This window comes from Asparagus officinalis, chromosome 5 (genome assembly GCF_001876935.1).
Source record: "Asparagus officinalis chromosome 5, Aspof.V1, whole genome shotgun sequence".
Taxonomy (NCBI): domain Eukaryota; kingdom Viridiplantae; phylum Streptophyta; class Magnoliopsida; order Asparagales; family Asparagaceae; genus Asparagus; species Asparagus officinalis.
The window spans coordinates 59,175,822-59,236,109 of NC_033798.1; the positions used below are offsets into that span (position 1 = coordinate 59,175,822).

Consider the following 60,288-nt stretch of genomic DNA (forward strand, 5'->3'; position numbering starts at 1 on the left):
TAATACCCCAACCCTTGAGAGGGTGATGTGATTAGTATTGATATATTTGATTGGAATACTCATACCACCAAGATGCATCTTCTTTTCGGAAACCCAACTCTTAGAAACTCCAAAGTTAAGCGTGCTTGGCGTGGAGAAATTCTAAGATGGGTGACCCCCTGGGAATTTTTCCAGGGAGCGCGTGAGTGAGGACAAAACGTGCTGAAAAGACATGTGGTAGTTTGTGAGGCTAGTCTATCAGATCTAATAGCGTACCGACTCCGGGATTCCGGGGCGGGGCGCTACAATTATCAACTGAAAATTTCATATTCGTGTGCTTCTCAGATTTATATCAATGATAAATTATCTTGAGGTACTTTCAGTCTTTCGAACATATCAAATTTTAGTTCAAAAAAGCTTGTTATAGAACTTAGCATTGACAACATAGCCTTCTCGCCTAACGACACCATGCAAGTCAAGTCACAAATGTAAGAGTCTCGGTGGATAAAATCTAGTTGGCTTTTCATGCTAAAACCCCATGCTAAAAGCCAAGGTGACCAGAAGAGAAGAACGTTGTGCTGTGCGTAGAGTTTCAAAACTTTTATTCAGTGCGGCACAAAGCGCAAAGCTCCCCCCCCCCTGGATCCACATACTCTAACGAGTCGAGAACGATACTCTTTTTAGTAACATTTCTTTAGCTTTTAATTCACATTAATTCACTGCATTTGGGTCGGGTTTAACTGTTCGTATATATTCCCTCTCACCCGATATCACCCCTCTAATCTTCAGATCTGAGAAAACCCTAGCCCCTCTCCCCTATCTCAAAAACCCTAGTTTTGTTCTTGGTGATTTGGGGAAGAACTTGGAGGATTTTCGTCGAAATCTTCACGTTGCAGCGAAGGGGAACCACTCTCTCTCAGATCCAGGAGTTTCTCATCACCCCAGAGGCGAGTAACATCTCGCCCAACCTTGTTCCTATTTTCTAAACATTTTCAAAGGATTTTTATGAGTTTTGATGAGCCAAAAATGATATTTTTGTACAAAGGATTGATTTTTATAGCATATAGAGGGAAGATATGTTATTTCAGAATGTTTAAAAACTCACCAACGTTTTGTGAATCATAGATCTAGATCTGAAATATTTTTATAAGAGATTTAACATGAGTTTTGTTTTAAAAATATTTTAAAACATAAATACACATGTTTAGGGTTTTTGTTTATGTATTTGTACATGAAAGTTATGTTTCAGTTTAGTTCATACATGTTAATATCAGTATCTTTATGCTTGGGATTGATGGGGATGAATTTAGATCGAATTTTGGGTAAACAACAACCTGTGCAGAGTTTCTGCAGTCTATCGGTTGACTGATCAGTCGACCGACAGGCACATTTTTAACCATCAGTCGACTGATCAGTCGACTGACGGGCTGGTTTTGTTTTTCTCAGCTTCTCAGTCGACTGGTCAGTCGACTGCTGAGCTGAGGCTGTGTTGTCTGAACCTTATCGGTCGACATGTGAGTGTTTTCTCAGCTTCTCAGTCAACTGATCAGTCGACTGCTGAGCTGAGGCTGTGCTGTCTGAACCTTATCGGTCGACATGTGAGTCGACTGACGTCATCAGTCGACACATCAGTCGACTGATGAGCTGTTTTACAGATTTTTGATCTGTTTGAGTTGCTTTTTCGGGGTCGCCTCGATAACCTGACCCTAGTTTACCATGTTAATGATTTATCTGTACATGTGGGATGACTTTTGACACAAGTTTAGATATGTACACCGAGACGTGTGCGAGTTTAGATTCTGTATATCTTTCTGCATATATTTTTCACAGATGCAAGTCCTCGTGTTGGACTATGAATTATAGAAGTCCTTGTTTTGGACTATGAGTTATAGAAGTCCTCGTGTTGGACTATGATCTATAGAAGTCCTCGTGTTGGACTATGATTTATAGAAGTCCTCGTGTTGGACTATGATTTATAGAAGTCCTCGTGATTGGACTATGATCTATAGAAGTCCTCGTGTTGGACTATGATTCATTTCGGTCCTCGTGTTGGACATTTACCACTTTTTCCATGTGTTTGGAAACCATTGTATCTAGTTCATGTATCGGACATGATATTCATGTAAGTTATGACATGATACTCATGTAGGCTATGACATGACACTGTATTTATGTTCCGAGATGTGTTGTATTTCTTTTATTATTGTTCCTGTACTAGAACTTCGGGTTTGGTGTTTAGGGATTTATAATTTGAGATACAAGGTATATACATGAGAGTTTCCTTGTTTGGATTATTTCGCTCGACGTACCTATGCTCGTGTTGTAAATTTCTAAATACTAAAATCCTCTTTAGTAAGATTAATGATTTTAGATCTATTATGTATTAACTGTATTTTCTTATATAACGAGCCCTATCCCTTAGGGTTGGTTGTGATGTTGCTCGCTAGCGTTTTAACGCTCGTTGTCCCTCCCCATTTCAGGTAACGAGCCAGGAGCCCGGAGAGCCGCAGGTTGATGGCAAGGCATTTTAGCTTCAGATGTTTGCTTAGATATATTTTCTATTGGAGTTCCACAGTAGACTTTTGTTTAGGTATTTGAGAGTCTTATTCTAGAAGTTGTAAAGGCAATGTGCCTTATTTCCTTCTTATCAGATATTTGTATTTTGAGACTTGTTGAGAATTCCAGTTATCTATTCAGACATTGACTATGTATTTCTGTATGTTGGATGATGAGATATTAATATGATCATTATCATTTCATCAGTTACTTCTTGCACTATCTTTTACTTGCTTTTGTACCTACACCTATTGTTGACTCTACTAGATAGATGTTAATTGTGATGGTGAAACATGTTATTGCACGGTGTGGTGCATGGCAGGTTTGACATTCTTGGTTTCACCGTGGACTGCAGCCTTGTGTGAACCCAGGGGCGTCACACTAGTATACACAATGTATTTTATGTTTCTATGCTTAAGAAGCACTTACATGATGAGGAGCAACAGAGAGTACTGGATGCACCAGAGGTAGAGCTTCAGGAGGATTTGACTACTGTCGAGATTCCAATTTGTATTCTTGCCAGGGAGGACAAGAGACTTAGAAACAAGATAATCCCTTTGGTGAAAGTTCAGTGGAACCGAGGAGGCATTGAAGAGATTTCTTGCGCAGCAGGCTCCCCAGTACCTGGTAGATCTTATGGCTCCCTTAGTCGCTAGGATAGCAGCAATCGAGGAGCTTGTGGAGAATCACATTACACCACCACCAGTAGCTAAAACCGCCATTTATTAAGAAAATGGGACAGCTAAGTTTCAGAAGGACAAGGAAGGGAGTGCTAAGAGAGGGCACGCCGGAGACAAGAGTAAGAACAAGAGACATTGGTCTGAACCTCAGCAGCATCAGGGCCCTCATAAAAAGGGACCCCAGCATGAGCAGAGAGCGCATCAGCAACACAAGTTCCGGGGATCTTATTTTAACTGTCGCAAGGTCGGACACAAGGCATTAGAGTGCCACAATGCACCAACGAGAGGTCAGAAGGGATATGGTCCGAATCAATAGCAGCAGAAGACTGAGGGACAGGTTCTAGCAGTTCAGGAGGTTTCCCAAGGGCAGATTGTCTCATATTCTCCAGCACCAGTGACAGAGCAGTCTTTAGCCACCGGCAGAGTATATGCAGTAGTCCCGCATGATCATGGAGCTAATGGAGCAGTTTTGGAGGGTACGTTCTTTGTGAATCCCTTTTTCCACCCGTATTCTTTTCGATTTGGAATCGTCGCATTCCTTCATATCACATGCATTTATGGCTAGACTCCAGCTTGTAGCTTAGCCTCTAGACACCCCCTTTATCTGTTTCCACCCCTTTAGGTGAGGTATCGCTTCTGGAGAGCGTTTGTAGGAGGTGTACCGTCAGTTTAGACGAGTCGGAGTTCATAGTCGATTTGATGGTGTTTCATATGTCCGAGTTCGATGTCATCCTTGGTATGGATTGGTTATCTTCCTATCATATTAGTATTGACTGTTTTGCGAAGACAGTCAAGTTGCGAGCGTCTGATGGGTCCGAGATGATTGTAGCCACCTCTCAGGGCAACCGATTTGCGGAGTCATTTCTGGCGTACATCGAGGAGGTGATGCGACGGGATCAGGGTGCTGAGTTATTGGAGACTAGAGTTGTCTCAGAGTATCAGGATGTCTTTCAGGACATACCTGGATTACCTCCGGTGAGAGAGGTAGAGTTCTGTATTGAGTTGCAGCCAGGCATAGCCCCGATATCCCGCGCACCCTATCGCATGGCACCAGCTGAGATGAGGGAGCTTCAGACCCAGTTGGATGAGTTGTTAGCTCAGGGTTTTATTCGCCGGAGTCATTCTCCGTAGGGCGTGCCGGTCCTCTTCGTGAAGAAGAAGGACGGTAGTATGAGATTGTGCATAGATTATAGAAAGTTGAACAAGGTCACTATCCGGAATAGGTACCCACTGCCTAGGATTGATGACTTGTTTGACCAGTTGCAGGGTGCGCAGTATTTCTCGAAGATTGATTTTCGTTCTGGCTATCATCAGTTACGGGTTAGGGAGATTGATATTCCCAAGACCGCCTTTCTTACTCGGTATGGTTCTTTCGAGTTCTTGGTCATGCCATTTGGGTTGACCAATGCACCCGTGGTATTCATGGACTTAATGAACCGAGTTTTCTGTCCTTTCTTAGATCAGTTCGCGATCGTTTTCATCGATGATATTCTTATTTACTCGAGATCGGAGGCAAATCACGAGGAGCATCTACGGATAGCGTTGAGGACTCTACAGGAGCATCAGTTATATGCTAAGTTTAGCAAGTGGGAATTTTGGCTTTCAGAAGTCAGATTTCTTAGCCACATCATCAGTAGAGAGGGCATAGCAGTGGACCCAGCTAAGGTCATGATAGTTCTTGATTGGGAGCTACCAAAAACGGTGATAGAGATTCGCAGTTTTTTGGGTTTAGCTGGATATTATAGAAAGTTCATTCAGGACTTCTCGAAGATTTCGACGCCGACTACACACCTTACGAGGAAGGGTGTACAGTTCATATGGAGCATGGAGTGCCAGAAGGCCTTTGACATTTTGAGGCTAAGTTAACTATAGCGCCAGTTTTGACTATTCCGAGCAGCGACAGGACATTCGTCGTGTATTCAGATGCATCATTGGCATGCTTAGGAGGCATATTGATGCAGACCCAGAGGGTAGTAGCTTATATCTCACGACAGTTGAGGGTGCATGAGCAGAACTATCCCACTCATGACTTGGAGTTAGCAGCAGTAGTATTTGCACTGAAGTCATGGAGACACTACTTATATGGAGTGCAGTTTGAGTTGTTCACAGACCATCAGAGTCTGAAGTACCTCTTTTCTCAGAAGGAACTCAATCAGAGCCAGAGGAGGTGGGTTGAGTTTATCAAGGACGACGAGTTCGCGATTTCAGTATCACCCGGGGAAGGCGAACGTCATAGCAGATGCCTTAAGCAGGAAGCGTTGACATCGGGTTTTAGCTTTAAAGTGTTCATTACATCGGGATCTTATCACTCTTAGCCAGTTTGATTTTAGACCCAAGATTGGAAGAACCAGTGCATTTTTGGGAGCTGTGTCAGTGCAGCCACCTTGGATTAACAGAGTTGTCAGAGCTCAGTTAGGAGACTCTTGGATTCTTATCACTCTTGAATATTTCCCTTCACTATTTTAAATATTTTATTTATATCTTAATCTATCCTAATCATAATTATATCATATCCAAATCCTATGTGAACTATTTATAGCTTAACAATTAAAAAAATAATATTAATAATATATATAAAACATCTTGTATTAGTTTGTTAAGATAAAAAAATTATACGTAGCTAACGTACTATAATACATAAAGTATTGTAAAAAACCTAAAAAGTTTTAAAATTGCACAAAATACCCTGAAAAGTTTAAAATTATAAAAAACTATCTCAACGTCTAAAAACTTAAAACAATAAACATAAAATCAAGAAATTAATAGTAGTTTGCGAATAATTTAAAATTTGTGGTTAACATCTTAATATCTCAAAAATTATAGAAACACTCTCAAAAGTTCAAATTACAAACAAGCACCTAAAATTATAAATTTTTAAAACTTGCAAACAACATAAATGAATTCAAGGGATTACCATAACACACCTAAAAATTTCTGATATTTCAAACCTTAAAACAACAAACATGAAATCAATAAATTAATAGCAGCCTCTAAAGAATTTAAAATTTTCAATTAACACCCTCAATATCCCAAAAAATAAAGAAACACACTCAAAAGAGATTACCCTCGTGCACCTAAAATTTTAATATTTGTAAAAATTTAAAATTTGTCGAAATTAACCTCAAAGTTACAAAAGTTATAGAAAAACTCTTTTAAAATTTAAAAATCATAAAAAACTCTAAAATTTATAACCAGTACACATCAAATCTGAAAACCCTTGGTAGATCGTTAAAATTTAAAATTTTTAAAAATTAATCTATTGTTTTAACAATTGCAAAAAACAGCCTCAAAATTTCAGAGTTGTAAGAAATATCATGACATTTAAAAATTACCACCGACACATAAAACATAGAAGTTATAACTACCAAACTTAAAAGTAGTTTTTTAAAATGCTTATAAAGTTTTAAAAATTACAAATCACACCCTCGAAGTTTAAAACCATAAAAAAAGGCAGAAATCTTAACAAAGAAAAGTGTAGTTGTTAGGTATTCCTTCACACACACACACACACACACACACACACACACATATACACTATCCTTTTTCAGCATCTAAAGATAGTCTAATTTGATACTGGTAAACAAAAGTAATAAAAATTGATTAAAAATATCCGATTAGGGAATAAAAATTTAAAAAATATTATAGCTTAAAATTATCATTATTATATAAATTAAAACAACTGCATAAAATTTTACTAATAAGTTATAGTAGCAAAACACATTAGTAACATTAATTGATAGAAGTTTAAATCCATAAAAATAATAAAAGACTATAATATAATACCTTAGCATTAATTGATTATAATTTAGAAATATTAATCTCTGATGTTAATAATATTTATAGAGTAAACGAATATAATGAATTATGTATGGAGATACTATCAGAATGTTCAGAGATATCCTTCAAAAGAATCAAGTTATTTCCATTGCAAATGGTAAAGTGACGAAAATAAATCTAAAATTCAGAAAACGTCTATGAATCATTTGAATTGACATTAACATATGGCATGTCTATTAAAGAAGCACAACTGAGTTACATTAAAGAATAATTTAATAACTTTATCCCAATCAAAGGCATGTCTATTAAAGAAGCACAACTGAGTTACATTAAAGAATAATTTAATAACTTTATCCCAATCAAAGGAGAATTCTCTATAGAATATATAAGAAAAATTAGTAAGCATTCATAAATTTCATACTTTGCTCTTCAAATACTAAAGAAATTAAATATTATTATTATAATCTAAGGCAAATTAGCAATAAATATAGGTATTTAGTTTAGATCTTTGTGAAAAATGATAGGAATAGAGCAAATATAATATTATTAACGTAACAGAAACTCTTATTAAATGCACATCGGAAGAATTCATTGTAGAGAAAAAGAGGTAACTCCTAATCTTATTTAAGTAATAAATTAGAAACACAAAGAATTTTATATATATGAGATTAATATTTAATCTCATTGAAATAATAAAAAATCAAAGTCTGTATTTTAAGAAGTTTGTGTTGAACATCGGAAATACATTTAACTTCTTTGTGAAGTTAAATGACAAGTTAAAAGATTAACGAGCCTAAGAAAGATAACAGCATAAAAAATACAACTCTAGCATGATGTCACAATCGAGCAGATGATGAAATCACTACTCTAGAATTGTTTGTGAAAAAGATAAAGGTGAGAAATGATTGATTTTAGCTCAATAAAAAATAAAATAGGAAGAATAAAAAATAATATTTTTTAAATATTTTATAGAATAGTTTAATTATTTTGAATGAATTTAGGAATCTTTAGAAGGGAGTTTTATGAGCTTATTTTAGTATTTTTATATACTTGTGCAGATGCTTTTATCATATGAAAGTATACTAGAGTTAGCATTAATCTTTAATTTATAATTTCTTATGAAGTCTATCAATGATTAGGAATAAACTTCATATTCTCTTTTGTATCGTTTTAGTATACTTTTAACCAATCATTTTGACTTATTGGTTTTAAATATTCATCTTTATTGTATAACATTATTTTAATATTTTTCACTTTTGTAACACTGTACTTTCACAAGTAAATCTTGTTATCATGTCAGTCAAAATAATATAAAAATTTAAATTAGCTTCAAATTATATTTATTTTCTATCAATTTAAATATCAACATGAAAATTTAAATTGGGTGTAGCCCATTTAAATAAACGTCAAAATAAATAAATAATCACAATATTAAAGTTTAGAAACAAAAGTGAGCATAAGCTATTAAAGTGGAACTGAGGAACAAATTTAGTTAGAAAATAATCTAAAAATACTTAATCGTTGTATTTAACCACGTGCATTGCACGTGTATAAAACCTACTATCCATAAATATACAAGTTTTTATGAAAAATAATTTAAAGCAGCCGATAGCAGCGGCTGAGCTAACATAATTACCAGAAATGTCACGTTGACATTGTTAATGGATTGTCTATCTTATGGACATTATTTTACTTTTAATTGTATTTGATGGTTAGTACTCCACTAGAAGAAGGATAGAACACGAGGAAGATCCTACCTACTTTAGTTAATTAATAAATTATGTGAAATGTTATTGGGACAAACTTATGGATCCGCCACTAGCTGCTATATATTGGCAAACAACATTATTTTTATTTATAATAATTTTTTTCTACACATTTGATTTATCATATCAATGGACAACAAAGTCAAACTGAGCTATCAGCCTCAAAATTTAATGGTCACTAATCACAATTTTATTCAGATTTCATTTGTAACATCACGCCACATTCGTCAACGATTTGCCAATTTTATTAATTAGTAAATAATATATTATTTTGAAACATATCAATTTAAGAAGACACTTAAAAACAACTTTCAATACCAACATATATTCTATAAGAAAAACCCAATTTGTGACGAATGAATCGGCTTTTGACTAGTGCCTATTAGCTCCACAAACAAACCCTTAAAAACCAAAAAGAAAAGAGAAAATTGTCTCTGGGACCCAAAAGTGGGAACTTCATGTGCTGCATCCCCTTCAACTTTCCTCATGTGATTCAGCCTCTTAAAAATGTGACATCTTGTGCTGCAGCCCATTTTTAGCAATTATTACATGTCACCTAAGCTAAAATCCCCAATATATCTTTATCCCCTCTCATCTGCTCTCCGGCTCTCATCTCCTCTCTCTCATCTTATCTCTCTCTCCTCCCACTCTCAAGCTCTCAAGCCCCCGCTCCCGTCCTCGACTACGCCCTTCATCATGACGTTGGGCTCCAGATCTGCGCCCTAGCCCGTGAGTTAGGCCCTCGAGTTCGTCGCCGCCTCCCCTCATCTCCTCTGTCCGCCTGCCTCTCCCACGACTACGTCGGAGTTCGCCGCTGCCGCCCTCCGCCTCGCCCATCGGGTTCGCCGTCAACGTTGTCGACAGTCCCGACCCGATTCGACTGCTCGTCTTTTCCCGGCGTTGCGTGTAATTATTAATAAAGATAAGTTAGGAGGAATGAATATTATTATTATTTTCCTTTGTGTTGTATTCAGCTAATTGTAGTGGTTACAGACCACAAAACCTGCATTGTTTCATCCATTTAGACAGGTACAATAATTTAATTTTCTAAATGTACAAGAAATTAAATATATGTTCTTCACTGTGAGCTGCTTCTGTCAGACAATAATTTAATTTTCTAAATGTACAAGAAATTAAATATATGTTCTTCACTGTGAGCTGCTTCTGTCAGAAATGCTTTGTAACTTTAATAACAACAAGAAATTAAATATATGTTCTTCACTGTGAGCTGCTTCTGTCAGAAATGCTTTGTAACTTTAATAACAGTACAAAAATCCAAGTAATTATGTTGTAGTTCAAGCTTTATTCAAGTCTGAGCAATTGTGTAGACAATTTTGATTCATAATTACTTGGATTTTTGTACTGTTAAAGTTACAAAGCATTTTGATTTAAGCTCTTGTGTTAGTTCTAACTCACCGCGTGTTAGTTCTAACCCACCGCGTATTACCTCTAACCCAGCGCATGTTAGCTCTAACCCAACGCGTGTTAGTTCTAATTCTAATTCATGGTTCTTGGGCTCTTGTGTTAGTTCTAACTCACCGCGTGTTAGTTCTAACCCACCGCGCGTTAGTTCTAACCAACCGCGTGTTAATTCTAACTCACCGTGTGTTAGTTCTAGTTCTAATTCACGCCTCTTGAGCTCTTGTGTTAGTTCTAACTCACCGCGTGTTAAATCTAACCCACCGTATGTTTGTTCTAACTCATCGAGTGTTAGTTCTAGTTCTAATTCACGGCTCTTGGGCTCTTGTGTTAGTTCTAATTCACCGCGAACTCACCGCGTTTTAGTTTTAGAAAACTGAAAAAGATGAAAGGGTCTTGACTAGTTATAAACCCTTTATTTTTTTTCATAAACTAAGCTATAACACAGAATCATACAGATAGAGGATATGTAAGAGAGGACAAGGATGATGAATGACCAAACAACACGGCACGCTAAGCTCTAAAGTAAACCTCAAAAACGGATATGAAGAGTTTAATCAATAACTATTAAAATGGATCAACAAATCCAACGAGAGACTGATCGCGATCATATTCAATCAAAACTTGAATAAGGAACTTGTTTCTAAGAAGTGTTGATTGCTTGTTCATGAAGAAGCAAATTTGAGATGGCGATAGCATAAGTTAGAACTAACATAACACAAACTGTATGTGAATATACATGTATGAAGAAATATAGTTAAAAGTTTATATATTTTTTACTATCTGATGTTGTTCGAATCTAGAAAAGTCTAAAATTTTAAAGTTGTAGGTCTCTTTAATAGCTTTCCAACAAATCTTAAATTACCTCATTCCGACTTCTGATAGAGAAATTACAGTAGAAACAACAATGTAAACTAACATGGTGTAGATTAGAACTAACATAACAAAAGTTAGAACTAACATGACATAAGTTAGAACTAACATGGCATAAGTTAGAACTAATATGACACAAACTGGTCATTTACTATCTGATGCCATTCGAATCTTGAAAAGCTCAAAAAACTAAAGTTGTAGGTCTCTTCAACGTCTTTCCAACAAGACTTAAATTACCCCATTCCAAGTTCAGACGAAGAAATTATAGTGAAAATAACAATGTAAACTAACATGACACAAACTATATGTAAGATCTGGAAAAGTCTAAAAGACTAAAATTGTAGGTCTCTTCAACATTTTTCCAATAAATATTAAATCACCTCATTCCAACTTCGGACGAAGAAATTACAACAGAAATAACAATGTAAACTAACATGGTGTAGATTAGAACTAACATAACATAAGTTAGAACTAACATGACATAAGTTAGAACTAACATGGCACAAATTGGTCATTTACTATTTGATGCTATTCGAATCTAGAAAAGCTCAAAAGACCAAAGTTGTAGGTCTCTTCAACGACTTTCCAACAAGTCTTAAATCACATCATTCCGAGTTCAGACGAAGAAATTACAGTGAAAACAACAATGTAAACTAACATGACACAAACTGTATATTGTAAGATCTGGAAAAGTCTAAAAGATCAAAGTTGTAGGTCTCTTCAACAGCTTTCCAACAATCTTAAATCACCGTATTCCAACTTCGGATTGAGAAATTACAGCGGAAACAATAATGTAAACTAACATGTTGTAGATTAGAACTAACATAACAGAAGTTAGAACTAACATGACATGAATTAGAACTAACATGACATAAGTTAGAACTAACATGACACAAACTGGTCATTTACTATCTGATGCCATTCGAATCTGGAAAAGCTCAAAAGATCAAAGTTGTAGGTCTCTTCAACAGCTTTCCAATAAGTCTTAAATCACCTCATTCCGAGTTAGAACTAACATGGCACAAACTTCTATTATGATGTGATTTAAGACTTGTTTTCGCTATAATTTCTCCGCCCGAACTCGGAATGAGATGATTTAAGACATGTTGGAAAGCCGTTGAAGAGACCTACAACTTTGGTCTTTTTAGATTTTCTAGATTCGAATGGCATAAGATAATAAATGATCAGTTTGTGCCATGTTAGTTCTAATTTATGCCATGTTAGTTCTAACTTATTTCATGTTAGTTCTAATCTACACCATGTTAGTTTATATTGTTATTTTCGCTGTAATTTCTTCGTCTGAAGTCGGAATGAGGTAATTTAAGATTTGTTAGAAAGCTATTGAAGAGAGCTACAACTTCGCACTGCAGAGAGAAGACTTCCAAACAACCTTTCCTCAACTCAATATCATTACGGAATGAGTAGTCTTTTAGACTTTTTCAGATCTTGCATACAGTTTGTGCTATGTTAGTTTACATTGTTGTTTTTATTGTAATTTCTCTATCCGAACTCGGAAGAAGGTGATTTAAGACTTATTGGAAAGCCGTAGAAGAGACCTACTACTTTGGTCTTTTGAGCTTTTCTAGATTCGAATGACATCGGATAGTAAATGACCAGTTTGTGTCATGTTAGTTCTAACTTATGTCATGTTAGTTCTAACTTCTGTAATGTTAGTTCTAATCTATATCATGTTAGTTTACATTATTGTTTCCACTATAATTTCTCCGTTCGAAATCAGAATGAGGTGATTTAAGATTTGTTAGAAAGCTGTTGAAGAGACCTACAACTTTGGTCTTTTAGACTTTTTCAGATCTTACATACAGTTTGTACCATGTTAGTTTATATTGTTGTTTTTGCTGTAATTTCTCCATCCGAACTCGGAATGAGGTGATTTAAGACTTGTTGAAAATCCACTGAAGAGACCTACAACTTTGGTCTTTTGAGTTTTTTCAGATTCGAACAACATCAGATAGTAAATGACTAGTTTGTGTCATGTTAGTTCTACTCATGTTAGTTCTAACTTCTGTTATGTTAGTTCTAATCTACACCATATTAGTTTATATTATTGTTTTTGCTGTAATTTTTCTGTCAAAAGTCGGAATGAAGTAATTTAAGATTTATTACAAAGCTGTTGAAGAGACCTACAACTTTGGTCTTTTAGACTTTTTCAGATCTTACATACAGTTTGTGCAATGTTAGTTTATATTATAATTTTCGCTGTAATTTCTCCGTCCAAAGTCGGAATGAGGTGATTTAAGATTTGTTAGAAAGCTGTTGAAGAGACCTACAACTTTGGTCTTTTAGACTTTTTCAGATCTTACATACAGTTTGTGCAATGTTAGTTTATATTATAATTTTCGCTGTAATTTCTCCGTCCAAACTCGGAATGAGGTGATTTAAGATTTGTTAGAAAGCCGTTGAGGAGACCTACAACTTTGATCTGAGCTTTTCTAGATTTGAATAGTATCAAATAGTAAATGACTTGTTTATGCCAAGTTAGTTTTAACTTATGCCATGTTAGCTCTAACTTCTGTTATGTTAGTTCTAATCTACACCATATTAGTTTACATTATTATTTTCATTGTAATTTCTCCGTCCGAAGTCATAATAAGATGATTTATGATTTGTTAGAAAGCTGTTAAAGAGACCTACAATTTTGGTCTTTTAGACTTTTTCAGATCTTACATACAATTTGTGCCATGTTAGGTTATATTGTTATTTTCATTGTAATTTCTCCATCCGAATTCGGAATGAGGTGATTTAAGACTTGTTGGAAAGCCGTTGAAGAGACCTACAACTTTGGTCTTTTGAGATTTTCTAGATTTGAATGACATTAGATAGTAAATGACCAGTTTGTGTCATGTTAGTTCTAACTTATGTCATGTTAGTTCTAACTTCTGTTATGCTAGTTCTAATCTACATCTTGTTAGTTTATATTATTATTTTTGTTATAATTTCTCTATTCAAAGTCGGAATGAGGTGATTTAAGATTTGTTGGAAAGCTGTTGAAGAGACCTACAACTTTGGTCTTTTAGACTTTTTCAGATCTTACATACAGTTTGTACCATGTTAGTTTATATTGTTGTTTTTGCTGTAATTTCTCCATCCGAACTCGGAATGAGGTGATTTAAGACTTGTTGAAAATCCACTGAAGAGACCTACAACTTTGGTCTTTTGAGTTTTTTCAGATTCGAACAACATCAGATAGTAAATGACTAGTTTGTGTCATGTTAGTTCTACTCATGTTAGTTCTAACTTCTGTTATGTTAGTTCTAATCTACACCATATTAGTTTATATTATTGTTTTTGCTGTAATTTTTCTGTCAAAAGTCGGAATGAAGTAATTTAAGATTTATTACAAAGCTGTTGAAGAGACCTACAACTTTGGTCTTTTAGACTTTTTCAGATCTTACATACAGTTTGTGCAATGTTAGTTTATATTATAATTTTCGCTGTAATTTCTCCGTCCAAACTCGGAATGAGGTGATTTAAGATTTGTTAGAAAGCCGTTGAGGAGACCTACAACTTTGATCTGAGCTTTTCTAGATTTGAATAGTATCAAATAGTAAATGACTTGTTTATGCCAAGTTAGTTTTAACTTATGCCATGTTAGCTCTAACTTCTGTTATGTTAGTTCTAATCTACACCATATTAGTTTACATTATTATTTTCATTGTAATTTCTCCGTCCGAAGTCATAATAAGATGATTTATGATTTGTTAGAAAGCTGTTAAAGAGACCTACAATTTTGGTCTTTTAGACTTTTTCAGATCTTACATACAATTTGTGCCATGTTAGGTTATATTGTTATTTTCATTGTAATTTCTCCATCCGAATTCGGAATGAGGTGATTTAAGACTTGTTGGAAAGCCGTTGAAGAGACCTACAACTTTGGTCTTTTGAGATTTTCTAGATTTGAATGACATTAGATAGTAAATGACCAGTTTGTGTCATGTTAGTTCTAACTTATGTCATGTTAGTTCTAACTTCTGTTATGCTAGTTCTAATCTACATCTTGTTAGTTTATATTATTATTTTTGTTATAATTTCTCTATTCAAAGTCGGAATGAGGTGATTTAAGATTTGTTGGAAAGCTGTTGAAGAGACCTACAACTTTGGTCTTTTAGATTTTTTTAGATTCGAACAACATCAGATAGTAAAATATATATAAACTTTTAACTGTCTTTCTTCGTACATGTATATTCACAAATAGTTTGTGCCATGTTAGTTCTAACTTATGCTATCGTCACCTCAGATTTACTTCTTCATGAACAAGTAATCAACGCTTCTTAGAAACAAGTTCCTCATTCAAGTTCTGATTGAATATGGTCGCGATCTGTCTCTCGTTGGATTTGTTGATCCATTTTAATAGTTATTGATTAAACTCTAAACTTCATATCCGTTTTTGAGGTTTACTTTAGAGGTTAGCGCGCCGTGTTGTTTGATCATTCATCATCCTTGTCCTCTCTTACATATCCTCTATCTGTAAGAATATGTGTTATGGCTTAGTTTATGACCAAAAATAAAGGGCTTATAACTAGTCAAGACCCTTGCATCTTTTTCAGTTTTCTAAAACTAACACACGGTGAGTTCACGATGAATTAGAACTAACACAAGAGCCCAAGAGCCGTGAATTAGAACTAGAACTAACACGCAGTGAGTTAGAACTAACACGCGGTGGGTTAGAATTAACATGCGGTGAATTAGAACTAACACAAGAGCCCAAGAGCCGTGAATTAGAACTAGAACTAACACACGGTGAGTTAGAATTAACACGCGGTGGGTTAGAACTAACACACGGTGAGTTAGAACTAACACAAGAGCCCAAAAGCCATGAATTAGAACTAGAACTAACACGCGCTGGGTTAGAGCTAACACGCGGTGGGTTAGAACTAACACGCGGTGAGTTAGAACTAACACAAGAGAGCTTGAATCAAAATGATTTGTAACTTTAACAATACAAAAATCCGAGTAATTATGAATCAAAATTGTCTACGCAATTGCTCAGACTTGAATAAAGCTTGAACTACAACATATTACTCGGATTTTTGTATTGTTATTAAAGTTACAAAGCATTTCTGACAGAAGCAACTCACAGTGAAGAACATATATTTAATTTCTTGTACATTTAGAAAATTAAATTATTGCACCTGTCAAAATGGGTGAAACAATATAGGTTTTGTGTTCTGTAACCACTACAATTAGCTGAATACAACACAAAGGAAAAGAATAATAATATTCATTCCTCCTAACTTATCTTTATTAACAATTACACGCAGCGGCGGGAAAAGACGAGTAGTCGAATCGGGCCGGGACTGCCGACAACATTGACGGCGAACCCGAGGGACGAAGCGGAGGGCGGCAGCGACGAACTCCGGCGTAGTCGAGGGAGAGGCGGGGAGCGGCGGTGAGCAACGGCGACGAGGTCGGATGGAGGAGATGAGGGGAGGCGGCGGCGAACTCGAGGGCCTAACTTGCGGGCTAGGGCGCAGATCTGGAGCCCGACGTCATGGTGAAGGGCGTAGTCGAGGGCGGGAGCGGGGCTTGAGAGTGAGAGGAGAGAGAGATAAGAGGAGAGCTGGAGAGCAGATGAGAGGGGATAATGATATATTGGGGATTTTAGCTTAGTTGGCATGCAATAATTGCTAAAAGGGGCTGCACCACAAGATGTCACATTTTAATGGGCTGAATCACATGTGAGAAAGTTAAATGGGCTACAGCACATGAAGTTCCCACTTTTGGGGCCCCAACACAATTTTCCCAAAAGAAAAACGAGGAAAAATGATATAACAATTTTGAAGTCAAATTTTACAAAAAACCTGGCAAAGTACGTTTATTTAATAAACTAAATTGTGCAGGGGTTATCTGCTAAATCACTACATATTCAGTGAATCGCTGTGATTACTGCATCCTATTTAAACTCCCGAGGTTCGACGAAACCTTCGGTTTTTTCTCGCTCTTTGCCGTAGCTTTATTTAATTATTATTGTCTTCTCGCTTGTGGAGTAGAGCAATGGAGAGCGCGCGCATTGGGGCTTCAACAAGGGTTAGGGTTTCGATTCCGAGCCCTATTCCTCCAAAATCTCGAAGAAATCTGCTCTTCAATGAGTTTGCCCCAAAATTCTCGTCGAAAAGCATTCAGAAAGCCACTGTCCTCCGCTGTGTGAGAGACCAGGTCAGTGATTTTGTTTAATTTGGCTCCTTTTTACTCTTTTACGGTGAATTTTTGTACGTTGTAGCTAAACATTGAACTGATATAAGTTTTAGTTTTGTTCGAGATTTGGTATCCTATTCATTGTTTATGTAGTTGTTTCCTTGATTGGCGAGAAAAATTCGCATTAGTCGTGAAAACCTTGAGAAAAAAGATTTCTTTTTCCTATCTCTATGTGGGTTTTCAGGAGGGTTTTTTGGTCCTGAGGTTTTACAAAGAAGAATTTTTCAAAACAGACCCACTCCAAATTTTTTTTCTTAAAACCGACCCGTTTTTTATTTATTTATCAAAACCGACCCGATTTTGTAATTAGCAGCTTAATCACCTTCCTAAACAGTCGGGTTGGCAACCCCGACTATTTAGGACATTAATTTTTAGGATTTAAGGCTTCTAATTAGGGTTTAACACCTTCCTAAATAGTCGGGGTTGCCAACCCCGACTGTTTAGGATGGTGATTAAGCTGCTAATTACAAAATCGGGTCGGTTTTGATAAATAAATAAAAAACGGGTCGGTTTTAAGAAAAAAAATTGAAGTGGGTCTGTTTTGAAAAATTCTTCTTTTACAAATTACCACGTCATTTGTTGTTGGGAGGGCTAGAAATGAATGAAATCCTGCAAGAAAATTCCTCTTTCACTATTTTAGAGTTTATTATTCATAACAAAAGTAAAAACGTTAAAGAAAGACCCTCATCAACAAATAAAACAAATGACAAATATATCCTTATCACATGACATGAAAGACTTGTAACATAACACTTACAACAAATTGCATGACGGAAATACTGAGACATTCTTATTTGTATGTTTTTAAAAAAAATCTTCCGATTCGAATCAGAATATGCTTCTATGAATTTCTTTGAATTTGAAAAAAAAATTGATTAGTAATTAATTGTTTATGAATACTAAACTACTTAATTAATAAGGTACTTTTATTTGGCTAAAAAATACTTTTTTAAAGAATTTGATTTTTAAATAGCATTTAAATTTATAGGGTATTGAAAACTGTTCCATTATAATTATTATGTATATGTCTGTGATTGAATATCTGGTTAAAAAAATAAATATACATCCAGTTAAATTCTCTTCATTTACGAATCAAATATTAAAAATTATTGGGTTAATTGCAAACATATCCTCTGTAGTATCACCCAATTGCAAAGAGACCCCTTGTAGTTCTATTTGGTGCGAATAGACCCACTATACTTCTACTTGTTGTATATAGGCCCCCTTAGTATTGGCCCATGTGCGAATGCACCCCATTAATGAACCTTTTCGACTCTTTTAAAAGTTTAAAAAGAAATTACTAATTGGGTGTCTATCCTCACCTATTGAGCTAAAGGGGGTCTATCGGCCTCCTCAAACATTTTGTATGATTTTAAGAGAGAAAAAAAGATCACTCAAGGGGTCCATTCGCAAGAAGTAGAACTACAGGGGCTCTATTCGCGACAAATAGAACTACATTGGGTCTCTTTGCAATTGGGTGGTACTAGAGGAGGTCTCTCTGCAATTAACCCAAAATTATTTGTTTAGTATCAAATGAATTACAAAATTGAATACAACCAATATTAAGACTGAAAAATAACTAAATTTTTATTAATTATTGCCCCCCCCCCCCCCCCCAAAAAAAAAAAAAAAAAAAAAAAGAAAGAAAGAAAAACAAAGTTACTGGGATTAGTGTTAACTTTTACGGTTGGCATCCTTTTTATTTCTTTATGGTATTGTTGAAGGATAGAGATTCGTGGAATATCGTGTTTAAAGGAAGATTCGTTGATGTATGCACCGTATCTCTGATACTTACGTTTATTTACCTTCAATAATTGTTTAAAGGACCTTGAAGAAGTTTGTTTACGTTAGAGAACTAGAACTCACTTGTAAAAGCTATCAGTCATAAGGAGGAAATTGAAATTTAATTAAGTATCTACCCAATGTGATTAATCAATGTGGAAGTAAATGGACCCTAGCGTATCTTATGCGATCCTGGTGTCCGTACGAACTGGCTTTGCATTACCTTGGTCCTGGACTAGTACTAGGGCCACCCCTTGGGCTATTGCAGTAGCACTAGTACCTGTCGAGCATTGCAATTTGGACACCACCAACTGTGATGTGGGATTGCAACTGGGAGACATAGGATTGGCTCTAATACCATCCGTAAAGATCAAGGAGAAGTCACTGCAAAAAGCTTGATATTAGAGTAAGGTAACCCAAATATCTAATGAATCCACTTTAATCCTAGCTTGTGTGAAGGAATAATGTTGACTTATATTTTAGATTATTTAGTATTTTTTCGTTTTAGGTAAATTTTAGAAAATCTTGTGAAGTAATAATCACTACAATCAGAAAACATTGCGGTATTTATTAGTTGATCAAGAAACCTTTCTTCCTGAGCTATTCAGGTCAGACCTTTCCTTTGGACTTAGAAATATTCATTAGTGAGGATAAAGTTATTCGGCACGAGATTTTAATAATTAAATGAGTTTTTTTTTCAAAATTATGTTTGAATTAGAATATGAAGTTCTCAATTTGTTGTTTTACTTTGGCTCGTACAATTAATTCTTGAACAATTCCTGCAAAGGACGGGACAGGAATACCTGCTAATTTTGTAATTTTATCTACTATTAGCCCTCTAATTTTGTAGTTTTATCTACTATTAGAACTTAAACAAAACTTCTTCTGTTTTATACTTGTATTCCGACTGTAACTGCATCATACAAAGTTTGAACTTCCAGACTAGCCTTATTCACACGGTTCACTTTCATGAGCTTTCCTTTAATCAGTTCTGATGTTCTTTGCAGGAAACTGTAGATCCGTCGCTTGCACAAAATTATAAAAGTGATGAACTTATAAACGCAATTGAAGTAAGAGAATGGGAAAATGGAAAATCTGTTGATGAAATAGCAGCAAAACAGGGCATCAGAATCAGAAGACATCCTGCAAAAGCATCAGAGTCTCCGCGTAATATCTTGGAGAAGATTGTATGGGACAAGGTCACTGAAGTTTCAGAGGTATCATCCATGTTTCCTTGGTAAATCATATACCATGATATACCCTTCTCATATGTTGCTAGTAGTAATTCATCAAATTCTTCACTTTCTAGTTTAAGAAAACGAAACCTCTTAATTTGGTTAAAGAAGCTGCTGAGCAAGCTCCTCCTGCAAGAGATTTTCTTGGGGCCCTGAAGGCATCATATCACCGAAATGGTGTTCCTGCTTTGATAGCTGAGGTGAAAAAGGCTTCTCCGAGCAGAGGGATACTGCGGGAGGATTTTGATCCGGTGAGTTTGTTACAGCTTAAAATATTTTTTGTAATCTTATGGTAGGTATTGTATGCAGAGCAGCCCTCTTAAGTCAATATAAGTGTTTGTTCATTTTGGGCAAACTGCTTCTGCCTAAGCGTGATACGATGATGTTTCGCCCTTTTCCATGTCAAATTAGTATAATCAGTCACTAACCTGCAAATATTTGTCTACAAAGAAAATATCAAATGGCATTTCATCCTTGTTCCATGTCAAATTATATAACTAGCAGGTATTCTGTGAATAGTTTATGTATGGAAAACAATCATCTCTAGCCAACATTGTTATGTTTAATATGCTCATCAGTTGCATTTTCTACAAATTGTCACCGTCTTCAAATAAGTATATTTGTCGAGTTTATAAACTTTTCTTCGTTCTAATGGTTTCTAAATTCAAGTTTAGTGTTTTTTTCCCATTTTTCTTAGTGAGAATTAGGTGCATCCAATTGGCCTGTCCAGGATTAAATCCTGGACCACATCCTCTTTACATTTTCTCTCCTCTCTTAACTAGTGCACTCTCATCCCAGTTGGTATCCAGAAGAGAATATGCAAACCTTTAATTGTAGAATTATATGTTAGATATGGTTTTTTTTACATACATACCCTACCCTATTTGCAGATTTACCTGCCAAATCTATATATTTGCTAATTTACCCCCACAATTCCTTCACATTGAATAAAAATACCACTTAAAAGTTATTTTAAGGAATATACGCAATATATTCCCATATTGAATTTGGATAGAGCTTGAGCTAGAGTAAATGCGAGTTAAATAAACACCCCAACAATCTTACATGGGCTTTTATAAACCTGTGTTCTCTCTCTTCTTCTTCTTCCAGGTTTTCATGAACCCAGTGTACTGCAATCTCCACTTCTCTCTCCCATCCTCTTTACTTTCTCCTCTTCTTCCATCAATTTTGGCCCCTGTTTCAAAACACAATATCCAAAAGATGTTGCCAAAAGATCCACAGCACAGCAGAGCACATTAAACATGTTAGCTATGTACAAGAAGTTGCCCAAAGTATTCCCAGCACAAGACATCTCTTACTGCTAGATGCATGCACAGCGGTGCAAAGTACAAGCAGTAACAAGTCTTAGCTCATAACCAAGTTAAAACAAGTCTTAGTTCCTGCTAGAATACTTGATCGATTGGTACCCTGAGTCCATATCAGGGTTGAGCTACCTATGGCTATTGGAAATTTGGAATTGATGCTGCTTTATTGATTTCGTCTTCATTGAGGGAGAGTGTGGGAGGTAGTAGTATGCTGTAGTGAGAGCAAGAGAGGAGGTAGTAGTGCGTTGTGGAGATAGAGGGAGATGGGGAAGGGCATTTTGGTCATCTTAGTCCTCTGGTAAAAAAGAAAACTAATAGTGTGAGATGAGACAGTACTTTTACATAATTTTATAGAAAATGGGGGTAAATTAGCAAAGTCTATACTTGGAGATAAATCTGCAAATATGATGGATTTGAGGTGTATATACAGGAAAATGGTTTAGATATTTGCATTTGAAATTGTTACAGTATATTTGTTCATAAAAAATTTGAGCTTATTGTGCTTCCTTGATTGAGCAGTAAGTAAAAGAGCAATATATGCAGGCACTTTATGTTGATTTATTTATACACAAGATCTGATTTAAGATGCTACATAACTTTCCTTTTGTGGACATAATTTAAGTTTTTTTTCACAATTATTCTTATAACAGAACATGCTGGGTTTTAGATATGTCATCATTTTCCTGCATGACTACGCTACTCGATTTCCACCCTGTCAACTTAAGATTGAAGCAGTTGCTAAAGAACAAGTTTCTAAATTATCTGATTAATCTTAGTTCTGCAGTCTGTGAAGTGCCATGAACAAACATATAGTAGGGAACACTATGGCAGTGAGGGAGCGGCGGGGGGGGGGGGACGAGTTCCATTTTTTGGCTTTATCCTAGCGGCTAAAAGATTGCTTACCTGATTGAATGACGAGTATTGGGGAATGAGGACATTATTAGAAATGAAATTACTGTAGTGCATCACATTCTGTTATTGTTAAGAGCGATTTGATTTTTGTCAGATTTTAGAAGTAAACAGTTTACGTATGAGATTATCCAAACAATTTTCCTTTAGGTCCTAATTAAATTAGAAATGTTGATATATTAGTATAGAAGATGGATGATGATCAGAGAACTGAACCATTTGGGTACATATTGAGGGAGGTTTACGGCATATGTAGGTTTGCAGAATCAGAAACAACAACAATAAAAAACAACGATAACAACAACAAACTCTTCATCCCAAATTTTGAGGTCGCCTAATAAATCCTATTATTGTAGGCTTGCAGAAACATAGAGTTTAAACTGGGGAACTTTTTTTGGAGAGAGATAATTGATTAACCTGTATACGGCTACCTCTATAGGCTCTATTACTAGGTGTTGCTCTTACAGGAAAGTGTGCTGAAGGTTTCATAGCTCACAAGTATTTGCTACCTAGCATATTAAAGAACCCTGTTAAAAATTTGAATGCTAATGAGAGAACTGAAAGCAATCCATGGACTGAACATCTCAATAACTATTGACTGGGGCCTGCAGATTGTACAATATAATAAAGAACAATTTTTCAAAACAGCCCCATTTCTTTTTTTAATTTTTAAAATCGACCTTTTTTTTATTTACCAAAACCGACCCGTTTTTTGCCACGTCAGACTAATCACTTTCCTAAACAGTCGGGGTTGCCAACCCCGACTATTTAGGACATAATTTTTTAGGGTTTAAGGCTTCTAATTTGGGGTTAACACCCTCCTAAATAGTCAAGGTTGGCAACCCCGACTGTTTAGGAAAGTGATTAGGCTGACGTGGCAAAAAACGGGTCTGTTTTGGTAAATAAAAAAAAATGGTCGATTTTAAAAATTAAAAAACAAAATGGGGTTGTTTTGAAAAATTGTTCTATAATAAACACTCCTCTTTTGTCAGATGCCTGAGCCCTTTCACACTACACTACCTGTAGGCTGTACACACTCCGATATCCTAGTACCATATACAAGTACTTCCAATTTCATTGTTGGAAGTGAAAATTGCATGCTTCAAATCTGCTATATTTCTTTAAATGCTTAGGGTTGTTATATTTGTTCCAGTATGTTATGGTTCATAAAGTTTAAGCGCTATAGAATCCAAGTTCTATCAAGTATGTTCCATCAATTTACTTACATGAGCTAAGCATCATAACCTTCTGTCATGCAATAATTGCTTGATCCTGTTTAACAGTTAGTTTTCAAGAATTTGGAAGCATTCTTTGCTGCTCTTGTGGACATCCATTCTTTAATTTGTCCTATAGTAGTCATTTCTCGGGTTTGATGTCACAAAATTACATAACATTTGGATAAATAATTTCTTCATGATTCCGTAGCTACCTATGTTCTTCTCTTCATGCGTCAAGCTGCAAGTACTTGTTTTAAGCATTAGCTTCATTAGCTTTTGGTGGTGTTTCATACTTAATTCTGTTGTTGTAACCTCTTATGACTAAAAGGTAGTTCACACTTCACAATTATGTTTCGCTTTGAAATCGAGGGTTCTTAGCCTTCAACCGCTTATTAGGACAAATAAAGATCAAATTTACCCGTTAATGAAACTCTGAAAGAGTTGATGCTGATTAATTCTGGTATTGGATTCCAATGATTCATCCCAAATGATTCACCAACTTTCTTTTTCTAAGGTTTTGTTTGCAATTTAGCATTTTGTTGCATTTTCTTGAAATTTTTTTCGATCAACGATGTATGCTCATGAATCTGACAGGATAATGTCAAACTCTATATTTCTAAACATGTATAGAAAAAACCTTGGTTGGCTTGTGACTAAATTGAAAACAGGTTCAAGTAGCAAAAGCCTATGAGCAATATGGGGCAGCATGTCTAAGCATTTTGACCGATCAAAAGTACTTTCAGGTAAATAATCTTACCCCACTGGTTGCCAAGATGGGAAAACTGTGAAATTCATACTGGTTTGATATAATCAATCTTTTGTTAGGGAAGCTTTGAAAATTTAGAAGTTGTGCGTAAGGCTGGAGTTAAGGTTTGTATCATCACATATATTTCCAAATAAGAAACTTTGTTATTTTGGTATTTCAACCAGTTCACTATCCTGTATTTCCTAAATTCATTTTCATACAAATTTATAAAATCGGTGAGATTTGCAGTGTCCTCTTTTATGCAAAGAATTCATAATTGAAACGTGGCAAATTTATTACGCTCGTGCGAAAGGAGCAGATGCAGTTCTGTTAATTGCTGCTGTGCTGCCAGATCTTGACATTAGATTGATGACTATGATCTGCAAGGAACTTGGTTTAACTGCATTGATTGAGGTTAGTGTATTTCTTCAGTTGTTTGTTATATTTGGTTCTCTTCCCGGTTAAGCGGTCATATGGAAATTCTTACCTGTTCCTATATATAAGGTTTTAAATATCGGATCTCAGGTCATGTCGGATGGCTGAAATCCATGTCGGATAGCGAAAATTAGGGATATATCGGGGGACATGGACTAAATATCGGATTGTCATATCGGGTGGTGTACATATGTATAATATCATGTCCTAAATGTAATCTAAGCATTCCTAAATTTAATATAAGCATATAAATTATATAGATTAAACATATAAAAAATTGAATCTGCAAAGTTCTCTTACTCAGCATACTTTATAAATTCTATAAAAAGTAAAAACTCATCACCCCCAAACAGATAAAAATAGAATTTTCTCCCATCTGTAATCATCCATAGAGTTGCTACTAGACTGTCACATGAAGAAAAAAAGTAGAAACTCTTTGAGTATTACATGTTTATATCATTAGATGATAAACATGGATTATTACGAGAAACCAGGGATTATTATTAAATGATAAACAAAGATCATTACGAGAAATCAGCAGATGTCTTGTTTTTCCTAGCATGCTGCCCAAAACATGTTGCCAAACATTGAATTCTACAAATGAATAATTTACAGCAACAAAAAGCGTGAAGCTATTTGAATAACAATATAATGTAATGTAACAAAAAATAGTAAAAACAAGGGGAAACAGAGAGGAGAAGGCGACGCCGGAGATGATGGATTTCGATGTCGCAGGGAGGAAAGAGAAGAGAAGCCAGCGATGTGAGGAGAACGAACACAAGACGAAGAAGATGAAGGCGGCTAATGGGTTCCCAGTCGTAGCCCTAGGTTTTTTTCGTTTTTCTTTTAAACGGGTTCGTTTCTGTCTATTGGGTTCAAAAACAGATCCTTAACATCAGAACAGGTCATATGGGTTTGGGTTTTTAAACCTAAACCCAAACCCAATAAGTGAAAAACGTTTTAAACCAATAATAGAGCATATCGGCCGATTTTTCGAAGCTGAAAAGTCGGCCAATATGCCCGATATATCGCCGACATATCCGATTTCCTCTGAAAAACGAAATGTGACATAAAATTGCCCGATTCATGTCATTCGAACCCTAATTCCGACATATCGGCTGACATGTCGGCCGACATTTAAAACAATGCCTATATATGGTGTGTGGGTGTGGGCATGTGAATATATGGGTAGGTGGGTGCATTTGTGAAGGGTGTGTATGACATATCAATGTGTGGCATGTGAAACTAGAACCTTAATATTGAGAAGCACATTTTAGAGTCCTTTTTGGTCTCATGCACTTGATCTTATAGCAACAGCAGCCAATGGCCTAACCTAAGCCTCCTGGAAGTCTTCTTGCAATTCTCCATGATAGGATTACTCAACAATTACAATGTGGTTCTGCTTGTTAGCATCATAATTTCCCTGCAATTGTTTTTCAGTTGAGGATTGCCATTTGCAGAAGAAGGCTTCTTTCCTGGGGATATCTTCCATGAGATTTTGAGCACCAATAACTTACTATGGCTTCTTTCGTGTGGTACCTTCCATGACATTAACTTCATTTGAAGTTAGTTACCAGTTCTTAAAATCTAAATCTATATGTACAAACACATACACATTTGTTAAGTTATACAAAATGATAAATAGTTCTTCAGATAAGTTCACAATTACTAAAATGAATCTATTGTTAAGTTTAGCTTTTTTAGCTAATTCTTGCAAGGCTGCTCGTCAATTTATGTCCCCCGTTACTCTTAGTAGAACTTTCTATTGTCAAATTAATAAAAAGAATCTATTGTTCTGTGATATTGATAAATAATTTTTCCTGTTAGGTCCACGATGAACGAGAAATGGACCGTGTTTTGGCAATAGATGGAGTTCAGCTCATTGGTATCAACAACCGTGACCTTGGTATGCTGATATCACTATGGTAGCATGTGATTTATTTTACAGATATTGTAATTTTTCTATTAGTTGAAATTGTGGGCTATTATGTTTCCTTCAAAACTTTCCCTAGATTTTTGTTAAACAGTATCCACTTTTTGTGCTAAAAACAAACTAGTTTTTATGAATTCAAGTATGCAAGTAAACTTTTGTGACCAGGTAATATGTTGTGCATTGTGTTCCATAAATATCGTGTACCATACGATAAATTAAACATGTGTAGTGGAGAATTCTGTTTACAACCATATATATCAGAAGAATATGAATAAATGAAGATATATAGTCACAAATAACTAAGAATAAATTTTAAAAGTATGTAGGAAAAATTTACAAGTGTTTTAAATGAAACAAATACAAGTAACATAGAAAAAAAAATCACTTTCTTGTAGGCAAGGTCTTCTCCTCGTAGCCCGTTCATTGTCAATTATATGTCACATATATAACCATGTGATTCCTATCTTCAGTTTCTTCCCTCGTATTTGTCTCATCTTCAATTATAGGCAATACTTAAGGAAAATCACAAGCATCAATTATTATTACACTAGAATGTTTTTGTTAATGGTCCCACTACACCCGAATTATGAAGTTACAATGAGGGTTACAATTTTTATGTTTTTGCAACGCCCCATCAGGTTGGGTGCCCTTATCATGGTGCTAAAGCCTAGACTTACACAGCGATATTCTGTTTCTTAAATCTTTTTTAAATACATGGAGGATAAGATTAAACATGGATTTCTTTGGTACCAATGTGCTTGGTTGCAAAGGTCCATGAACAAAGATGGACTAGGCTAATTCCCTTGGACTCTACTGACTCAAGAATCAAGCCTACTTTGCGGGATAAATCCAAGCATTTAACAATAATATCCATCTAACTGTTTATAGATATGATTTAATCCCAGACATTTAACAATAATATCATGCCTTTGCCAAACCAAACCGACACTTAAGCCAAATGGTTGCAAGACTCCTGATAAAACTCAAGCTTTGGCCCGGATCCAATTGGTTCCTTAAGCCTAGTAAAGATGACTAATGGGGATAACATCTCAATGTAACTCTTCGAAAATGAACATCGCTCTATAGACTAGTGTGATATCATGTGCACCTTAACGAATCTAATCCATATTGGGACAAGTTACCCCATTAACATCTGTAACTTCACGTGCGTTCCACTTTGAGACCTAAGTCATGCTAACCGAGTCTCAAAGTGAACAAAGCTCCAAACGTCCATCAAACCATGAGCTCTGATGCCATCTTAAAAAGGTCTTCCCCTACACTGAAACTCTAGAGTATGGTGAGGTTAAGGTTTATAGTTTTCATATCAAAATAATTTCTTTATCCTTGTAGTATTGAGATGTTGTGATTGGCTCTAATGGAAGCAGCAGCAGCAGCAAGAAGAAACAGCAGCAGCAGCAGCAAGTGGTGGCAGCAGCAGTGAAGACCGCGGCAGCAACAATCAGGGCAGCGGTGGCAGGGCCACCGGACAGGCTGCTAGTGGTCGGCAAGGGACTGGGCTCCGGCATGGCCGGCACCACGCCATGGCTATTGGACCGCATACGGCCACCGCTTGTGGTCCATATGCAGCAGCTGGACAGCGTGCGGTAGGCGCACACTGTCTGCGCGTTTCATGTTGCTATCGGGTCTCTTTCGGGTAATGTTTTTGGGGTATTTTGTTGTATCCAGTTAGAACTCTTTAAAGAGGGTTCTCCCATCAGACTAGGGTTTATCCCATCAAGTTTACAGTCACTAAGAGAGAGAGAGAGAGAGAGAGAGAGAGAGAGATCTATTTCTTGTTCTTGTGCGGATTTAGAGGGATGCTGTAACTCTTCTTCTTGACAGCAAGTAAAAGGAATCCCCCCCCCCCCCCCCCCGCCGAAAAAAAAAAAACACGCACAGTCTGCCCTCTCTATCCGTAGATGTAGGAAAATTTCCGAACCATGTAAATCTCATTAGTCTTGCTTCGGTGATTGCATGCTAGTTTTCTTTGAGTTTGTTTGTTGTTTGCCAATAGGTTGGGTCTCTGATCAATCTCCACCGTAGGAGGCCACCTGGATTACCTATTTGGTAGGAGTTCAGATAAGATACGGTTTTAGTAGCATGCAGAGAAAGAAAATTGGACATGAGATAGTTTTGTATTTTCAATTGATCAAATAGGTATCTTAAGTTCGAATGTTTTGTTTTGCGAAGAGAGTAGGCATATTTTTAAACATGCAACCATATATAAACCTAAAAGGTCTCTTTGAAGGGGTTCAACTCTACATCTGGCTTGAGTCAACTTATTCTAGCATATGTTATGTTGTAAGATACAAATAATATTTTAAGGTCAACAATGTCAGTATGCCACAAGATACATTGACTCGGTGGCTACATAAATAGTGTACTTACATTATTTTGGATATTGTATTGAATCGTGAGATATCATATGTAGTATGACAAATATGCTTTAATATCACAATAATATCTAGAAAACATCAGGTAAATGTCAATATTTTATGATTTGGGGAATCTCAATAAGTTTTTTTCCCATTTTTCTTGCTAAGCTTGCTTCGTGCATGAGTTTTTCCCCTACTTCGTGTTCTTGATTTTTTATTTGAAGTTTATCTTCAGATGTTATCTTGACTTTTTCTCCTTTTATGATTGAATAATATCTATTGTCTTCCTAATTTATATCCCCTAATCAACCATAGTTGGACGTTTACCCTTTATTTTGATATTTGTAAATTTAACACCCCCCCCTGCCCGAGTGAAACCCCACCCACCAAAAAAAAAAAGACACAAAACAATTCTCAGGATGTTATTTTTTTCGGTTAGTTGTTCAGCGAAAATTTTTACCTTCCATCATTTAAAAACTAATGACATTAGGTTGGAGGATATTTTAACTCAATGTGGTAGAATTAATTGTTAGTAAAATACTTGAGCTATATTGTGTTTCTGATCCTAGTCATGTGAAAATTGATGTCATTGTCTAATTTCATCTGATGAGGATCCAATTATTGAAGTATATTTTCCGATGGTCGGAAGGATTAAGCCAAAATGTAATTATTTGGATTAAATATAGCGTTAATGTGGGGGCTATTGTAGATTATTCCCCTGTAGGGAAACACCAAACCCAAGGTTTTAAATGTCGCCCGACATGTCCGACATGTCGGCCGACATATCGGTTTGAGGGCTTGACCGACACGACATGGACGTTTTCAACTCGTATGTCGGTTTTCAGGGCCAAATCGGAAATATCAGGGTCATATCGGGCATATCGGCCTATTTTTTAGCTTTGAAAAATCGACCGATATGGTACTTTTTTTAAGATCTGTTTTTTGTTATGGGGTTTGGATTTAGTGATAAATACTCAAACTCTTTTGATCTGTTCTCATGTTTAAGGTTTTCTTATGAACCCGATAGAAAGAATTTGTGAACCTAAATCCATATATTATTTACTTTTTTATATGTTTAATCTATAGAATTTATAAAGTATGCTTATATTGAATTTATGAATGATTAGATTATATTTAGGACACGATATTATACATATGCGCACTACCCGATATAGAAATCCGATATTTAGTCAATGTCCTCTGATATATCCCGGATTTCCGCTATCCGACATGGATTTCAGCCATCCGACATGAACCCGACATCCGACATTTAAAACCTTGACCAAACATTATCCATAAATCATTTTTCTTAGCATTTAGACCCCTGATGCCCTAATGGAATTATACTAAAAGAGGTGAATGTATATTATGCATGAGAGACTTAAGAGGTTTCTCTGATTACAATGTGAATAAACCATTAATAGAACATGTTACTCAAGAAACCGCTGCAAAGATGATGTTCTTTAGTTTTTCTTGATGATCATTATGTAGTTGTTGATGATGAACATGCCATATGTTACTCAAGAAACCGTTGCAAGGATGATGTTCTTTAGTTTTTCTTGATGATCATCATGTGTTAGTTGTTCTTTTAATCATGTAGGGGTTACTTCCCTTTATTTTTCACTCAATGCTTGTTTCTACTTCAGGTACCTTTGAAGTTGACATCTCAAACACCAAAAGGCTTTTGGAGGGAGAACGTGGTGAGATTATTCGCAAAAAGGACATCATTGTAAGTGAATATTTCCATTGATATCTGATGTAATGCTTTATCTAGTCCTGGATATATATTTGTGTATTTCATGCTATAATTCACCCCTAATTTGCATTGTAGCATATCTGATACATGCTTATTAATTATCGCCGAAAATATAATTACAGTTATAATGTCTTCTAGAGCTAATGGGGTTCAGGTTTAGAAGACCACTCTTCACTTGTATAGGTTTATTACATATTACAGATTGTGGATTTTAAGGGACTCACTTTCTGGGCTTCTCTTTAGTCTAATCATGCTGTTTTCGATCCCCTCCAAGTTTGCCATCAATAACCTGTCCTTGTGTTCATCGTCACGACTCTGGTGGTAATGCACTCAATGTTCACTTTCCACTTTATTTCTCTGCACATCTCTTGAGAACCTCATTATGCCAAGTTTAATCTTCTTGGGCCCTGCTTGTTGTTAGAGATCTGGACGAGTACAATGTATCTGCCCTTTACCCGAGATTCAATTTTTTTTTCTATTTTGGATTGTTACCCAGCCTGAAGGATATGCATCTTCCCTGTGTCTGTTAATTTCATTCTTACCTAGCTACATCTCATGCGAAGAAGACAGATTAGTTTCAATTTCCATAAATCTCTTATCTATCTTGTGATCCACACTTTGGAGTTATTTTTTGAACTTTGAGAAGAAGAAACATCTGGAGATCTCACTCAAACTTCTATCGGTTTTTCCTTTTGCTTTAGTGAAACTGCATCTATTCAACTTTCAAATAACCTGATGTTATTCAAGGTTGTCGAAAACTCAAGCTAGCTTCAGAGATGGACATAGGCCTTGTGATTCTTCCATCATTGTTTGCCTCAACGGATCAAATTGACTCTAAGGCCTTTATCTGATGTCTCACTTGGCCTGCCTTCATATGCTAACTTGAAGCTTATTTCGTTTCGTTTTTATCATGTCTTGTTACTAATATAATTGAGATGCACATGCCATCTCTGTTACTATTATCCGTCTGATTAATTTTTTATTTTTAATATATTTATTCATGATAATAATGGAATTATGTATTCAGTTGATGCTGTCCTTCCCATGAACTATATAATGCTGCTGGAAAAAGTATCAGTATTGAATTCGTAGGACGTATAAACCCACTACATTAACCCGAATTTTGTCTGGTAGTGTTGATAATTGTGTGTGTCCACGTGTTCCTTGATTCTGGGAACATATAGAAAACTTAAGGTTCAGCTTCAGCTGAATGGTAACAACAGAAACATCTATATTTGGAATTTATTAGATAAAAGTTCTTGTTAACTGTTGGCTGTAACTGTGTTATTTCAGGTTGTTGGCGAATCTGGATTGTTTACTCCTAAGGACATTTCTTATGTTCAAGATGCTGGGGTTAAAGCGGTATGTCTTGTAAACATTCTCCTGCCTAAGTACTGGTGACTTGCAGTTAAACTGCACTTATTGCGTGATATACTACTTTGTTCCAGAGCTAGGAATTTCAATGTTTGGAGCCAGATTCAATAATTAAAATTATCTATAGATTATTAATATTAGGCAAAATGTCCAATAACGAGTAAAGATTCTATCATAATGTCCTACAGAATGGAGTAATCTATACCACTCACGGGTGGTGTGGTGGTTAGTTTGGGAATTGTAAATATTCTATCTATGGTGTAAACCACCCCATTCCTGTTGGGGTGGATCTGATTGGCTAATCACAAACTCAATTACAAGAATATCTAGTAAACCTACACTTAAGGTGATCAACTTTATTGGAAGTGCATAAAAACTAAAAATCAAGTATTTAATATATATTTTCCTTATATATTAGGTGGATAAAAAAATGGACAGTCTAATTTATTGCTTATTAACTGTCTACAATTTAGGAAAAATTGACATATTAACGGTATCTATTTTTTCTAAATGGGCAAGTGCTTGCATGCTACTCCTATGTCCAAAATCAAAGAACTAACCAAAATTTTAGCTTCAGCCATCATTCAGCAGTCAGTTCATGCCACCTTCAGGGCACTCGATCTCTCAGGCACTTTTCAAGATGTAGATGAAATTGAGGAGTGGACTTATCCATTTTGAATTAGCTAATATGGAATTTGAATGAGAAATATTTGACTGCAAATCTTTTTTGGAAATAAACAAGTTTTATGTCCTAAAAATAATTCTATCTGTTTATTTAAAAGTGACCATTGTACTCCTGAGTGGACTTATCCATTTTGAATGAGCTAATATGGAATTTGAATGAGAAATATTTGACTCCAAATCTTTTTTGGAAATAAACAAGTTTTATGTCCTAAAAATAATTCTATCTGTTTATTTAAAAGTGACCATTGTACTCCTCATATTTTCTAAATTGACTGTTGACGCCTTTACGTAAGTCGAAGGAGCCACATGATATTAACTAAATCGCATTTTAACGAAATAACCCTTATTCCTACCTGTGTCTGTTCTAATTTACCCAGATGGTGATCTGTATCTCTAATGCTATTTGGACTTGTATTTATAAGCCTAAATTGAATCCTTAAACTAATATCTCAACCTATAGGATTAAAATGGTTTTTTGAGGTTCGGATTTGTGTTTAAAATGGGGGTATAAAAAGAAGGATAGGGCTGGGAAGGGTTAGGATTGGATTTCTCACAGGCAATTCTGTTCCTAAATGAAGTGCATTCTAGAAATTATCTTTTCCCCTTCCCGTAAGTGGTGTTAAGGGATCACCATTATGTTTTCCCATTTCCCTGAGCGGTGTTAAATGAAAATGTGGGCATAGTGATCACTTCATGTATACACATGGATGCTATTTCTATTATGCTAAATACTAACTAGGTCTTCTAAAATTTTTGCATGATATTGCACGCACCTATATGTTAACCATAGCCTCCAAGCCTTTTAACATGAAAACCTACTTGGAAGTATAACTTTCTAGACAGAAGAGTGCACTATGCAAGTTTGAACAGACAGGTCACATACCTATTATTGACCATGCATCTATTAGTGTTATCAATGCGCGAGGCGCAACGCAGAGTGCAAAGTCCTTTTATGCGCACATGCGCAAGGTGTAATGCGATGCGTGCGCCCAAGTGAAGCGAGGCGCAAACCGGTCACATAATTTTTCTAGATAGATAATCAAGCATGAAATAACATATTTATGTATTTTCACATAAAAAATATGCCAAGATTAATAATAGTACGAAATCACTATATATGGTTGTAATCCTAATGCTAATACATTCAATATAGTAGTGAAGTTTATAATTTTCCAAGTCAAAAGTCAAATCAAGACTAATATCGAAGCAACATCAAACGGTAAACGAGGACTAGTTAAGAGTCCTCAATCGGGCTACTAAAAAGGTCTAACAGGTTTATTTTACATTTTTGGGAGATGGATTATACATACGAGACTATGCCTTGGATGCGCCCTGTGCAAAGCCTAGGTTGCTTGCGAGGCGCAAAAGCCAGGTGCAAGACGCTTTTGCAGTGCGCATGAGGCGCGCGTGCCTTTGATAACGCTAGCATCTGTTTTGAATTATGAATGAGGCAGACACAAGCATAAGGGAGATCTAAGCCATTGATAATGTATTAATTTATTATTGATTAGAACTTGAAGTTATATTATTAGTTTAGTAATAGTAGGTCAGGTAATAAAGGAATAATTTTATTATGTATTAACTTATATTTCTTTGACACCACAGGTTTTGGTGGGAGAGTCCTTAATAAAAAAGAGTGATCCTGGAAAGGCAATTGCAGGGCTCTTTGGTAAAGATATATCAATATGATCCAATGCTTTCCTAAACTTCCCCAGCTCCTTATGTATCATGTAACAGTTTACATATCGAAATAAAAGCTTTTTGGGGTTCTGCAGTCCCCGGAATTTACATCTTTTTGTTTTTTTTTTTAATTTTTTCAATGACTGGTATAACTCTTGATGTTGCATTTAGTGCTATTTCATTTTTATCTCTTTACATGGATGATGTCCTTTTATATTTACAAATTTGAAACTTGAGCTCGGGTACCTGCATTCCTCTGATTCCAGCTGAGGATCCCACAATTTAGCTCAATGGTGGGGACTGGGCCGCTTTCATATAGAGATTTAGTTGTGGGCTCAAATCCTTCTTTAGTGAAAAAAACATATGGATAATTACAGAAATGTCTGACTATGAATTATAGCATATTAAGGTGTCGTCATCATTATAATATCATCATCTAATAATTTTTTTTTTCTAATTGAACACCGTCTGTCGCACACAAAGGCACTCTCGCTTTCTGTGTGTTTTTTCCAGTCTTGACTAGTTTCAATTAGATCTTTATACCGTGGCTACCATCACAACCTGCGTTTTCTGATCGAATTGAGCCATGTATGAAGCATTACTTGATCTTTATGAAGGTTACTCAAACTTTAGTCTGTGGTAATGAGCTATTAATAATCTTCTATTTGTTATTGGCTATCAGTGTTTTCTTTTGGTGGATCCTTTGTTCAACTATTAGAAACAGCAGCAGGCAGCTCTGTTGTAAGAACTTGATGTTTGCGCAAAAGACTGAAAAAGTCTGGCACCATTTCTGGCTGTTGTTGCAGTTTAGGATTCATTTTTAAGGATACACTTTTTCTCCTTTGTTTTCAAGCTTTTGCAATGGTCTCAGCATTCTTCAGCGATATATGTTACTTTATTAGTTTTCTTTCTTTTTACTCAGTAATGTCACAAGGTAACTTGAAATAAAACAAATGTTTTTTTTAAATGTCTGATATAGTCAATCTGATTGATATACCAAAATTTTCGAGGGATTAGTTCAATACATTGACTGGTGTGTTGTTATTCAGAATGTAAGATATAGTAGCAATTGGCAGGTACAAAATAGAACTCCTTGGTTTATTATATAGCTGAGTTGTGATGTTCTACGTATGTCTCCATTTATTAATCTGAATTCCTATGAACTTGTAGATATTCAGAGTAGTTAGGGTAAATTCTCAAACTTCAGTTCAGTTAGGGGCTGTTTGTTTGCTTAAAAAAAAAGAGAAATGGAGCTTTTGAAATTTGACAGCAGAGCCACGTCGGTTTTTGATTTCTACCCATTTCCATTTTCAACGTTTGGTTCGTTGAGTGATTTAAAGAAATGGAGGTGTGAAATGGCCTACCATGTCAGAATTTGCAGAAACCCTATTTCAAACCCTTCGAGTCTGAAATGGGTGAGAAATGAACTGTCGCTAATTAAAAAATTTGGGCGCTCACTGTTTCGAGACCCACGAAAAGTGAAATTGGGGAAATGGTTTAGGGTTCTCCTCACCGCCTTCCTCTCATTATTTTCTCCCTTCTCCCTCTCGAAGGCTTCATAGAGCACAGAGCCAAATATAAACCGCCCCTAAAATTTTAGAATTGCTTCATCACTTTTCCTTTCTAGATGATGAAAAATCAAAGCAAGGGCTAGGGCGACACCTATTTGGGGAGAAGTTTGGTGAACTTTGTGAAGTTACTGCAATTGCTAAAAATACAGAGGCTTTACGGTTGTATCTTCTTCTGCTACTTGCTACTTCATCAGATTTGCTAATTGCATATCTCAATTTGTAGTGTATATGCAATCTCACAACTTCATCCACAAGAGGTTCGATCTCTAATCATTGACCCTTTCCCTTGTTTTGAGAGCATTGTAAGGTTAATTTTTCAACATGCAAGAAAATTTTAAGTACTTTGCTTTACCGAAAATATGAGATTTCGAGATTTTACTTAATTTTTCTTGCTGTTGCATGTCTATATATGTACTGCTTGGTGACTTCCTCCTGTTAATTGTTGTTCATCACCGAAAATTTTGACTTAATTTGTTCATCACCGAAAAAATTGAGATTAGTTCTGTTGTGAGGTACTACTTGGTGACTTCCTTGTTAATTTTTGTCTGTTGTTTGTCCATCTTGTCTCTCAGAATTGCTTGTTTCTATATATGTACGATGATAGTTCTAAAATTTATGATGCATATTTTCTAAGCTTTATGGGTATTGAGACCATAGCCATATACGTCATATTTCATGCACCATCTTCATGTATTTATTCGTGCACTTTTGTTATGCGGAATAGCTGATTGTGAATGAGTTATGCATATATGGGTGTATTCATAGTGAGCTTGTGACGTGTACTACATTTACAATGTATTTCTCTCTATTTCAATTTTATTATTTCGTGCAACTGTAGTACTCTTTCTTCTTTAATGAGCTGAGCATGCTATGGAAAAGCATCATATTCTTTGGTTTTTTAATTTATAAGTGATAATTGTAGATGGATGGTGATTTTGATGATGAAGAGATTGTTTTAAGAATGTGTGTTGGGCATGTATTTTCTGTCATGGTTTTAGTATTGACATTCTTGAGGAGAATGAAGTGTCGACGTAGATCAATACGGTCTGGGCCAAGTGAAGAAAGGATAAGACAACAAAAACTTAGAGATGATTTTATGAATCGTATATATCACGTAGATCAAAACTTTGTTAGAATGCGATCAGGTGCTTTTATCAAACTAGTAAAGATTATGAAGAAAAAAAAATCTAATAAAGGACTCAATGCATATAACAGTAGAAGAGCAGCTTGTAATAACATTAAATATATTGGGTCATAAATCAAAAAACGTATTGTGAGAACACAATTTATAAGATCAGGGAAGACAATTAGTAGATACTTCAATACAGTATTACAAGCTATTTCATGCATACAAGGTCGATATATGAAACAAGCACCGAATGTAGTGCCACAATAGATCCTTAACAATCCATCATATTACCCATTTTTCAAGGTATATCATCCACACTATAATGTTAGGCAAATACTTGTCTAATCAAATCATATCTTACATTAACATAGTAAGTTGATGTACTTTATAGGATTGCATAGGTATGATATATGGGACACATATGGATGCTATGCTACCTGCTAGTCTTGTTCCACGGTTCAGAGGGCGCAAAGGTGTCACACAAAATATTCTTGCAGCTTGTACCACAAACAAATTGGTCACCTACGTGTTAGCTGGGTGGGAGGGATCTGCAAATGACTATAGAATCTTTCAAGATGCTCTATCTAGACCACAACCATATGGTTTAAGAGTCTACACTGGTAACATTTTTGTTAACTCCTCAAATTAATTACTCAATTATTAATATTCCTCACTAATATTTACAAAGTCATATCTCATAAAAATTTATGTGTATAATATGTAGGCAAATATTACTTGTGTGATACGGGGGTACACAACTATGCCAGCTTTTGGTGTTCGTTATCATTTAGATGAATTTACGGGGAGAACACCTCAAAATAGGAGGGAGTTATTCAATCTTAGACATTCATCTTTGAGGTCAAAGATTGAAACTACCTTTGGTATTTTGAAGAATCGCTTCAAGATTCTCACGGCAAAACCCCACTATCCCTTTGCCGCACAAGTTGACATTGTTTTGGCATGCACAGTTCTTCATAACTACATTGCAACAGTTGATCCAAATGATGATTTATTCAATGAGAACATCAACATTGAAGAGGATGATGGTGAAGAGAGAATTGAAGAAGACAACGACATTGTTGATTTCACTCAAAACCAAACACAAAGAGAACAAAATACCTCAAGAGATGAATGGAAGGCTCGTAGAGATCAAATTGTTAGACCCTAGAGGGTGATTAGGGTCTTATGCTAATCTAATCCGATTTTATGCTAATTAAAACTAATTAATAAATTATCCTAGCAAGTATGAAATACAACAATATATGTGAGCTAGGATAAGCAATATGAACAATGAGATATATCCTACATGATAAAAATATATGCAATGATATATAAACTAACACAAGGGTGAAATAACCATAAACAAGATAAGAGTGATAGTGTAAATAAACAATACAAACACATAATATGATCACGGAGTTCTGACCTTCCGTCCTACGTCTCCGCTCCCCACTCCCGGGGAGAAATCCACTATCACAACCGGGTTTTCTACGCTTACCCGAACAACGTTTATACCACACAATACGGTTTTATAGTTTATCGAAAACTCTATAACTAACACACTCTTGTAATCCCACTCTACACCCTCTCAAGTGTTGAACTAGACGTATCTCCCTCAAGTGCTCGGATACAACCTCTTCCTAAGTTCGTCAACTGACGCCACTCCTCTTGGGACGATCCCCGACTCTCGCCACACACTTCTCTCGGTGTACAAGTGTATTACAAAGTGAATCTCACAATAAGCACAATACAAAGTGTTTGTTCTCTACAATGGATGAGAACGAATTATTAGCTCACTCTCTAAGTTACATAATCACACAATCCAATTATACTATGAATGTAAATACAATAAGCTTAATGGTTGTGTGTGTGTAAACAAAGAGAAAATAAAATCAACTAAACTCAATATGAACACTAGCTTAATAAAATGATAATCAAACAATATAAAATATAAAGCTAGATTGAGTTTAGAAAACTTCTCAATAGATCAAGAGTGGAAGGAGAAGAGTTGGATGCTCAAACACCAATAGATGATCTCCTCAAGCTCTTGTGAAATTAGTTTCACAAACTCAAACTCTCAAATGCTTAAAAGCTTCTTAAACAAACTTAAACAACACTTAAACCCTTGTTTAAAACAACTTCTTGGATTGCTACTGAAAACTAAGGTATAATGGGGTATTTATATGAAACCCTAAAGCCAAGAGAAAGCCAAGAAAAGACCAAAAAACTAGCTTAACAACGGCTCTGGAAACTAGCCGTTGGAGCAGATTTGACAGTGCGGCGGTCGATCGCGAAGGTCATCAAAGCAGAGAAAACTTTCAGAGAGTTCGACGGTCGACCGTGGCGGTCGACGGTGACGGTCGACCGCGAAAGTTTTTGCTGCCCACTCAGAGAAAAACATAGGCGCGGTCAACCGTGGCGGTCGACCTCAAACTGATACAAAATATTTCAGGTATGAAAGTGAAATGCTAATTTTAAAACCCTGTTTAAAAATATCAAATAAATTCTAAAAATTATGAAACTTTAGAAAATGATTGTATACATGATAATAAACATGCTACAAAAACTGGGTTTCAAAAAGGACCTCCCGAATGAAAAATATTATTATTTTGTAAAATAGTCCAAAACATGAAAATGTAAACATATGAATTTTGACATTTTGGCTAAACCATGTTTTGAAGCAATACAAAATAATTTTATAGACTTAATAGAAGATGTAAACTATTGTTATGAAGTCTATAAACAATGAATATAGTATTTTATCAAAATACACATATAATACACTAAAATATGATTTCATGGAACTAAATCAAATTGATATTGATGAAATCATATAAATGCATATAAGTATGAAACAAAAATATATTTTCCAATTGTATTCAATTGTTTCATAGTAAAACTTGAAAACTATCAAACCAAAACATATATGTGTATATATATATATATATATATAGAAACCAAGAAATGTGTGTGTGTGTGTGTGTGTGTGTGTGTGTATATTATATTGAGCTTAAGGTACTAACACACATAATATAAACTCCTAAACTAAATTACCCAAACTATGATCTTGATCTTCAATAAGCTCTTCTTAGAATCTTGCGGATGAAGCTTGAACTTGGATCTTCAACTTGAATTGTATGTCTTCACTCCACAATTCCGCCAACCTCCATTGGATATGATTGTGAATGCGCAATTCCATCCATCCTTCAACTCGTTGTTTGCCTAGAATAAATACGAAAACATAAACACTAGACAAACAATATTAAAAGTAAATTATTTGTTAAACATCATCAAAACAAGAAGGCCAACAATCTCCTCCTTTTTTATGATGACAAACAATTTACAAAAAGGATATATGCATGAAATAAAATGAATATACAAAGTATAATATATCATGCATATAAACAAGAAAGAATATACTCACAATATTTCTCCCCTTTTGACAACATCAAAAAGGGGAAAACAAAAGAATGAAGAGAGCGAAAACTCCCCCTATCAATATGCATGGGTGAGTATAAAAACAATAATAGAAAAGGGAAGACTCCCCCTATCAAAATGCCATATGGAGTATATGAAATGGAGACCAAGGCAAAACATGTGAGCAAGCATAGATGAAAAATATGATAAATATTACTCACATACAAAAAGACAATGAGAACACATATAAATATGTCAAAATGAAAATAGTGTCTCATTAACACAAAAAATATAAAAGCCATATAAAAGAATAGATTTATGAAAACAAAAGAAGAGGAACATGAGAATCATGCAAAAAGTTTTTAAATGAACACGAATCAACCAAAAGAAATCATAAATCAAAGTTTATATTCAAAAACAATGTTTGATCAATAAATAGAACTTTCTTTGTAGCACTTGATCAAACCACATATAGAATGCATTATAAGGCACACATAGATGATCCATAAGCACAAACACATAAATATCATCACATAAGTGAAGTATAATGAATTCAAAGAAACAAATCAAAACAAGATTTTTGACAAAATGTAAGAGAGGCAACAATTTATCAAGCTCTTAAGCTTGAACCAACCCATATAAGGACTTTTAGTACCCTGTAGACATGATTTGGGAATAAACACCCAATAAACCCGGGGGGTTATATAAATACAAACCTCTCATCAAAATAGAAACTAATAATCATGAAAACAAAAGAATTTGATAAAAAAATTGTTTTCATGTTCAAAAGTTTAAAGTATAATTTTTCAAAACAAAAAAAAAGAAAAATAAAAACACTAAAATTCTTGGTTTAAAATCAAATTTTTTTGGTACCCAAGTATTCTTGGTACCAAAAGGTTTAGGGACATGACCCCTATCATTTAAGCTTAAAGCATGACCCCTATCATTCAAGCTCAAAGCCCTAGGGTTATGAACCCATTTGGGCGCATTTAGTGCACGAGTCCGGTCATAGCAATAATTATGCAAATGACCCATTCGATTGCAATAAGTGCAATGAAGAGGATGCATTTGGTTATGTTGACCATGTGGATGTGCACGAGGAACATTTGCAAATAAAGATGGTCTTTTAAGATTATTTTGCAAATGAGAAATATTTTGAAATAATGTTAGACTACTTGAAATATTTTGCGATTTAGAAACTTTTCACAAATCAAAACAAAACTTAGCTAAGTGACCAACTCTACCACAAAAATCACAATGATACACATTATCATGCTTATGATGAATAATGGGTGCATGTGTGTGTACATGTGATGAACATACTTGATGAGATGCACAAGGAGCATTGACATTTTTATATTTGCGTGCATCATAGCAAAATTTAGCTAAATGGCCTTTACGACCGTAAATTGAGCATTTGTAAACTTTGCTATACAAGTGTGCATAGTGTGTAGGTGATTTATAAGTTATAGCACTAGAATTAGCACACTTGTCCATCTTATGGTTATCAATGCTTTCTTATGATTATCAATGCATGTGTTTAATGTTGAATCAAAACAAGATATGCGGTTTTTCACATGATTCAACTCATCATTATGCATACAAGCATTGGAAATAGAAGTATATGAAACATGATCATTTCTAAATGAATTAAACTCATTTCTAATAGTTTCGACTTCTATCATGGCATCATTATCAGCATGAGTTAAGCTAGAAATGGATGAAGTCAATTTTTCATTTTCTAATTTTGACATATCATTAATTTCTTTAAGAGCAACATTTTCTTGAGAAATGATATCAAAATTAGAGGCTAGCTTCTCATGATCGGATTTTAAACTAACATGCTTGCTTTTGAGATCAATAAAATTATTTTGTAATTTAGTGTAGCAATGCGATAATTTCTCATATGCACAAGGGAGTTCATCAATAGATAAATCATTATCGGAATCAAAATCGCTTACTGCACAAGAATTATCCTCTTGTAGCCGTGTGCATGATGCTCCACAAGAACTTGAAGAAGAATCCTCCAAAGCTTGTCGGATTGCCTCCAAGTCCCCTTGATGTGCTTCAATAAATTTTTAAAGTTTGTAAGCACTATCAAAATGAACAAATTTGTTAGAAAAGGATGAGTCAAAAGCATTAAGAAAAAATTCTAACAAAAGCTTATTCATTGTAAACATTTTATTATCATGATCGCTCCACTTGGATTTCTCTAATGTGGGCACAATGTAAGCACAATCAATAACTTCCCATAAGTCAATATTTCTAGATTCAATAAATATTTTAAATTTAGAGCACCATTGAGCATAAGAGAAATTTCTATATTTTGGAGCAATATTTGGATTATAGCCTAAACGAAATACATTTATATTCATGATATATATGTGAATATATGCAAGCAATACAAATGTAATCATAACTAGATTAGTACAAATAAGATAACTTGGATATTTAACTCAAGGTGATTAGTCCTTAAATCAAAGAGCACCAAGCTCTGATACCACTTGTTAGACCCTAGAAAGGGGGTGATTAGGGTCTTATGCTAATCTAATCCGATTTTATACCAATTAAAACTAATTAATAAATTATCCTAGCAAGTATGAAATACAACAAGATATGTGAGCTAGGATAAGCAATATGAACAATGAGATATATCCTATATGATAAAAATATATGCAAGGATATATAAACTAACACAAGGGTGAAATAACCATAAACAATATAAGAGTGATAGTGTAAATAAACAATACAAACACACAATATGATCACGGAGTTCGGACCTTCCGTCCTACGTCTCCGCTCCCCACTCCCGGAGAGAAATCCACTATCACAACCGGGTTTTCTATGTTTACCCGAACAACGTTTACACCACACAATACGGTTTTCTAGTTTACCAAAAACTCTACAACTAACACACTCTTGTAATCCCACTCTACACCCTCTAAGTGTTGGAACTAGACGTGTCTCTCTCAAGTGCTCGGATACAAGCTCTTCCTAGGTTCGTCAACCGACGCCACTCCTCTTGGGATGATCCTCGACTCTCGCCACACACTTCTCTCGGTGTACAAGTGTATTACAAAGTAAATCTCACAATAAGCACAATACAAAGTGTTTGTTCTCTACAATGGATGTGAACGAATTATAAGCTCACTCTCTAAGTTACACAATCATACAACCCAATTATACTATGAATGTAAATACAATAAGCTCAATGGTTGTGTGTGTAAACAAAGAGAAAATAAAATCAACTAAACTTAATATGAACACTAGCTTAATAAAATAATAATCAAACAATATAAAATATAAAACTAGATTGAGTTTAGAAAACTTCTCAATAGATCAAGAGTGGAAGGAGAAGAGTTGGATGCTCAAACACCAATAGATGATCTTCTCAAGCTCTTGTGAAATTGATTTCACAAACTCAAACTCTCAAATGCTTAAAAGCTTCTTAAACAAACTTAAACAATACTTAAACCCTTGTTTAAAAAACTTCTTGGATTGCTACTGAAAATTAAGGTATAAGGGGGTATTTATATGAAACCCCAAAGCTAAGAGAAAGCCAAGAAAAGGCCAAAAAACTAGCTTAACAACGACTCTGGAAACTAGCCGTTGGAGCAGATTTGACAGTGCGGTGGTCGACCGCGGCGGTCGACCGCGAAGGTCATCAAAGCAGAGAAAACTTCCAGAGAGTTCGACGGTCGACCATGGCGGTCGACCGTGGTGGTCGACCGTGGCGGTCGACCGTGGGAATTTTTATTTTTGCTACCCACTCAGAGAAAAACATAGGCGCGGTCGACCGTGGCTGTTGACCTCAAACTGATACAAAATATTTCAGGTATGAAAGTAAAATACTAATTTTAAAATCATGTTTAAAAATATCAAATAAATTCTAAAAATTATGAAACTTTGGAAAATGATTGTAGACATGATAATAAACATGCTACAATAACTAGTTTTTAAAAAGGACCTCCCAAATGAAAAATATTATCATTTTGTAAAATAGTCCAAAACATGAAAATGTAAACATATGAATTTTGATATTTTGGCTAAACCATGTTTTGAAGCGATACAAAATGATTTTATAGACTTAATAGAAGATGTAAACTATTGTTATGAAGTCTATAAATAATGAATATAGTATTTTATCAAAATACACATATAATACACTAAAACATAATTTCATGGAACTAAATAAAATTGATATTGATGAAATCATATAAATGCATATAAGTATGAAACAAAAATATGTTTTCCAATTGTATTCAATTGTTTTATAGTAAAACTTGAAAACTATCAAACCAAAACATATATGTATATATATAACTATATATATACATGGAAACCAATAAATGTGTGTGTGTATATTATATTGAGTTTAAGGTACTAACACACATAATATAAACTCCTAAACTAAATTACCCAAGGTATGATCTTGATCTTCAATAAGCTCTTCTTGGAATCTTGCGGATGAAGCTTGAACTTGGATCTTCAACTTGAATTGTATGGCTTCACTCCACAATTTCGCTAACCTCCATTGGATATGATCGTGAATGCGCAATTTCATCCATCCTCTAACTCGTTGTTTGCCTAGAATAAATATAAAAACACAAACACTAGACAAACAACATTAGAAGTAAATTGTTTGTTAAACATCATCAGAACAAGAAGGCCAACACAAATCGCTTTGGACATGTGGATTAATTATTGTGATAAATATCGTCATGGTGTCACCATTGAGATTGGCTATTGATTTTTTACTTTATGTATTTTTGTTTTCACTTAAAATTTATTCTACTCTATGCTTTGTGTTTGTGTAACCTATAGACTTGATGAACAAGTTTGTGTGGATTAGATAATTTATGGTGTTAGTTAGTTCTTTCATGATATCATATCTACTTTTTATTATGTTTGTGTAAAATTTTTTATATGATGTTTTCATCTCATCTATTGCAATTTGCATATTTTCGTATTGTTGTCTTTTTATAACTCACGTTGCTTTTTGAGAAATATGTTTATTGAATTAAAGTATAGGAATATGTGATAAATCAAGCACTGAAGGTATAGATTTGAACAAAGGAAGGACTTCTAATCAATGCCCAACTTCAATGGCCCCACCACTTTCTCCAACTTTCTCGGCCAGTAGTGGGTTCAACCACAGTTTCATGTTGTACCAGTCCTAACAATTTGTGAAATCACCATCTGTTTTCTCAAATGTGCCCAACTATGAAGGTAACTATTTCCATATGCATCATCCCACTATGTCATACATGAACTTGCTCAGTAGTCCACCATTTTTTTATCAACACTTTCAAGGCTCAAATACCTCTGGACTAGTTTTTTCTCCAACTAATGTTACAGAGAATACTTCTGATTCAGATTGTAATAAAAGAACAGTCATTGATGAAGTAGTAGCAACTTCAGTAGCCTCTAAATTGAAAAGGAAAGCTCTTGCTCATAAGAAAAGAAAACAATATCAAAGAAAATCAATGCAAATTTTGTTACTAAAAGTGTTGTTAACCATATGAAAACTTTTGTTACTAAAAGTGTTGTTAACCATATGAAAACTATTCATTTCTGGTTTCAAGATATGCAGGCTGCTCGTAATATTAGTGGTGCAGGTTGGGATGAGAAAACACAAACTATTGTCATGGATCCTAATAGTTTTGATACATAGAATGAGGCATATAGTTTTTGTTCATAGATTAATTTAAATTTGGGTTTTGCAATCTATATTCTTGTGTACATTATTCATGTTATAACTTAATGTTTGTAGGGTAAAAATAAAAGCAGGCTTAAAGATTACATCAATAAGTCTTTAAAGCATTATGAGAATCTAGCTATCATTTGTGGGTATGATCATGCTAGAGGAAACTTTTCAAAAGCTTCTATGGAGAAGTTTGGTGGTCGTGAGCCAATTAACCTTGCGGATGACGACGACAATGATGACGGTGACTGCATTCTTATGGCTCAAAAATCTCCTCAAGTGGCAAACTTAGATGATGCAGACACTCAATCCCTAAAAAACAACGTCAGGGCACCAATCAATGACAATGCAAACAAAGATAGCTTCTCATAAAGGAAAGCTGAAGAGGTCACAGTTTGAGCATGAGATAATGCAACAAATGGTAGATAAAGTCAAATACTTTTCTTCATCTATGAAAAATATTAATATGCACTAGACGGAGAAATTGTCTAAAGCTATCTTCGGGCATAAAGATAATTACTCAATAGAAATACTTGAGATTTTTTATCATACCATATTTGAGAATGAGAGCAAAGCCAGACATTTTATAGCAAAGGGCTTTGTTGGACAATTTCAAGAAGTTCCAAGAAGGTGGTAGCTAGACACCGAAGGTAGGCATTTCATAACTTTTGCTTGCATTAGCTCTACTTTCTATGGTCTTTATGATTTTAAATTGTTAAGTTGTTATTGTAGGTATATTTTGGGGGTGTTTGGCTTTTTTGGGGTGTGCACATTGGCCAATTAATTACATAGTAGAGTGAGCTTGTAGTAAGCTCACATGTTTTGCTAGAGACAAGCATCTTAGTAACTTAATGCTGTAAGCTGTTTCTTAGTGGGTTTAACTATATATTTTTGGTAACGATGCTACAATCCTAATGATGTGAGTATATGATGTTACTATTATGTATTTATTATGTGATGAATATGCTTATATATTCCTCTAAAATATACTCTTCTATGTTCATATTGGTTTTTGATGAATGCAGGTAAACATAGGATTTTTCCCACACACATTGAGTGCCACATACACTGAACCTAATAACCAGTATGACAAGCTGTCACTTTTTTTTTGTTTTCCTCATACGGTGCTATGATGAGTGTTATAGAATGATATAGACAATTCACATATAAATTAACACTGTTAAGGCGAGGCAATTTCTTATTGGCATGACCAATATAATATTGCAGCCTACAGTTGTTAATACCAAATTGTTCTTGTATGAATGATAGTTGATGACCAACCTGAGCACTGTTTATTACGTCATAATCTCATTTGTCATTACTATAAATTAATTACAGTGGGGTTTTATCCTTGTTAATAGCTGCCAGCCTTCAAATTGATAGTACCATGCTCGTTTTGTTATATTATGATATATTCAGCTAGTAATTATCCTAGCAATATTATGGTGAGGTAGTCCCACTATTTATTGATCAAAGTGAGTAATTGTTGAGATATGCAACCAGCATGGCAACTATGAGTTTACCGGTGTTGAATATATGATGCTATTGACAAATATCTTAGCCCATTTGTCTCATACTTTGATCAATTTCGTCACATATGTTATTAAATTTTAAAATGTCACATGATTTTCTTCTTTGCATTTTTTCTTACCTCTTAGCCTCATATTTCATTATTAAAAATATCATGTCTGATGCTTGATGACCAGCCTGAGCACCTTTTCTTGCCTCTTAGCCTCATATTTCATTACTATAAATGTTGGTCCTTCTTTGCATATACCTAGATACTTTCATATGCATATATGCATTTGCCCATGAGGTTGTATAGCTCGAGGCTTCTTCATATAAAGTCTATGTTTTATATTTGTTAACCCTTGCTAGCCTTCAAATTGATAGTACCCTGCTAGTTTTTTTAATTACAGAGATATATATAAATATCATTACTATAAATGATGCTTGATGACCACCCTGAGCAATTTTTATTGCCTCTTAGCCTCATATTTCATTACTATAAATGTTGGTCATTCTATGCATATACCTGAATACTTTCATATGCATATATGCATTTGCCCATGAGGTTCCACAGCTCGAGGCTTCTTTATTTACAGTTGGGGTTTTATAAGCAGCACCCTGCATACTTTCAGATAACTTCTCATAAAGGAAGGCTTATTGATAAGCAGTGGGGTTTTATCATTGTTAATAGCTACCAGCCTTCAAATTGATAGTACCCTGCTAGTTTTTGTTATTTGTCAGGTGTATCATATATATATATATTATATATAATATATATATGATATATATAGAGAGAGAGAGAGAGAGAGAGAGAGAAAAAAATTCTTGTGTCAACTAAGGTGGATAGCAAAAAGCTATCCAACAAACTTTTTAGCCACTTCATATATACCTTAGGACCCTTGCATGATAAGAAAATATTTTTATATTAAATAAATGCACAATGGCGTTAGGAAGTTTGATGGACATTTCAACTTAAGTTGATAGGAGTCTTATTATAATATACATATATTTATATAATATAATATAATATATATATATATATATATATATATATATATATATATATATATATATATTATATAAATATATATATATATATATTATATATTATTATATTATATATAAATATATTTAATATATATATTATATATATATATATAATATATAATATATAATATATACTATATATATATATATATATATATATATATATATATATATATATATATATATATATTATATACATATATATCATATATATATTATATATATATATATATATATATATTAATATATATATATATATATATTATATATATTGTAGGCGTCTAAAAATACCTATAGGTTCCTGCACGTGGCTCGAGACAAAGAGAAGATGATGAACATTACTATTTGAGTCACATAAGCTCATTTAACAATGACAAATGCATGAAGTGAGTCGACGGACCATACGAAGCAACGGAATTTCGGAATAACGGAAACACGAATGGACCGGGAGCTGCACGTCGCTTACAAAAGACGAAGCATCCCTCATGTCCTGTCTACTTCACATATAATTCAACCTTGGGAGCTTATAGATCTCCTCTTTATCTTTCCAATGCATCTTGAACCATGTAATTCTGAGATTGGACGATGAAGTTACGACGAAAACGGACACAACGCGCGGAATAACGTGCCAAACCTCGGCGAGACACCAAGAGGTGTCTCGGCCAAGACTTGGTCGAGACACCAATAAGTGTCTCAGCCAAGACTTGGCCGAGACACCTAAGAGTGTCTCGGCCAAATCTTGGCCGAGACACCCACGAGTGTCCGTAGACCCGAAATGCTGTTTTTGGCAGATTAAAACTGTTTTTCGATCGTTAACCGTCTGGATTTGTTTCAATTGATCTGATATCATCCAAGAATGTGGTTAAGTGGTTACAACTAAAGATAAGATCGAATCGATCGTTCTTATCCAAAAACAGGGGCCCCTAAGCCTATAAATACAGCCCCATGACCTTTATTTTTTCAGATCTGGAATTCTCGAGCGTTGGTGAAGCCCTGGTGAACTGAAGACTGAAGGAGCATGAATTTCAGAAGGGAGAAGGAGATCGGATCGAGTTCATCAGCATAAAGAAGAGGAGCTCGTTAGATCTACACTTCCTAATCCTTTGCCTTGAGATTGCCCCGTTGCGGTGATCTCGAGAAGAGTAATTATCTCGTTGTTGCCGAGATAATTGCTTCAGCTTCCTGATTCCTTCACGAATCGACGAAGCTCTGGATCTGATCTGATCATTTGGTGGTCCACGGATACTAACGTCCCCGTCACAGGCCAAGATCACACGCAAGCAGCAGGCGATAAACCACCGTTGCGCTGTTTGACGATAGTTGTACTTTTTTTTGTTTTCATTGTGTAAAGGTCTTATAAAATTACTAACTTTTGTTTTCATTATAACGTTTGAAGTTGTAATGACTACATCAATGAACAAATCGATTTTCTCCCTAAACAAGCTGGCGACCACAGTGGGAGCCAACAACTTCGCTGCCGAAGCTGTCGTGCCACAACCAACGATCAAGATCACGATAAACGAAGAGGTCGAGTATGAATTTGACCAACAGAAGTTCGAGGAGTACATCTCCTCCTCCTCCTCCAGATCCGCCTCTCCTTGTAAGTGCAGGAAGGCCTCCTCCTCCTGAAGATCTGCTGGTCTTCAGATCTGAGGACTCAAGAAGGTGATCTCCCTGCTACCCCTGCTGCAGATGCACCTCGCAACGATCCGCCAGCGTCCAATGAAGCCAGATCTACAGATCTAAACTCCTCTTCAATCAAGGAATCGACTGCTGAAGACGCGCCAACTCTATCAAAGAGAGCACGTTAAAGGCAACGCTAACGTCTCGCGCGCCAATTAGCCAAGGCTTTAGATCAAGTGGACGGACTCCGTTACCAAGCGGATCTGGAGTTTAGAAAGCGCCAAGTGGCTAAGCCATCTCCACAACAAGCTTCACAAACCTCCTCCCAACCATCTACTAACGAATGAGTTCATGTCAAACGGAACTGTTCCACACTTGAGGAGCGCATTCAGAAGCATCGTGCACTTCTTGCGCATGCCCAGATCCTTGTGCGAAAAGCACAAGAAATACAAAAGGAAGAGGCGGTTAAGAGATCGTCAAGATCCAAACAAATTTGGATGCCAAAGGCCAAATCAACGCCTAAGGCAAAAGCAAGGAACGTTGCTCCCCAACCTTCGTCAACTTCGGATCCCGCTCCTTCTGCCACCACACCTTCGGTGAAACCCTACGGCGACGTGGAACTCTCCAAATTTAGAATTTCGTTGAAGGATCACCTGGGTCCTTTACACAAAGATCAAGGCAAAGCGCCTATTAAGGAACATTTGGGACCGTTGAAGGAACCCCGAGTAACCATCCAGACTGGGGGTCGTACACGATATCCTAACAAGTTGATTCCTGAACTACCCACGTTGAAATGTCTACACAAAACCAGGAGCCCGTAAAAATTTCATCCTCACACGGGTGTGATTCCAAATGTGTGACTCCTGCTAAAGCCAATAAAGCGCTACCTATTCAGAAGAAGACGCCTCGAACAGACGACAACGTTCTATCTGAGGAATCAAACCACCAGCCGATAGGTTACTCTGACCGCAACGTCGAAGAGTTGTACTGTCGGGCTGGGGGTACGAATAAATCTCGAAAGAGAAGTACCTGGGAAACGGACTCTCACTGTCCGTGTACCAAACTTATCAGGGCAGTACTATCAGCGTGTAGCAACCCCAAGACCGCTCTACATAGGGTCTCAGTATTTGAAAGGATCTCTACCAGAATGTCCAAGTCCATGCCAAGGCATTTCTATAGAAAAAGATCAGCTACACAAGATGATGTACTCCCAAAGGTCACCATCAATATGGTCGATAAGGAGAAGTCAACGCGAAGTTTCAATCCTCGACATTTTTCAGACATATCCAAACGTATAACTTGGTTAAGCGTGGGAACTACTAGGCGTAGGGACTATCAGAGGATGAATAGCGGATTATCCTTGAAACATGAAGCATCAGATGCGAACTCTGCCATTGCTCCTGACAATACAGTGTCCAGCATAGGACAATCCCGCGAGGTGTTTATGGTCAACACCGAGAAAATGGCCAAAATCATCGAGGATGCCTTGGCTAAGCAAAAAGAGAACTTCAAGTTCGAAATAGAAATGACTATGCTGCGAATGAGGGAAGAGCATGATCAATAGATTCGAGCCTTGTCTAATTAGATAGGTGAATCCAGTCGTCGCAACAATGTTAGTCAAGCAGCTAGCGATTCAGATGTGGATGAACACCTCAATGCAGATAACCTTCCCATTGACCAAAACGTTGGGAGTGGCCCTACTAAGAATAACAACATCAGGGGTAGTCCCGCTAATAATGACAATACTGGGGGTGGCCCCATTATTCCTCCTTAAAATCGACCAAGAAAATACACGAGCGAGGATGAAAAGATAAAAGACCTTAAGAGCAAAATCAACGTTCTGATGTCTACTCGAGAGGTGAAGAAGACCGGTATTCCGTGTCCTTACCTAAGAAAGTGAGATTCGATACCATATCCGGTGAAGTTCAACCTGATCAACTTCACGCCATTTGACGGAAAAGGGTTCCCCCACTCAGCATCTAATCTACTTCAAGTCTTACTTGGGTGTGATTTTTGGGAATGAATCCCTGATGGTCCGGTCATTCGTCGGCACCCTTCGCAGAGCTGCCTTTGATTGGTACCACCATGTCAAAGATGAAAGCATCAATAGCTGGGACGACCCGGAGAACCTGTTCCTCACTCACTTTTTTGATGATAATGCCGAGGTGTCAATCAGGACACTCTTCGATGAGAAACAGGAATACGACAAGACAGTCGACAACTTCATCAAGCGCTTCCGAAATAAGGCGATGAACTGCCGAGATCCAATCACAGAAGACTTCATCCTCCAAACCTGTCATAACAACTTCTCTTTGGACGTGTTGGAAGTTATGGGAGTAGCACCGTCCAGCACTTGGAAAGAGTTGAAAGTGTACGGAGAGCAGGCTGAGTGCTTCCTCAGAAGGAAGAAAGCCGAGAGAAGCCAACTGACGGCTAACCCTCCAAACTCAAGCTTCGTCTGCCGTGGTAAGGGGAAGGCGCCTGCAGCAGTTATTGATGTTAATCAGACGTCACAACAACAACCCCGAAGACAGCAAAAGACTTCGGATCCGAAACTCCAAAAGGAGTACTCCTTCAAGGATGAAGACGTTCCAGCCATTTTCGAGTCCCTTCTTGAAAATAACAAGATCAAGTTATCACCTATCGCAGATCAGGAGAAAGCTGACAATACTATAGATCCGAAGTACTGTGAGTACCACAGGAGGATCCTTCATCCTACCAAGGCTTGCTTCGCTCTCAAGAATAGCATCCAAATCTTGGTTGAAGCCGGTGTCATAACACTCAATTAAGTCGAATGAAGACTCCGACAAGTATAAGAGTATAAACTGCTCCTTTCGACACTCCAAAGAGTATACAAGTATAAACTGTTTCTCAATACTCTAACAGGTATACGAGTCTAAATTGTTTCCTTTCTTTCACGAGAAGTTTCTGGAAGAATATCGTATGTGATATTCTTAAGGATAACCCGACCATTCAGCTGAGTACAATGTTAGACCTAGTTTCATAAAAAAAGCTAGGGGTGGATGTAATGGGAAGTTCTCGGAAGAATGTTATGTGTAATATTCTTAAGGATAACCCAGTCACTACAAGAAGGTGATGAATAAGAAGCTCTCACATAAACTCCCGCTACGTCGGTGCACTCGATACCCCTATTTTAGAGTCCGGACATAGTACTTAGAATTTTAGTCTCCTGATCATTGACAATTGTCAAACCCCTTCATGTTAAGTATTTGTCACTTAACACCAGTGACTCTTCGAGTGATTTGTACGAATTAACACTCGCATTATAATTTATACTCCCACTCTCACTGTTCATTTGGTCAAACCTTCATATAGTTAGGACCACAACCAAAGCTAAAATCTCCTCTCGATTCCTTCCATGAACGAGAGGTCCACTTTCAAATCGAATGATCAAACCTTCCTATAGTTAGGGTCACCTCAAACTCCTGCTTGGTCAAACCTTCGTACAGTTAGGGCCAAAACCATAATTCACTCTCGATAAACGAGAAATTTACCTTTAGTTTGGTAATTGAAACTTTTGACAGTTAGGATTATCCGAATCTTTTTAATTCTCGGAGTGAAGATCCCACTCTTAGTTTCACTCTTCAGATTCTTGAGGTGGAGATCCCACTTCGAGTCTCATTTGTAACTGGAGATAGAATATAAAATTCTTCCTCTTCGATTTTGGGACATAAAATATAAAATTCTTCCTCTCTTATTTTGGGTTCGTCTTTGCCCTAAGAGAAGACACCATCCTTTAACTCTAAAATCCGTGCTTCACACACGTGAGGAATTTTATCCCGAATCCTAAGAAGGGATAAGTCAACGCCTAACACGTGTTGCCGGTTTAGTCTTTCACCGATTGAAGAAGACACGAGAATCCAAGTCTGGAGAAGTTTATCTCGAAGCCTAAGTATGGATAAGTCAGCGTCTAACACGCGTTATCAGTTAGTCTTTGACCGTAAAAAGGATGAAAGCCCACATATTCGATATTGTGATAGATGGTTATTCATAACGCCAAAATCTGTGCCTTACATGCGCAGGGAATTTTATCCGAATCCTAAGAAGGGATAAGTTAACGCCTAACATGTGTTGCCGGTTTAGTATTTTACCGATTGAAGAAGACACCAGAATCCAAGTCTGGGGAAGTTTATCCCGAAGCCTAAGTATGGATAAGTTAGCGCCTAACAAGCGTTATCTGTTAGTCTTTGACCGTAAAAAGGATGAAAGCCCACATATTCGACATTGTGGTAGGTGGTTATTCATAACGCCAAAATCTGCGCTTTACACGTGCGAGGAATTTTATCCCGAATCCTAAGAAGGGATAAGTCAACGCCTAACACGCGTTGCCGATTTAGTCTTTCACCGATTGAAGAAGACACCAAAATCCAAGTCTAGGAAATTTTATCTCGAAGCCTAAGAAGGGATAAGTCAACATCTAACACGTGTTGCCGGTTTAGTCTTTCACCGATTAAAAAAATATCAGAATCCAAGTCTGAAGAATTTTATCTCGAAGCCTAAGAAGGGATAAGTTAACGCCTAACACGCGTTGCCGGTTTAGTCTTTCACCGATTGAAAAAGACACCAGAATCCAAGTCTGAGGAATTTTATCCTGAAGCCTAAGAAGGGATAAGTCAACACCTAACACGCATTGCCGGTTTAGTCTTTTATCGATTGAAAAAGACACCATAATCCAAGTCTGGAGAATTTTATCCTGAAGCCTAAGTAGGGATAAGTCAACGCCTAACACGCGTTGCCGGTTTAGTCTTTCACCGATTGAAAAAGACACCATAATCTAAGTATGGGGATTTTTATCCCGAAGAAAAAATAATGATAAGTCAGCGTTTACACGCATTGCCGGGTAGTCTATTCCCGTGAGAAAGAAAAATTCTACGTATTTAATATCGTAGCACTAAGAGAGTTAACTCTCTTAGCATAATGTTACGTGCAGAACGGACTTAAATAATTCGCATGCTAGCCCGACTCAAATGGTAGTCGGTAAAGGCTTATCAAACCCGTTGGCTGAGGGTTTGCAAAAAATCCTATATATACAAGAGTCATCGACGCACCAACCCCATTAGTTGGTCTCGTAACTAGAGCGTCCAACAACTTCAGGATAAGATCCATATCTGCAGACGAAACAACTTTAACAGTTGGTCCTGCAGCCTGAAATTTGGGACCGCCATGCTCTAATACCTTAAGAGCTTAAATTGTGTATACTCTAGCAAATATACGAGTATAAACTGAGTTAACGCCGAACGATCCGAAATCCTAAGGTCAACGTCGGTCAACGCGTAACCCTAGGTCAACGTCAGCCAATGCGTTGTGATGAAAAGTCAACGTCGGGCGATACGAAACCTTAAGGTCAATGCAAGTCAATGCGTAACCCTAGGTCAATGTCAGTCAACGCGTTGCGATGAAAAGTCAACGCCGAGCGATCCGAAACCATAAAGTCAATGTTAGTCAACGCGTTGTGATGAAAAGTCAATGCCGGGCGATCCGAAACCCTAAGGTCAACGCCGATCAACGTGTAATCCTAGGTCAACGCCAGTCAACGCGTTGCGATGAAAGGTCAACGTCGTTCAACACATAGCCCTAAGTCAATATAGTGTGACAGAGATAGTCAGTTCTAAGTCAACTCGATAACACGAGCCAAAATTAACTCACCAGTTTTTGATTCAAGAATTCAACGACGGCCAGACGATAAACGCAGCGCTGGAAGAATTTTAGCTATTTGTTAAAATATTGAATAGACTAAAAATCGAAGGAGTCGAGAGTCAGAGCTAACTACAGGTCCTTTTACACCGACTGAAGGTTGGACCGATCACATCCAAAGTATTTCAGGCTTCTCTATAAAAGAAACGAGACTGAAACATTTTGGAGGGGGTATCTGTAGGCGTCTAAAAATGCCTATAGGTTCCCGTACATGGCTCGAGACAAAGAGAAGATGATGAACATTTCTATTTGAGTTATAGAAGCTCATTTAACAATGACAAATGCATGAAGTGAGTCGACGGACCATGCGAAGCAACGGAATTTCGGAATAACGAAAATAAGAATGGACCGGGAGCTGCATGTTGCTTACAAAAGATGAAGCGTCCCTTGTTTCCTATCTACTTCACATGTAATTCAACTATATAATCTTGTAGATCTCCTCGTTAGCTTTCCAATGCATCTTGAACCGCGTAATTCCAAGATCAGACGATGAAGTTATGGAAGAAACGGACACAACGCACGGAATAACACGCCAAGCCTCGGGGAGACACCAAGAGGTGTCACACGCCAAGCCTCGGCGAGACACCAAGGAGTGTCTCGGCCCAAGGTTGGTTGAGACACCCACGGGTGCCTGTAGACCCAAAATGCAATTTTTGGTAGATTAAAGCTGTTTTTCGATTGTTAACCGTCTGGATTTGTTTCAATTGATCTGATATCATCCAAGAACATGGTTAAGTGGTTACAACTAAAGATAAGATCGAATCGATCGTTCTTATCCGAAAACAGGGGTCCCCAAGCCTATAAATACAGCCCCAGGGCCTTTATTTTTTGGAAGACTGAAGGAACATGAATTTTAGAAGGGAGGAGGAGATCGGATTGAGTTCGTCTGCATAAAGAAGAGGAGCTCGTCAGATCTACACTTCCCAGTCCTTTGCCTTGAGATTGCCCCGTTGTGGTGATCTCGAGAAGAGTGATTATCTCGCTGTTGCCGAGATAATTGCTTCGGCTTCCTGATTCCTTCACAAATCGACGAAGCTCTAGATCTGATCTGATCATTTGGTGGTCCACGAATACTAACGTCTCCGTCACAGGCCAAGATCCCATGCAAGTAGCAAGTGATAAACACCCGTTGTGCTGCTTGATGAGAGTTGTACTTTATTTTGTTTTCATTATGTAAAGATCTTATAAAAAGACTAACTTTTTTTTCATTGTAACGTTTGAAGTTGTAATGACTACATCAATGAACAAATCGATTTTCTCCCTAAACAAGCTGGCGACCACAGTGGGAGCCAACAACTTCGCTGCCGAAGCTGTCATGCCGCAACCAGCGATCAAGATCCCGGTGTTCAAAGAGGTCGAATACGAACTCGACCAGTAGAAATTCGAGGAATATATTTCCTCCTCCTCCTCCAGATCTTCTTCTTGCAAACGTAGGAAAATCACTATCGCGAAGAACGTGCATTCAGATCCGAAGATCAGGGCTAATGATCTGAACCTAAATGCAGTAGAAGACCCCTCTACGGCCTCCAAAGAAACCAGATCCAACATTCATGACAGCTCCTCAAAAGTCAAAGAGTTGCCCGTTGAAAGTGTACCAGTGCTAACGAAGAGGGCCTGTCAAAGGCGCCGTCAACATCTCGCGCGCCAATTTGCCAAGGCTTTGAAGCCTGTTGACGGGATCTGCTATTATGCGGATCTAAAACTCGGAAGGTGCCAAGTGTTCCAGCAGCAAGCTTCGGTAACCTCCTCCCAACCACCTACTAACGAATGAGTTCGTATCAAACGGAACCGTTCCACTCTTGAGGAGCGCATTTAAAAACATCGCGCACTTGTGCATGCCCAGAATGCCAAAAGCTAAATCAACGCCTAAGGCAAAAGCAGGCGACGTTGCTCCCCAGTCTTCGTTAACTTCGTATCCCGCTCCTTCCGCTCCCACGCCCCCGGTAGAACCCTACGGCGATATGAATCTCTCTAGAGTTAGAATTCCATTGAAGGATCGCCTCAGTCCTCAACATGAAGATCGAGGCAAAACTCCTATTAAAGAACGCTTGGGCCCAGTGAGGGAACCCCGAGCAACTCAACAAGCTGGGGGTCGCACGCTCCCTTATGACAATATGAAGCCTTCTCATAAGGAGAAAATTCTAGCAACTGACCGCATCGGACTGCGAGTCGAAGGCCAGGAGCCCGTTAAGGTTTTACCCTCAGAAAGGTGTGATTCCAAACGTGTGACTCCTGCAGACACCAACAAGGAGTTGTTTACTCAGACCAAACTTATTAGAGTATTATCAGCGTGTAGCTGCCCTAGGACCACTTCATGGAGGGTCTCGGTATTTGAGAGGATCTCCACTAAAGCATCAAAGCCCAAATCAAGACATTTTCGCAAAAAACGATCGGTTGTTCAAGATGACAAACTCCCACCAGTTACTATTAACATGGTCGATAAGGGGAAGTATCCGATTAGTTCAAATAGCTCCAACCCTAATTTCACTCGAGGAAGAAGAGTCAATTCGGGGATAGCCCAACTAATGTCTCGGCTCCAGTTAGAAGCCATCGGGCCTGAACAACCAGCAGTCACCACCAACATGGTTGATAAGGGAAAATTGACTCGACCTTCAAGTTCAGACCCCCTCATTTCGCATCGTCTGACTCGGCTACGCGCAGGAACTACTAGACGTAGGGACTATCTGAGGAAATAAAGAATAAGTGTGAATGTGATGAGTGATTGTTGTGAATATATGCAAAAGATAATAAATTGAATTTTAGAGGAGAGAAGGAAGAATCAAAGAATAAATAAAATCACAAGGCAAGAAAGAAGAATAAATAAAATCAAGAAATAAAACCAAGAATGAAAATAAAGTTAAGAAAGTCAAGATGGAGGATTTAAAAGAGGTAAGAAATCTAGAATATAATCCACTAACCAATTTCAATTACAAAATATAAACTATTCTCTTTTTATCATATTTCAACTTAGATTTATTAAGCATAGATTATCAAACCATTTAAGGAAAGTGTAACCTATCAAATTATCATCTAAGTCAAAATTACTATTCATGATAAGAACAACAACATGATAATAATCCTAGAATTCATAAGCATAACCTATCAAACCATTTAAGATAAGCATAGATTATCAAATTCTTCTTCTACCGATTAGTTCTCTAGTTGATTATCCTAAACATGAACATTTTAAGTGCAAGAGAATAATTCATACAATATAAAGGAAATTAGACTAGTTTCATACAATTCTAAGATTCCTACAAGAATTAAATTCACATCTTAAGAAATAAAAACAAGAAAAAGAACTAATTACAAAAATAAAAAGAAAAGAAAAATCTAAACTATGAACAAGAAATAAATCTAATTACAAAGAAAATAAAAATCTAAACTACAAAATAAATTGCAGAAATTAAATGCAAGAAAAATAAATCTACTCTACAAATTAAAGTGCAAAAAGAAATAAAAAAGACAAGAAAATAAATCTACACTACAAGCATGAATTTAAATCTAACTAATAAGCAATAATAAAGAAATTACTAAAAAGAAATAAAAGAGAAAAGAAATGCAAACCTTCAAATTGCTCTTCATCTCCATCCTCATCATTCAACAAGAGGAGAAAGAACAAATTTAAAGAGGAAAAAATTATTTTTATTAATTGCAACTAAAGTTACAATTTTTGGAAGGCCTTCTCAATTAAGAGTAGCCCTCCTCTCCAAAAGGAGTTTACAAAATTTTCACACCTCTAACCCCTCACTCTCTACCCCTATTTATAGTAATCTTCAATGAATATGAGCCATTGGATTTGTCTTGAGCCCCAAGCAACAATCTCCACCTTTGATTTATTTGATTTTCAAAAGAAAAAT

At 36.2% G+C, this 60,288-nt stretch overlaps 1 protein-coding gene across 1 annotated transcript; it reads left to right on the plus strand.

Moving 5' to 3' along the window:
• Window positions 16,989–34,823, plus strand: LOC109843477 (indole-3-glycerol phosphate synthase, chloroplastic-like). Its single transcript, XM_020412406.1, has 10 exons — window positions 16,989–17,224; window positions 20,053–20,262; window positions 20,355–20,531; window positions 24,400–24,474; window positions 24,557–24,601; window positions 24,726–24,890; window positions 26,739–26,817; window positions 30,866–30,948; window positions 32,269–32,337; window positions 34,639–34,823. The coding sequence occupies exons 1-10, from the start codon at window positions 17,063–17,065 to the stop codon at window positions 34,720–34,722; spliced, it is 1,149 nt and encodes a 382-aa protein (XP_020267995.1). The 5' UTR covers window positions 16,989–17,062; the 3' UTR covers window positions 34,723–34,823.

What these genes read in the sequence shown, in the direction of transcription:
- LOC109843477 (XM_020412406.1), top strand. Translation starts at nt 17,063, where the DNA reads ATGGAGAGCGCGCGCATTGGGGCTTCAACAAGGGTTAGGGTTTCGATT. An exon ending in TATCAACAACCGTGACCTTG is followed by an intron (nt 26,818 to 30,865) that starts GTATGCTGATAT and finishes TTTCTACTTCAG; the next exon opens with GTACCTTTGAAGTTGACATC. An exon ending in AAGATGCTGGGGTTAAAGCG is followed by an intron (nt 32,338 to 34,638) that starts GTATGTCTTGTA and finishes TTGACACCACAG; the next exon opens with GTTTTGGTGGGAGAGTCCTT.